The following is a 60948-nucleotide window of genomic DNA, read 5'->3' as shown; positions in this document are numbered from 1 at the left end:
TGTAGCGTAGAGTCTGATTGGTCCGACCAGCACTGGATCGTTCTTAGGGTGGGTGCTTCCTGTTTCAGGAAGACAGTTTCTGCCTGTTTTTTCTTATACTCCCATACAGTTCCTTGAGTACCCGGTCTGTTTCGGCTTGTGGTGGGATGTACACAGCTGTGATAATGACCGCTGTGAATTCCCTCGGTAGCCAGAATGGTTGACACAGAAGCATGAGAAATTCCAGATCAGGAGAGCAGAAAGACTTGATAGAATGTACGTTCCTCTGATCACACCAGGATTTGTTGATCATAAAAAATACACCACCATCTCTGCTTTTACCTGAGAGGTCTTTCGCTCTGTCCGCTTGGTGCACGGAGAACCCCGCGGGTTCGATGGCTGAGTCTGGAATCTCTGCAGGCATCCAAGTTTCTGTTAGGCAGATAATGTAGCAGTCACTTGTCTCTCGTTGGAAAGAGATCCGCGCTCTCAGCTCGCAGAGCTTGTTGTCCAGAGACTGAACATTTGCCAGTAGAATAGTGGGTAGCGGGGGTCGATTTGCACAACGTCTTACTCTGATGAGAACGGCGGCTCTATTTCCCCTTTTCCATCTGCGTTTCTGCGGCCGGGCTGCCCAGACAAAGGGCTCCGCTGCCGTGTTTGTAAACAGCGGGTCTGCATTGAGGAATTTGAAGTCCGGTTTACGATGTGTAATTGCAGAACCAATGTCCAAAATTGTTTGTCTGTCATAGACAATAAGGCAGGCAACATCCAAGACAAAAAACATAAGAATTGTAAACAAAACAAACAAAAAAATACAATGTTGTGTCGGAGCTTGCAACACAGCAGCCATACTCGGCGCCATCTTGAGAGCTTGATAAACGGGCATTTAAAGGGTAAAAATCCTGAAAATAAATGAGTATTTGGTAGTTATGATCAGGACTGATGCTGGTTAAAAAAAATTAACTCATTGAAAGTGGAAAATAATATTAATAAATAATATTATTATGGCAGTTTGTTGACGCAGACTTTTTTGTCATCTAAGGACCTCTGAGTACCTTTTTTGATTGACTCACAAGGGTTAAACAACCATGTCGGAAGACGTATCCCATGGTCGTGGAAAAGATTTTACTGTGTTTCAGAAGGGGCAAATTATTGTCCTGCATTAAGCAAAGAAAACAACTAAGGAGATTGCTGAAATCACTGGAATTGGGTTAAAAACTGTCCAACTAATTTTTAAAATCTGGAAGGATAGTGGTGAACCGTCAGCTTCGGGGAAGAAATGTGGTCGGAATAAAATCTTGAATGATCGTGATCGGAGATCACTAAAAGGCTTGAAGTCACATCGTAAAAAATCGACAGTAGAATTCACGGCTATGTTTAATAGTGAAAGTAAGAGCATTTCCACATGCCACGAGAATATACGGGATTGGGACTAAACAGCTGTGTGGCCACAAGAAATCCACTTATTAGTGAGGCTAATTATAAGCATTTAAAATCTACAGTCTCTCTCTTCCGGCTAAAAAGACTCAAGAACATCCATGACGTCACATAGATGTTCAGAAACCTTGTCCAATCAAATGCTTTTCTAGAACTAAAACGCACCCTCCCTCACACATCTTTTCAGTGCGCCTGGCTGTGTACTCACTGACGCTGATCATGCCTGCATAGGGCGCTTGGAAGGGGAAAAAAAATCAATGCTGTAGTGTTGTTCCAAACATATTTTCCAACAAGAATCGCTTTAAAAATTGAGTTCTGACTGACCGGTATCACCTTTCAGCCATCTGAAGCTCTCACAGTGGAGGGCAATTGTCTTCGAAGGGAATAGGGCATAGGGATGAGGTTTTATGAGTTTATTTATATATTTTTGTGCAGCCGGAGGTTTCTTAAAATGTACTGTACCAGTAAGTGTTCTTTATTATTTATGCTTAGTGTATTGTGATTCAAAACATGGATATATAATCTTTTACTCGCCAGTTTGTCATTCATTATTCAGAAATAATTTTTTGCATAAAGAAAATTAAGTGTATTTTTAACCATCAATTGTTTTGTTTTTTGCATTGTAGCATTACTTTCATGACAATTAAGCACATTTCCCCCAATCCTCATTACTGTAATGTGAATAAAGACATTTGTCTTACTGTGAGACTATTACTGTGAACTATTACATTTTATTATTTAAACTAAGAAGTGTATCATGGTAGTATTTTTTGTACTGTCTTTAATGTATATTTTTTAAAATAATAATAACAATAAAAATCATTGTGCTCAGACAGGAAGATTTCTATTATTGTACTGTTCTTATAAGAATCTAACTAACTCTTTATTAAATAATTCGGGTGCATAATGGTAATGAAAGTTATGAGAATTGAATGTGCGTAATTGTCATGAAAATTTCACAATGCAAATATATATATAATATATACATATTTAGTAAAATATGAACCAGGCATAGTTTCGTGGGTTACCCCCAAATAAAGTAAATTAAAATAAAATAATATGGAAGTCACTTGGAGGTCAATGTGATAATTCTATGAATTCTCTGCACACTTCAAGCCATTGTTTTTCCCCCTCATAATTTTGTGATCTCTTGTGACATCTAGTGGTATGTTTAAGAAATTCATTATCCTATGTGACCTTCTGTATAAAGAGTTCAGAAACCAACCACAAGAATATTTTTGCTACCTGCAGATGTAATTTGCAGTAGTTGTAATGACCAACACACATATACACACACAGACCACAAAGGGAAGTGAATGGCTTGACATGTAGGATAAAAATAGCCCCACTGTATTTAGGATAGGGTGGGATTTTTGCTTTCTTGACCATGTGGTTCTGTCAATCATGACTCAAAACAAGATGGCAGACAAGGGGAACTGGGCTTTGGCAATCACAGGCAAGTTCAGTCTCTTTCTTTTTGACTTTTTAAACATTCTCTTGTGATTACAAATTGTACCTTGAAAAAAATAACCTAAAAATAGGTTTCATTGTGGCTTTGCTGTGACACATTACAATATACTAAAAGTAAAAGTGAAAAACAGACACTATTAATAGATGTCTGTTATATTTTATATTTTGTAAAGTTAATTTTAAGGAGAAATTGCCTGCCATGATGATTCTACAATAAATTGCATATACCTGCTCTGAAGAACCTAACATTAAACAAGATAAATAGACAGTGCAATTAATGTGATCCTAAATTTAAAAGGCACAACTCTCTAGTGTTTCGTACCACTAAAATCTCTGCATGTTTACACACTGTGATTAATTTTCAAAAGAACCAGAACTGTAATATGTCTGTGTGCATAACCAAATAAATGTAACTCATAAAGAGTGAGTGTAAGTTGTTTCTGTAAATATCTATCACATTCTTTCCTCAGCTTGTGTAGCCAGTTTGCTGGTGGTCCAGGCAGACATTATAACAGAAGCTCCAGTGGGCCAGCTGTTTGTCTATGAGCTACACAGAGAAGTTTTCCAGAGTGAATTTGAGCCTTTCCATAAAATCTTTGGTATGTTAGGGGTTAGAACTATATTCCAAATACATACTGAAATTTGCAATATTTTTAGACCCCACTCAAAAGTATCTCAACATTAAACTGTATATCTACAGTATTAAAACACACTTGTTCAGCATTTTCTTGCTCTGCTATGCAGGTCATGTTTATAATGATCCCATGGTGTTTAAATGCAACAAGGAGCGATTTCCAGATCTGCCCCGGTGGCTCCGCTTTACCCAGAGAGACCCCTATGACAACGGCTTCCTGTATGGAATGCCACTGCTGCAGGACAAGGGCAGAAACATTATAGAGGTGCAACACCCATGATCCACATTTAAAAACAACGTACAATCCGTAGAAGTGCTTCGGTTGTTGACTGTAATATTACTGCTGAAAAAAAACCTTTTTGTTTAAACCAGCCTAAGGTGGTTTGCTTGTCTGTTTTGATAGTTTTAGAGGGGTTTGGGGCACCTTTCAGCTAGGAGACCAGCTGAAACCAGTTAAGACCAGCAAACCACCAAATGCTGGTTGAAGCTGTTTTATTTACTATATCTAATCATTGTCTAGTTAAATAGTCCAATCAAAGTATCTTCTAAATTCTTTGTCAGATTTTTGTGGTCAACAAACGCAGCTATGACACGTTTAAAGAGAGGCTGGTGATAAATGTGGGTCCTGCAGGTATGAAAGTTAAATCACTCAGATATCTGTTTCTGAAGGCAATAATTCACTGGGTTTTATCAAATTTCCAAATATGGTTTCTTTTTCTCCCAGTAAAGCAAATGCCATACCAGGCTGAGTTCTTCATAGAGTTGAGAGAAATTGAGAAAGTGCTGCCCCCTGGTGTTCAGGAGGAGATCAAACTGGATATTCAGAATCTGTGGGGAACAGACAGGCTCGATTTTGTCAACATTACCTCTGCTCTGGACAGGGGTGGTCGTGTTCCCCTTCCTCTACCAGGATATTTTGAGGGGTGAGACTACAAAGCTACAGTACAGTTCTCTTTCTATCTTTCTTTCTTGTGTATTTTGACTTTATTCTTTCTCTACATTGTGTATTGAAATGTTGACCACACAGTTTGATCATATACTTCGGCATATGTGTGTCCCTGTGTGTTTGTGTCAGTGTGTATGTTAAACTGGGTTCAGACCAGCCCTTTTCCAAATGTATGCAAAGACTTCAGACGGTGGAGCATCAGAGAGAGTGTGCAGCTGGAGGGAAGATCAAAGGAGACTGCCACACATGCACAAACCCAGCCAACTGCATCACCTGGTGCAAATCTGTTTTGGTGAGACCCAACAGCTCCAAATGCCTCCTAAAATTGCCACCAAAATTGGTTTTGGCCTGTGCACAGAGATAAATGACCACTCAGCTGTGAGCTCGAGTAGACTTCACTTCAGCAATGGTTAAATGGGTGAATAGCCAGTATCATGCTTTCATCAACTGGTGCAAAAATTTACTGGACCCACTTTATATAAGGTGTCTTTAACTACTATGTACTTAAGAATTTGATACAATGTACTTATGTACATAAGTGTTGTTGCATTGTACTTACATTTAAAGTACCTGCATTTAAATATATTTGTAGTTACACTGTTAACTTAATAAGTAGACCATAGACCACAAACATCTCAAGCTGGCTTTAATGAAACAGTCAGAAGTTATTTAAATATGTTACAAATAAAATTCATGGCAGAAGATTCACACATATGAAATTTGGTAAGTAAAATCATTTTATTTCAGACGGAAGGGATAATAAAGTGGCTGAATACTTCTAGCTCTTGGAGCCTTCAGAACAAGTCCCATTCAAAGCCTTTATACAGAAGCTGGTGAACCTTCCCTCCAGAATAGGCGTCTGAAACTGGCCTTACAATATGCAGTCAAACTCAAAGCAAATCTAAGTAATCTGGCCTTTACACCAGTATTCCAACCAGAATGTCCTTATCTATATGAAGCTAGACCTAAAATGATCAAACCTTTTGGAATATGGATTAAACCATACTTGAAGAATTTGAACATCAAAGTGAACAACATAAGACAGTATCATTTTTGGCCTGCTCCCCCCTGGACCTTGAAAAAACCAACTATTATTATGGGTAGAAATGGGTAGGAGTAAAGACCTGAGCACCAAGGGCCAAATTGTTATGGTCAGACGACTGGGTCAGAGCATTACTGAAACGGCAAGGCTTGTGGGGTGCTCCCGGTCAGCAGTGGTGAGTACTTCCGACAGTGGTCCATGGAGGGACAAACCACAAACCTGCGACAAGGCGTTGGGCGCCCAAGGCTGATCGATGCATGAGGGTAACGAAGGCTATCCCATCTGTTCCGAACCGACAGAAGGTCTACTGTGGCACAAGTCACAGAAAATTTAAATGATGGTTACGGGAGGAATATGTCACAACACACAGCACATCGCACCATGCTGTGTATGGGGTTGCGTAGCTGCAGACCGGTCAGAGTGCCCATGAAGTGGAAGAAGGTCACCTGGTCCGATGAGTCCTGTTTTCTTTTACATCACGTGGATGGCCGTGTACGTGTGCAGTGTTTACCTGGGGAAGTGATGGCACTAGGATGCACTGTGGGAAAATGAATAGCCTTTGGAGGGAGTGTGATGATCTGGGCAATGTTCTGCTGGGTCCGGCCATTCATGTGCACATCAATTTGACACGTGCCACCTACCTAAACATCGTTGCAGACCAGGTACACCCCTTCATGGCAATAGTATTCCCTGATGGCAGTGGCCTCTTTCAGCAGGATAATGCGCCCTGCCACACTACATACATTGTTCAGGAATGGTTTGAGGAACATAATGAAGAGTTCAAGCTGTTGCCCTGGCATCCAAATTCCCTAGATCTCAATCCAATTGAGCATCTGTGGGATGTGCTGGCCCAACAAGTCCGATCCACAGCGGATCCACCTCGCAACTTACAGGACTTGAAGGATCTGCTGCTAATGTCTTGGTGCCAGATACCACAGGACACCATCAGGGGTCTTGTAAAGTCCATGCCTCAGTAGGTCAGCGCTGTTTTGGCGGCATGTGGAGGACCAACAGCATATTAGGCAGGTGGTCATAATGTTTTGGCTCATTTGTGTATATAATATACTCCATAACAAAGCAGTGTGCTCCTCTCAGAATAGACGCGATGACACATCAGTGTCCCAGATCTCTTCTTTACGCATTTCCCCCAGTGGAGCTGATTCATCCCACACTGGAAAGAGTCTGTCGGGGTGGGTTTATCAAAAATTCTCATAGCCCCTCATTGGCCATCGAAAAAATGGTATGCGGCCATCTTCAGCCTTCTAATAGGAGAGCCCTGGTGCCTCCTATTACGCGCAGATATCTTTGGAGAAATAATGGTTGTCTGTTCCAATTTAACTGATTACAAGTGCTATAAGATGGTTTTAGTAAGGAAGCAACAAAATCTCTGTTCTGTTCTCAATTTTTAAAGAAAAGAACCCATTTGAACCTATTTTTAACCAGTTCACAAAGTCTGATCCTATAGCAGACACAATAAATAGAGGCAATCTCCCATTGATTTTACCCTTCCTGTATCAGCGCTAAAGGAAAGGGTGGTTGCGCTAAATTGATACTATTAACATGATGACCCATCCTTTTCTCTCTCTTTCTGGTTCTTTCTTCCTGTAGTTTGATCTGTCCAAGCCTGTTCCACCTGCCCCGGTTCCAACTGTGGGTTCAGAGATCCTTGAGTGGGGTGGAGAATTCAACCCTCCAGAGTCTCCACCTGAGAGAGATTTCTTCCCAGACTACATTGTCACAGTCATCATTCCCTTTGCTCTCGCTCTGATCTTGTGTCTCCTCCTGGCCTACATTATGTGCTGCCGGAGAGAAGGAGTGTACGTCCCATTTATATATTTAGATATTTTTGTCGAGAGACATATTTGAACAAATATTGTTTGAATGTCCATAACATTTCCTTTGCTCTATTCTCTTTATTATTTGCAGTCTGAAACGAAATGTCAAGACCGCTGAGTATGTACCCTATTCTTATTATCTATAATCACCTATTATGTTCACTATTTTATAGTTAGCTAACAATTTGGATAATATTTTTTAATGTAAATCAATTTATTAACCCTAATTTTTTAACCCTTTATACTTGTCCATGTACTTTATCTTCCCTCCATACGTATTTCCCAGGCTCCAGCTGTACCATCACCACACCATCCAGGGTAACGCCAACGAGCTGCGGAGAATGGCTGGGCGTGACAGGCTCACTGTGGACCCCCCTCGCCAGTGCTTACAGCCCCTCCTCATGGCGGAACAGGCAATGGCAGAGTGCTGAATGACTGCCACATCACAGACATTATATACATCTTTTATAGCAAAGTTGAAGAGTATTCTGTGGAAGCGAGAGACTTTTTGTTTGTTTTTTGTTTTAGTTTATTAGTTTATTTTGCTGTGTGTCTTAAGGTTAAGGGCACCAGACTGGCAACAACATAAGGGAACATGGTCTTTTCTTGGAGTTTGGGTATTAAAGGCTATATATAAAAAGAATGCCTTATTCTGTGCATGTTGAATGAAAAAGTCCATCCTGATAAGCTTTCTGCATGTAACATACTGTATATTACTGTAGAGAGTTGCACTTGTCTGTCAAATATCCAAAGGACAGGAAACATGGGTTGTAAAAATGAGACATGACCTAAAACCTTAAAACATTGCAGCCTATTGAATGAACTGTATATCTATCCCACAGCCTCCTTTTTACTTGCATAAAATAAAAGATGCGATCTACCCTGAATAAGATGAATTGCTTTTGTATGGCTGCTCAAGCCCAGATATGATATATCTGGTCAACAGGTGTGAAAAAGCAGATTTTTGGATTGGCTCTACTCCTATTTAACATACAGATGTTGCGTAGGACAAAACAGTTGCAGAATGTAATATAAAAGCCTCACTTGATTTTGTATAGAAATGTCATTTATTGTTTGGGTGTACTTATTTTTTTGCTCATTAAAAAACGTTTTTCTCTCAATTAAATGAATAGTAATTTTGAAACGTATATAAAATCATGACATGAAGATTCCAGTCATATCAATTACCATATAAAAGCTGTTTTGCTGTACTTGGAAAGGGTCCTCTCAATCTACAATATCCTGCAATATACAACTATAAATCTTTAAATAATATGTAGACCTTCATATACAAGTTATTTTTTTATTTTTTAGAATTGTTAATTGTTTAAAATTATTTATAATTTATTTAAAATACTAAATACTTGTTTTTTTATTCATACTAAAACTTTGTATTAAAAAATATATACCGTATGCTTATACAGTTTGTGCAATAAACATTTGTAAATGAAAAGTTAAGATGATAACTCCCACACAGTCAGCATGGGACTTAGTATGTTTGTTTTAGGGATTAGTGCGTTAACCACTAGGCTATGCAGCATTTAAATGAGCGCAAAATTGGGTTTACCTCACTGAATAGTGTGTAGGTATTATCATGTACGATAGTTCAAATTCAAGATTAACTTTCTGTAGAAAAAATAGATATCTTTAAATATCACAGATTATCAATGTTTCCCTCAAATGTCTCTTTCCCATGAAAAAAAAAGAAAAAATCAGTGGGAACATAACTCAAGGTGATAGACAACTTAAAATGTCTTGCTTATATGGACCTAAGATATTTTTAAACGGACTTGATATCAGTTACAGCCTGCATTTTAGATACTATTAGCCAACCATTGGCATTTGACACACTGATTCAGAGGTTAATTGTGGGATCACCCCCCCCCCCCCCCCCAGCATCTAACCGCGAAATATTTTGAATGAAGATATAGAAGAAATTAAGATATTTTTAAACTGACTTGAGATCAGTTACAGCCTGCATCTGAGATACTATTAGCCTGCCACTGGCATTTGACACACTGATTCAGGGGTTAACTGTGGGATCAACCCCCCCAGCATCCAACCGCGAAACATTTCAAATAAAGATATAGAAGAAATTAAGATATTTTTAAATGGACTTGAGATCAGTTACAGCCTGCATTTGAGATACTATTAGCCTACCATTGGCATATGACACTGATTCAGGGGTTAACTGTGGGATCATCAATGCCCCCCAGCATCCAACCGTGAAACATTGCGAATGAAGATTTTAAAGAAATTAAGATATTTTTAAACTGACTTGAGATCAGTTACAGCCTGCATCTGAGATACTATTAGCCTACCGTGGCATTGGACACACTAATTCAGGGGTTAACTGTGGGATCATCAATGCCCCCTAGCATCCAACTGCGAAACATTTCAAAACAGCATATCATGTAACAAAGTCTTGTTTGCTGAAATCACGTGACTTTGCCAGTTTGATATGCGCTCCGAAGCCCTGATTTAAAACAAATGATTCGAAAGTGTTTCAAAGCTTCGAAAAGCTCCCATTACTACAGCACAGTACATTAGGGTATGATTACAAACCTTCCCCAGCCCAAATTTCTCAGCACAGTTAAAAGTCCCTTTCAAGGAAAGTCAAACCACTTGGGAACACAAATTATTTTCTATTAATAAAAGCAGGATAAAAACAAAACAAAACAAAACAAAAAAAATGAATGGGGAACAACCAAAATCTTTAAAACTGATTACGATCAAATAACATATTTCCAATTGGCAGTAAAATCTGACAACAAGAGTATCATAAATTGTGTTTCTTTATCTCAATTCATGCAAAAAATACTGTTTTTCAGACGATATACCAATGCATTGCCAGTTTTTATCATAATTTTATGAAGAATACAAAGTTCCCTCCCCATTACTAACATGCATTCCAAAACATGTTTACACCAAAATCACAAACACCTGGAAATAAAGTAGAAATTAACGTAGTTGGTAAAGGCATAGTGGTTTGTTTAATTTGTTTAAAGAAAGGCATTGAGGCCATTGCAAGAAGATAACATTTCCAGCATCCAGTTGACCACATAAACATGCTTTATTTCAACATCCAAAATAATTAAAAACATCTCGAAATACTATACATGTACAAAATAAGTACAGATCCTTTGTTGGAACCATTGGAGGGTCTATTTCTTCTGTGGTTTTCTTTTTGCCGCCTAATTTCCTTTTTCACTAAAAAAAAAAATTAAACAAACAAAAAATAAAAATAAAATAAAATAGACAAATAGGTGTGCACTGGATTTGGAAAGTAGAAATAAAATCTGGAAATGAGGTGAGGAGCGGCATGTACAGACACAAATAAGACTTCTGTAGAAACTTCAGAATTGTAGGGGTGGGTGTGTATGTGTGTGTATGTGTGTGTATGTGGGGGGGGGGGACTTAGAAATGAGACGAACTGGCAATCAGTCCATCCACTTAACCCATATCAGATTAAGTGCAAATATACAGTAACCATTCTATCAAGCTATTTTCTCTCCTTTTTAGCTGACACTTTGATAAAAGCAATTGCATCACATTGACACCAAGACATTCTGTTGACATTTAGCACCAAAAAGGCCCTGCAAGTGTAAGTGACAGTAAAAATTTATTTTTGTTTTAAATACATACCACAGACAGGACCTAAAGAGGACGTAGCACCTTTTCATACCTATTGTTTTTACTTCGTGATCCTCGCTAGAATGAAAAACAACTGCCCTCATATCCCCCAAAACTTTGAAGTTGCATGCACTTTTTTGTCCTGAGGTAGCCTTTAAATGAAGATGAAGGTGTACCGCGTACCATTTTACCTAACTTATGTGATGTTTTGTCTCACTTTTGGTTAGAAGGAACAAGACACTTGGCTGTCGTTTGTCATATTTATTCAACACCAGAGAATGGTACATTAGCATTTGCTTGTTTTTCATTGTCCTTTTGCAGTGGTAAAAAAAAACGGCAAAAAAGTCACAAGAGCTGACTTGTTTTTCATTGGACTCCAGGGGGTGGGGCATTTTACAAGTATATATTATTTTCTTGTTGTCAGTTGACGCAAAGGATTCTCACTAAGTGTCCATGCTGTCGATGCGGGGCTAATGTAGTGGTCCTCGATTTTCTTTTAAACACTGTTTTAAAAAGGTTTCTCAAGATGGAAATCACAAAAAGCACCGTCCTCAGAGATTCAGGTTTAAGTGCATGGACCGATTGAAGCCGAATAAGAGTTTGTTTATGAACAGGAAAAGATTTGAAGATGACTGCTAAGAAAAAACAGCTAAGTCATGTCCAGATTTTTTTATTTTTACAAGAAGCAGACTGGGCCAACTTCTACACCGAATTCCTGATTGGGAGCACCAATGTCCATAGGAGCGATATCAATGATTGGCAGACGAGATGTTTTCGTTGTCTTATAGTCAATGACTGTCTTGCCCCATGTGCCAGTGTGTGACTGTGGGATAAAAAAATAAAGAAAAAATCTGTGATTTAGGCATAGTTTATTAGTTCATTTACAGTAGGGTTCAAAATTCTGAATCTACGATTTAAAATCCCATTTAAACCTTTGAATAAAAAGGTTGTAGGATTTTGAAAAATGTGAAGCAAAGAAATTACGACATAAAACAAAGTTTCTGCAATTTTCTAGTTCACTAATCAAATGTAAGCAAGTACACTGTACAAAAATTGTCCTTTGTACACCAGTTTAGATCTATACTTCCACTGAAGCACACAAGATGCACTTTGGAACATTCTGAGATCATGCTGGGATCACAAGTTTTGCACAAACTTGTGGTGTCCATCCCAGCTCGAGTGCATGCTAGATTTTTCAAATCAGCTCTATTCAAATTGTTATGCTCATATTATAATTTGTAAAAAAAAAAATTATTAGAAAGATTGCACGATAGAAAAATGAACAATAGATGCATTTTCACTTGTGGTCTCAGACTTTTGGACCCCACTGTATTTGTTAAGGCTATAATGAAATGAGCACTAAAAAATTAAGAGAAAGTAGCAAAGATGAAGCGTTTCTGCAAATAATCATGTACTGTAATATCATACTGGATGGATGGAATGAAAGAGAAAAGGCAAATAGGTAGACTAAGAATAGAAGGAAAGCTCACCGTGCAGCCGTCCTCGCTGACTCTGTATGTGAAACGGCTGTTGCCCTCTGCTCTGATCTCGATGTCGTTGGAGCCCTGCAGGAGCAGAGCCTTCTTCAGGTTGCCTGTGGCCTCGTCCATGTAGGCGACGCTGTTCTTGCAGTGGTAGGTGATGTTCTGAGATGCCTCGTTGGACATCAGGCGCATGAAGGTCAGTTGGATGTTGACATCTTCTGGATCTGAGCCCTCACTGCCATACTGGAACTACAGAGCACATGAGACAGAGCAAAAGAGGAATAAAATATAAAGAAGAATTCCATCTCAAGCACTCAATTGACAGAAGATTACTTCCTGTGCTTGTCAGGTAAGATCATAATGATGTGGCTAAGCATTTAGAATGGCTACACTCAAAACAGATGTCTTGCACAAATGTCTTTTACCTACACTAGCAGTCAAAAGTTTGCACACACCTACTTTTTCTTTATTTTTAACACTTTTCCACATCTTAGAATAATAGTAAAGTCATCTAAACTCTGAAATAACACAAACTGAATATGGGATTCGAATGGTGACCAAAAATGTAAATTTTTAGTTTTGTAAGGAAATTCATACACAGGCAAAATTTACAGTATATTTGTCACCAAAGCACTTTCAAGCATTTAAACAGAATCCTTCCTGGGTCTTGTGGGTCATTTTGACCCGTTTTTAAAAATGGGTGTAAATGGGCCTGAAAGTTCTGCAAGACCAAAGAAGGGTTAAGGTCCCCTTGAAAACGAAGAACGAACAGGTCCCTAACAAAAAATCTAAACTAGCTGCAAACTTGCTGCATATTTGCAGCAAATTTGCCACTCGTTATTTTCACATGCAAATTAGCTTTTGATTCACCGCAAATGTTTGACAGAAGTTTGCAGCTCTTTGCCGGTAATGGTGAACCTCCATCAAACCTTTGGCAACCATTGACAAATTGCCGTAAATTTGCAGCAAAGCTCATTTGCATGTGAAAATTATCAGTGGCGAATTTGCTGCAAGTTTGAACTCTCGATTTTCGTAAGGGGTGTGATGTCATTTAGAACAATATCTAGCCTAAAAGAAGGTGTTTTTGCATTCGTTTTGGTGGTTTGTAACAGCTCATCTGGGCGAACTTTTAGGAAAAATTCATACTGGCTGCTAAACACCTTCTTACTGCCATTGGTCCATGTTATCGTTAGGTGTTACCTAGAGCTCCACTTACTTTGAGGCCTACAGCAAATTTTGTTTACGTTGTTTAGTCAGTCAAAATCAGTCAACATGAACACACCGGCACAAATTACAATATTACAATAACAGAGTGTAACTGTTCATATTGTGGCCGCGTATAGCTTGTTAGTGCATTAGCATCATGAATTCAGAATGCAAACGAGTCAAACTAAACATTTTCTACTGTATACTGTATATATTACTTTAAATAATCATAGAGTGGTTAAAACATCTTCTTTTACTGACCTCATGTGAATTCTACTCATAGAATGAGGCACAAAGTCATTGATAACACATATTTATGTCACATTAGTTAAGGTTTTACTGAGTGTTCTCATATTTAAATGCTCCCCTAAACGCTTCCCACAGTTGTGTGACAGGTGTCTGAATGTTCGCAGGCAGTATACCATTGCTCGACTGTTTAGAAAAATGTTTTACCCCTGAAAAAGAACGAAAAAGAAATTCTCGGAAGTATATCGGAGCCTTTAAAACAAAATAAATTTGGGAAACATAAATTCAGTCAAGACTGTCCAAACTTTTCACTGGTATATTCATGCACATAAAAATTACTTTACACATATTTACAGCTGACAATGGTTAATCTCTAAAAATGTAATAAAATAAATAAATAGCCTATCCTCATCCTGTCAGTACACATTATAAACTATATGGTCTTGACATACCTGGAAGCCATTAGGCATGGACTCTCCAAACCAAACATGTTTCTTCACACTGTTCTTGCTAGTGTACCAGTTCTTCATGGGTATGGTGGCCTGAGATGGGTGGACACAGGTCTCACCAGTCTCCATGTTGCAGTAGACCTTGATGGCATCCAGAGGAGAGCCCTGGTTGGGGTCCACCCAGTAAAAACCTTGCAGGAAAAGGTAAAGTGAATTTCTGACCTTTTAAATGCAAGGCTCACCATGATAAATACAATGGCCCCAAAAAGTATTTGGCCATTTCTTTGAACTTTTTCACCATTTTAAGGGACCATTTTTACAGTTCACTTAATTAGACCTGAAGTGAGACAAATATTTCAATGTTGTCTGTCAATTAATATGAGGTCATATTAACTGCACATATAATTATTATACATGAATTGGAAAATTTTTGTTTAAAAATAATTTTAGATGGAGTATAGCATGTCACACAGCAGGACACAAATTGCAATACTTGAAATGTTGTGTCAACTACCTTATACACAAGTAATGATATTGTTTTATTTCTGTTGCTAAAAATATTTTCATTACATCACTTTAATGGAATGTGGGTTCCTTTGGACATTGGCGCTGACTTCTAATCTGGTTCTCAAACCACAGAACAAGTTGACAAGATGTTTCTTATTTAAAGTAGGCGCAGGTTTCCATTTGTTGCTTAGACATACCGTTCTTCCAGTCAGAGTGACACATCCTGAGGTCACGGCACATGCGAGCGGGATTGGCCTGGGTTCCTTCAGGACTGCGGATGTTCTCAATCTTCTGGCTCAGGGATTTCAGGGAAGTGTCCACGTCAGCATCACGGTCGCGGACGCCAGCATCATCAGCCCTGTAGCCTCCACGCATAGGATCTGCAGCCTTCTCGGGCTGGGGCATGGGCATGAAGGGCTCACCGATACCAGCAGGTCCAGGAGGGCCGGGAGGTCCAGGAAGACCAGGAGCACCCTGAGAAAGAGCGATAAGGAGTTATCAAAATGGTGGACAATAGTGTACATACAACAGGGATTCAAATTCAGATTGTAAGAATTTATTCCCTTTCAGTTCATGAGTTGGAATTTGAATTGACTTGGCTATGCCTCACAAGATGTAGATGTTTCATTTACATAAAAAAATGCATTTAATTTAATTAATTTAATGATAATTGAAAAACGGTTTATTTTTGTTGTAATGTGTATAAAACATCATAAAATGAAATACTATGTTTGAGAAATATTCCTCAAACACCTGATGTACAATTTTTTGTACTCTATAAAATCATGTGTAAAATATATTGTAAGCTGGCAAATAATCAGTAACATTATGAATGTTATTCTTACTTGATACTTTATCAAGTTTAGTAAAGATTCTTTAGCAAAAGACGTGCATTACGACAGTGAGGTGGCCATTTTGCAATTGATTTTACAAGGCTTTTTACTTCCTGCAGAGTAAGGATGATCCACCAGTAGGCAGTAGACATGTAATGTATTGTATACAATCATCATGTTAATGATGTAGAGGCTTTAGAAAATGTTTCAAATATGATACGGCAGATCTTATAGGGTGAAAATTCTGTGTTGATTTTGAAGTTAATATAAAACATACTGCAGCTCCCATTTCTCCAGAGCGACCACGAGGTCCAGGGGGTCCAATGGGTCCAGGAATACCATTCATACCATCCTTACCAGCTGCACCATTAGAGCCAGGAGGTCCCTAAAAGAAGAAAATAATTTGGTTTCACCAAAAACAAAAGAAGAACAATGTGAAAGTGAAATTGGAGATTGATATTAACAAAGGACTTAAATATTGATATATTTCTCACCCACACCTATCATATAACTTCTGAAGACATGGATTAATCCACTGGAGTCTTATGGATTGCTTTTACGCTGCCTTTATGTGCTTTTTGGACCTTCAAAATTTTGGTCACCATTCACTTGCATTGTATGAGACAAGAGCTGAGATATTTTTCTAAAAAAATCTTTGTGTTCAGCAGAAGATAGTCATACACATCTACGATGGCACAAGGGTGGATAAATAATGAGAATGAATTTTAATTTTTGAGTGAACTATCCCTTTAAAGATCTATTTCTACCTGACCTAACCCTTAACATTAGTTTTGTTGGTGTAAACTAATGTAGTCAGGTTGATTTAGTCATGTTAAATCATATTTTTGACTTGAATCAAACAAGTTAATTTAGATGTTACCACATGAAGCACATTATTAGGTTATTTTTTTCAGTGTTTTTCAGTTAATAACATGCTGATTTCATAACAAAGATGGGTTAGATGTGATGTTACTTACACGAGGGCCAGCGGGGCCAGAAGGTCCAGCAGGTCCTTGGTCACCAGGAGATCCCTAAAGATGTTTAGAAAGCATTTAAAATTTAGATTTGTGTAGATACAGTATTATGTGTAGATAGATTTGTGTGTAGTTGTTTAAATCTTACAGGAGGTCCAGGAACTCCAGCCATTCCAGAGAATCCCCGGTGTCCCTTGATGCCTCTCTCTCCAGTCTCACCGGCTTCACCCTTGTCTCCACGAGGACCAGCAGGACCCTACATACAAAGAAACGTGGGTGATCAGCCTGGTGAATAACTACCAGCTGAAAACAGATGAGAACTGATTATTTTGAAACCCATACCTGAGGACCACGGACACCAGCGGGGCCAGAAGGACCAGCCGCACCAGCAGAACCCTGGAAGGAAGTGACAGAGGAAGAAGACAACACTGAAAACATCTATTGGGCCAAATCCTATAGAATCACGACATGAGATACCAAGCCTTGCTGAAAGGATATAAGGATCCCAAACTAGCTGAAATGACCAGAATAGCTGGTCACCAAACCATGGTCAGGTATAAATGGGGGCAGGGGTGGGGGTCATTGCCCCCTAGATATTACTTGGGCCCCCCAGAAACTTTTGACACCCCCTCTCAGTCCAATGAAGAGACAACCACTTGCCCACCCTTAAGGTCATAATGCCCCCCAAAAGATCATATTCACTGTGGACCTGCATGGAAATTCATGTTGGACGAAGTTGGTCTTTTCAGCAGGGAACACCAAGTAATTTCATGATTATATTTCACTGTCTCTTATTCATCTTACTAATAAATAGTTATGACACTGGTCTCAGATGTTATAATGAGACCTATTTACATGGATGAATTATGTTTTTGTTTATTAAGACAAACTGCACAGCTGGTGATGTGATCTTAACAAGGCAGCCACCATAACGTATTACACCACATTTCTTTAGGTGTAAAACTTTTAAGCGAATAAAAATACTTAGTGTACCTTCAAAAGAATTATACAAATTTTTTTTAGAAGCAATTCCAAAATTGAAAAACTTACAGCCTCTCCACGATCACCATTCTTGCCAGATGGACCCATGGGGCCAGGGGCACCAGGAGCTCCGGGAGCACCAGGAGGACCAGCATTACCATTCTCACCACGATCTCCCTATGGCAAACAAAGGACAGAAGACAGAAGGTTTAGTAAGAATGTTTTTTTATACTGGAGGCTCTTATATATACTGTATATACACCATAAATTATTATAATATTTATTACATGTTATATAAAATATATCGTTGCTTGGGACAACAGTCTATTAAACTATACAAAAATATATGACTACATAATGCTGCAACTGACCAATCAAGTATTCCAGAGAGTCATTTAATAAATTGTGAAATATAACATTTTCAATAATGTTGCCATCATAAAGAAAAATTTAATTAAATGCCAAAGGCAGGAGGCTTAGCTAACAATACGGTTTTGAATGAACTCACCTTGGGTCCAGGTGGACCATCACGACCAGGTGCACCATCGTGTCCAGTGTTACCCTGCAGAGAGAGATGAAGGTCACAGTGACATTTTGAATGAGAATTCATCATAATGATAGTATGTAACCACTATATTGTTTGACCTGACATATCTGGTTAAACAATATTAAGCCTTAATATCAATGGTTCACGACAATAAATATTTCTCACCTCACGCCCAGCTTCACCAGGAGCTCCACTCAGTCCAGGGGGGCCCATAGGTCCAGGAGGTCCACGCTCACCAACAGGGCCAGAGGGTCCCTGCTTTCCTGGCTCTCCCTTAAGTAGATTAATGGGTATTATTAAGACTGGCAACCAAAATATTGAGTTTATTTTAGGGATAGGAATAGTTCACCCAAAAATTTACTTTCTTTGACCCCTATGATTCATTCTGGGAGATGTTTCGCAGAATTTTAGCTTCAGTCACCATTCGTTTTCATTGCATAATTTTTTTGTATACAGTGAAAGTGAATGGTGACTGAGGATATCAGTTCCAAACAGTCTGCCTAAACATCTGCTTTTGTGTTCCATGGAAGAAAGAAATCCATGTGGGTTTGAAAAAACATGAGGGTGAGAAGGTTTTCATTTTTAAAGTCAACATGAAATGCTGTTGGCATCCCATTTTACTTCCGGAAAAAAAGGTAGGGTAGAACTTGACTTTATCCAATGGGAATTGATTCGTTTTTGAAAAGTGGGTGTTCCATGAATGGAGCCAAGTGGTTGGAGAGGAGTGGTTGAAAAGTAAGTGGGCATGGTGATGTAAACAGAAAAGGCAAGTCGAAGACAAATATTTTGTTTTATTTTGAATAAACTGCACACTATAATAAAAGGAATGTGTATTAAGAAAGTAAATTGGGTCCATTTTCAAAATTTCATGTTGACTTTAACATGTTAATGTTATGAAAAAAGCTAATATAAATAAAAGCTTTCATTGAAGCACTTACAGAAGGTCCAGGGAGTCCAGGGAAACCTCTCTCTCCTCTCTGTCCAGAAAGACCAACCATACCACGGGATCCAATAACTCCAGGGGGACCAGGAGAACCAGCAGGACCCTAAAGACCAGACAACAGAGTGAACTGAAATTTACCTTCAACTCAACAGACAATTCCAGACAATTTAATCTTCCACAGTTTCAAAGCAGCACATATGTGCTGGAACTTCAAAGGCCCGTATAAAAACCAAGGGCCTCATTTATAAAGACGTGCATATAATGTCCTAAATATGAGCATACAATAATTTCTCAAATTGTTCACAAAACATTTGCACACACACAAAAATTTATGCTTTATGAATTATGAACTTACAGCAGGGCCATCAGGACCAACGCTACCCTTCTCTCCAGCTGGTCCTGGGGGTCCAGCAGCACCAGCCTCTCCAGGGCGACCAGCAGGTCCCTTATCACCACGGGCACCTCTTTGTCCTTCTTTACCAGCAGGACCAGTTGGGCCAGGTGGTCCAGAAGCACCCTGAGATGGTTGAGGGAGTAAGAGAAGATATGCAATGAAGCTACATGTTTTGAGGCCAAACTCTTGAACAGGCAAAAAGATTACCACAAAGAGAAGCTGTATTTAAAGTCAATATTTGTTTGGCATTCGTTCAGCAATTGTTTTGAAGAATACTTACAGAAGGACCTGGAGGTCCAACTCTGCCAGCAGCACCAGGGAAACCAGTGGCACCCTATACAAAAACAAAGACAGTGTGAAACTTGGCCTTCAAACTTACAAATGATATCTCATATGAGAGCATCCATGGGAACTAGGCGTTTTAAACTGTCATACTTGTCAATAGAGGCTGATAAGATTTATAATGTGCCCTCCCCACACATATACATGTTTCAATAATTCCTACGCCCCTGTAAGTATAAAAAATATCATTAATTTTTTGCAAAAAAACTTCATAGAAATGATTCTTACAGGAGGTCCAGCACCACCACGAGCACCCTTAGGTCCAGTAGCACCAGCAGGTCCCTGTTAAAGAGAGACAGATAGTGGTTAAAGAACACTAATCTACTTAATTATAGCAGAATACATAAGGACAAATGGAGCTAGGAGCTGAGAGTATCTCCATTCATGCTGCCGACAACATTCAATAACAACCATGTTTCCTAATTTCCAAAAGTCACTTTTCACACTAGGCTAAATCCTAGGTTAACATCATTTTTAACCATGGGTCAAGGCCACTTTAAACCTTTTTAACCACTTTAAACCTGAACTGCAGTGCCAAAGGTATACCATGTGAAACTATGTGGTATTCGAATGTAAAAGCCAGTTTTTTAGCGACAGACAACCAATCAGAAAATGAACAGCAATATGCAAATAAGAACGCAATCTAAGATTAACGCATGTAAAGGCAGAAATCTCGAAATGTGTATAGCCAGGATTAATTATAAACCTGGGGTAAAGTAATTAATTAATAAAACTATATCACCCAGGATTGCGTAAATCCAGGGTTTAGAATTGACTGGAGTTAAACTTTTTAAATATGGAAAGTCCATATATTTATCTAAAGTCACTGAGGGCTTATGAATGCAGCACCTGTGGGCCAGCACCTCCGACGGGTCCAGCAGGTCCTGGAGCTCCAGCATCACCCTTGGGTCCGGTGTCACCAGTCTCTCCCTTAGAGCCAGGCTGACCATTGGCACCCTGCATTGAGAATAGATCAATTGAGCTCTGGTAGTTTATACACCTTATAGTGAGAATTAAGTGACAAAGAATGGTTTGTATAGTTGAGGTGATGAGACATGAGATTGTTCTACTCACAGGAGGTCCAGCGAATCCAGCAGGTCCAGGGGCACCAACCTCTCCACGTTCACCCTGAGAAGATAATAAACCTCAAATGTATAATCTGTCTTAATATTTCAATAGTTTATAAATGTGAAATTGTTCATTGTTAGTTCATGTTGCTTCATAGTGCATTACAGTTAATGTATACAACTTTTAATCTAAAAAATGTATTTGTATATGTTGAAATGAACATTATTTAAGATTAATAATGCTGTAAAATATTTTTCATTGTTAGTTTATGTTCAACTAATCTAGTTACTAATGTAACAAATTTAGTCTTATTGTTAGGTGTATAATGCATAAAATGTATAAGTGATTCTGATTCTGGTGCTATTCCTATTTAATCATAAATGTTGGAATATGATTTTGCAACTGTTCTGTAAGAATGTAGGATTTCTTAGAAGATTTCTGGTCCCACTTTATATTAGGTGTCTTTACTATATACTAACATTAAAATACATACAGTACAATGTATTTATTTTTTAACTATATGTTGTTCTGCAAAATTCTAACAAGATTCAAATTTGATGCTGCTGAGGATGAGATACCGGTAGGTTAAGGAGTAGGGTTAAGGTTAAAGGTTAGGGTAAGGGTTGGGATAGGGTTAGGTTTAAGGTTAGGGGTGCGGTTTAGGATAAGAGTTTGCAAGTTTAGGTTTAGGGCAGGGGTGCAAAAATGGGGTATGCAACATATGCCACGCGTATGTGCGCCACATGTGGTGGGGGGGCTCCTCTTACTAACCATAACTAATGTTGCTGTGCTTTGATACCTCGCCTGTTGGTGACACGCTGTGAAACACGACGTGAGAAACCATTGGATGTGGTGTGAGTAAATTACCTCAAGAATTATTAAAAAACACCTGGATCAATTATTGACTAAATTAAAAAAATTGGGCAGAGAAATGTATGATGGAGAGGCTTGCTTCAGAATCAATCATGTTGAAAAAATAAGCATCTTCTTTATTTTCTTTCTTTTTCAGTTTGGATGGAAAATAATGAAGCAGATCAAATTAAATCAATAATTAGTTTTTATAACTAAATGGTTTCTTTGCTATATACATGACTGTTCATATAAAAATTATACATTATATCCTCATTATAAAAGTATTTTAAATAATTAGCATCACATAAAGTTGTAACTTTTTTTATTGTGTTCTGAACTGTACAATTTGTTACATTTTGAAGCAGTTTTTAAAAGTGTTGAGTTATTAATAGTTCTGTTCTAGGAATCACATTTTTTGTCACCTTCACATGACTATTTAATATAAGTTAAAAGGGCTCCAAAGGCCATGTAATTTGCCTATGGGTTTTTGGCTTTTTTTCTGTGTTGTAGTGTGTCTGTGTGTGTGTGTGTGTGAGTGTGTGTATTTGGTGGGGTGGGGGCGCCAACATTGATGTTGCATACCCCCAACAAATGTAGAGTTGTGCCTCTGGTTAGGGCTTATAGTTTAGGGACAGGATAGGGGTAGGGTTAGGTTTAGGGTTAGGGGTTATGGTTTAGGGTAAAGGTTGGGGTTGGGGTATGGCTAGGTTTAGGGTTAGGGGTAAGGTTAACAGTGTAACTACAGATGTTATTAAATGCAGGTACTTAAAATGTAAGTACAATGGAACAACATGTATGTACATAAAAAGTACATTGTAGTAAAAGACAACTCATATAAAGTGGGTCCAGATTTCTCATGCTAGATCATAGATAGCGAATGAACTTGCTCTTTGATGGCAAAAATGAAATGGTGAATTGTTTTACATGCTGTTACAGTGATGGCAAGCACCATTACAACACTGATTTTCTCAGTGATGAATTTTGTGCTATGAATTGCTGAACGATGAATATTGGTTGTATTCAGTTGCTTTGTGCTACATTGGTACTACCAGATTTGCTAATTTGTTAGAATTTATTGTTTGTGATATATCAAAAAGAGATCAAAGATTTTATTTAAAGGGTCTGAATCGGTTCTCTGCTGGTTTGGGTTGTGTTTTGGAAAGCATGCTGAGTACTTACAGGGGAACCACGAGAACCAGTCAGTCCTGGAGGGCCAGCACCACCAGGCTCTCCCTAAAACACAAATCATGATTTATTATAATTACTGTAGTGACCAGGGTTAGGGTTATGGTTAGGGTTAAACAAAAATTACTTCTGTAAGTGCTAAATGTTTATTTCTAAGTATGACAATAGGACAATGATGTGGGTCTCAAAATATTATCTTGAATCATGTTTTTAAGATGAGAATCTATATTTTTTGTTTGATATGTTAATTAAGTAAATGCTTCTTAAGTGTCTTTACCTTCTCACCAGGAGCACCACTGGGTCCAGCAGGTCCAGTAGGGCCGGTCATACCACGCAGGCCATCCTTGCCAGGAGCTCCATCAGGGCCCTTGGGTCCAGCGTCTCCCTAAAGATGAACATAGGAACATAATTGTGAAGTCACTATGCTTGCCAAGAATTAAAACATTGAAAGACATGAAACTAGCTGTGAATGTAGGAAATTGGTTGCCTGGGACAACAGTCAATTATACAATTTAACAGTAAAACTCTTTAAATGTGAGATCTGATGGCTTGTTATAAAGAAGAAAAATAACTCACTCTGTCTCCTCTTGCTCCAGGCATGCCACCAGCACCCCGCTCTCCGGGCATTCCCTGCAATCCAGAAGGACCAACACCACCAGGAGCTCCAGCAGCACCAGGCTCTCCCTATACACATAAACATGTACAGTATATTTACAGATCTTTATCAAACATAACTATTTGTTGTAATTATGCTAATGAACTAGGAGTCTTACCTTAGCACCATCATTACCAGGAGAACCAGGGGCTCCACGAGGACCAGTAGGACCGGCAGGTCCAGGTCCACCACGTTCACCAGGGAAACCTCTGTCACCCTGTGCAAGACATTCAGGATTTTAGGATTCTCATTTTGTAGTCTCTCATCTCAACTGCCAAACAAAAACTGTTTACCATAGCAGTGAGGTAAGCAAAAAGGGGAAAAGCCACTATATTATTTCTTATCCTAATCTTCCAATGGTTCAAGACAAAATACACTTGGTAAGATTAAAACAAGTACAAGATTTCCACATTTCAAAATAACAGATATACTCAAAAATATGATTTTTGCAGGTTGTTCAGTTTACTTAATTAAAATGAACTAAAGCAACACAATTCTAGAACAGTCACAACTTGATTTCATTGCATTCTATCCAATTACATTTGTAAATTTGAAGTTTACTCAATCAATTTGAGTTGGGACTACATGAATACTTTTTGTAGCATTGATGAAAGTAGGAAGGTAATTTCCATTTGCAAGCATGCTTTGAATGGGACTGGATGGGGTGAACAAATGTTTAAATTAAGTGTTATTTTATGCATTTTTGAGCTAGTTGAGAATAGGAAGAGATTTGTTAAAGTTTAATACTCAGTTATATTTGTATATAAAGAGAGTGTCAGTTAGGTTGGAGTTTTGGGGGTTACCATTGTGGTAAAGATTGGCACTTGTGCTTAAGTTGAGGACAGACGTTCACTCTAAAGTGATGTTTGATTCGAGTGTTGCTTAGCGCTATAAGCATTTGCTATCAAATTGACATAGCAACAGTTTCACTGTCATTACACTTGCTCACCTGGCATATACTAATGCTTAATAAAATATATGAAGTTGGACCAACATAAGAACATTTATTAAATTAAACATTAGTAAATTTAGTTTTACAAACCTAATAAAGTTGAGTTAAAACTTCTATAGTACATTGATTTGACCTAATCCAACATAATTATGTTATTGAATGAATTTTTTGTTTATATGAAATTAAATTGCTTCTGAAAACGTTTTAAAATTCAATTAAGCAAGGGTAATGACTTGATGATTTTTTTGAGTGTATTTAAATTGGTTGGAAAAACAAATTTTTAGTAGTTTTGACTGTTTTGGAAAAATGTAAGGCAGATTCGTACTATTTATCAGTATATGTGTTTCATGGGAATTGAACTCATTTGGTGATGCTATTGCCATGCTCCACCTACATTTTAAATTGAGTTAAATTCAAAGGAAAAAAGAGTTTTGACTTGTGTACTAACGCACAGAGAACATTTCTTTACTGCTATGAAATTAAATGTATTTTAGCTTAGAAACCTGAACCCATTTACAGTATAAAAATATCTTGCTCCTGATCTTGATGCTCACCTAACCATACATTTCTCACATGTCTAAAATAAAAATCATATTTAAGTTGGATAATCACTCCAAAAAGTTTTTACCTAAATAAGATATTCAAGATACATTCTCCGAAAACAAGTCTTAGTTATACTTTATGGAAATTTTGCTCCTCAAGTGCTTATATATTTTTCTAAACAAAAATAAAAACAATATGCAGATACTGATTAAGATATAATTTTTTTTGCAGTGCAATCACAATAGTATTATTGCTGATAATAAGGTGGATATCAATAAAAACAATTGATCTTGGGTGAGTTTTAAAGATTGTTTTGAGATGTTGCAATATTTCTGTGGGCCTTGTTTGTAAAGCAGGAGATACTCACTCTTGGGCCAGAAGGACCAGAAGGACCAACCTCGCCAGGAGCACCCTGTTGAACAGTGAATATCATAAATAACATTGAACAACAAGATGAAGAGCAACAATACACTGATGTGATTTTTAAGAAGTATGGGTCATTTAGTGAGGGTAAAGTAAAGGTAGTTTGATACAATAAAGTCTTATATGTGTCTCTCTATTTGTTAGGGAGTAACATACTTTATGTCATACTGTAAACACATTTTGATTACTGTAACTTAGATTTACATTTACAGTATGCATTTGGCAGACACTGTTAACCAAGTATCATATTTGACAAAAAACATCAAATATGGAATGGGCAGACATGCCTGACACACCTTACATTGATATTCATAGATTATTTAACTGAATGCACATACCTGATCACCAGGTTTGCCACTCTCACCAGTGGCACCCTGTGCACCTGGAAGACCCTGGAAGTAGAGGAATGTGAAAAAATTAATAAAAGTGAATACAATTTAGAAAAAAGGGCATTTAAGTATGTGTGTAGGTGAAAACCCGTACCTGGAATCCAGGGGAACCAGCGGATCCCTGTTCTCCCTTCTCTCCAGTGGGTCCCTGTGAGACAACAGACCAGAAATGATCAGAGAAACAATTCACATTGTGATTGGCAGAAACAGATTTTTTATTATAGCAACTTAAAGAGACTCAAAGACACATACAGCAGGTCCTGGGGCACCAGGAGCACCAATATCACCATCTTTGCCAGGAGCACCCTATATGAATAGACAGAAAAGTTGCAGTGCTTAATATAATAATGCATCTGCTGAGACATTATACAAGCAATGGTCTGGAGGTTACCTCCTTTCTATGGATTGATCAAGGTAACAGCTCAGAGTAAAAAAAAAAAAAAAAAAAAAAAAAATTTGCTTTTGGTCCTATAATTCAAGACATAAACTCAGAAACAGCTTCAAAACTGTGTTATTCAGTACGTACCAAGGCACCAGGGGGACCAGCAACACCTCTATCACCGGGCTTACCAGCCTCACCCTGAGAGGAAACAGAAAATAAAACAAATATATCAATGCATTTAAAAGGAATCTGTTAATTGTTTTAACAGAATTTAAAAAATCTGACAACATTTTCCAATCCAAATGGTTGAACTATTACTAAATCAATAGTAAATATGCACTCTTGACAGAGAAACTTACATCAGTTCCCTTGGGACCAGGGAATCCCATCACACCAGGTGGCCCACGAGATCCAGCAGGTCCTGCGGGTCCAGGGCGGCCATCTTGTCCAGGTGCGCCCTACAGGTTAAAGAGAAGAAGCCATATAGACCCATTGATCATCTGTACTTTGTAAAACACAAATGTATGTAATGTAATCAAACCACAGTAATAAGAGAATATACTACTAGTGTTGTGGTTTGTAGTAGAGTCATGCTGTCTGTATGACCATTTCTAAACTTTAGTGTGTTACGTTCATGTATATGATTGTGCATTATAGATTTAGTATCTCATATGAGTCTTATGTTCCATATACATTCAAACAAGGCAGTGAATTATAAAAAAAAAATTATATTCATTCAGCTTACAGCAGGTCCAGCTTTGCCATCAGGGCCAGGGCTTCCAGGGGCACCAGTCACACCCTAGAAGAAAGGCGCCAAAGATTAGGTGAGGCAAAAACACTGACTAATAATTAATATACAAACCATAGATTGGGACCTATATCTCACCCTTGATCCAGGCAAACCTGGCTCTCCTGGGCGGCCAGCCTCTCCAGTAGCTCCTTGAGCTCCCATTGGTCCATTGGCTCCACGCTCACCATTGGAACCCTGAAATGTGTTAAGTGAAATGACAATTATAATGGTTGTATTTACTTTCACAGCTACTGAAATTCCTACAGGACCCTGGGCAGCTCCTTCTCAAAGAAGTGTATTACTGGAAGAGGTGTTACTGTGAGAGCGAACTAACACTGATGTCCTAACATTTAAATGCATAAACGCTTCTAAAACACCCAGATCAGTCAGTAGTCCAATAGGTGACATCAATATAGATGTGCATTTTGATTTATTGTTATAATTTTATCAACACTGTATCCCTTAATTTAAGAAAACCCTTTGTAACAATACACTTACAATTAGAACTAAGGGTTTTCTTAATGTAAGGTTTATTTTTTCCACCCTAAAAAATGACTTTTGGTGATATAGCCTATGCAGTCAGATTGATTCAGTCAATTAAAATAATATTTTTGACTTACAGTTCAGTCATGACAACTCTCTGAAAGATTTAGCATGTTAATGTGGGTATGACATATTGATAGGTTATTGATCTTTGCGGACTAGATCTGCTACACTGCTGCTGCTGCAGAGCTAGTACAGAGACTTGCTACTGCTAGAAAATATAGACATACTGAGTTAAGCATGTGGTTAGAAAAACACAAGACATGCTGCATCAAGCATGTATGACATGCTACTGCACAATAAGACATAAATAGAATCCCCATGTAGCAGATCTAGTCTTGTGGAGCTGGGGAGGTGGAGGGTTTCAGAGAAAAACTCTTGCAGTGCACTGCAGTGAAACCGGCTTACTTCCAAACTTATTTCTTATTTTTTGATTCAGCTACCTGATTACACGTCAAAGGATCTATCAGCTTACGCCATGTGAGCCGATCAGCTTGACATATCACATGTGAGCGAGCTGATTGACTAACAGACAACAAGTTCAAAGAACCTATCAGCTTGCGCCATTCAGAGTTTCATACCTGAACTTAGTCATTGAAGTTGCATGTTACCACCAGAAGTCAATTTTTTTGGTTACCTGAAAAAACATTTTTACAGTGCACAACTAGGGTGAACTTAAAATATATTGCACGTGTATAGCCTTAGTCTGATTTGTGTTCACAGCACTTAATAAAAAATAGTGACTTACCAAGGGACCAGGTGCTCCATCAGAACCAGGAAGACCGCGATTGCCAGGTGCCCCCTTTTGAAAGATAAAGAGAAAATGTGAAAACTAAACACAAAACTAAACATAAAACAAAAAGTTGCTCAAATCATTGCTCAGGATATACAATGAAAAAGTTGTGTAAACTTCAGAGAGATATTTCATACAAAAATAACAATTCTGTCATCATTTACACACCCATGTGTTGTTCCAAACCTGTATGACTTTCTTTCTTCCGTAAAACACAAAAGGAGACGTTACAGTAGGCAGAATGTTTGGGACTGACAGCTTCAGTCACCATTCACTTTTATTGCATCAATTTTCCATACAATGAAAGTGAATGGTGACTGAGGTTGTCTTTCTGCCTAACATCTCCTTTTGTGTTCCAAGGAAAGAGAGAAAGTCATGCAGGTTTGGAACAACACTAGGGTGAGTAAATGATGACATCATTTTAATTTTGGGTGAAATATATTTTTCATAAAAAGAAAGAGAACAGATTACTTTTTCATGTTCAAGTTTACTCTAATTCGATCAAGTTTTAACCTACACGAGCTCCAGGAGGTCCAACAGGTCCAGCACCACCAGGCTCACCACGAGCTCCTCTCTTTCCCTCCTCACCAGCAGGTCCAGCAAGACCTTGAGGTCCAGCTGGGCCCTACGAAAGAGAATAGCAAGTGTTAAATATAACAGCAGAGATGCCTTGAATATATAATGAAATTATATTTGTTTCAAAGCAAATATATTTGAAATATACTTACAGGCTCTCCCTTAGGACCAGCTTCTCCCCTAGGGCCTTGGAGACCAGGATCACCCTGGAATAGGAGCATAAGATACACTACCGGTCAAAAGTTTTGAAACACTTACTCATTCTATATTATAATTTTTTTCACATTTTAGAATAATAGTAAAGTCATCAAAACTTTGGAATAACATAAATGGAACTATGGGAATTATGTTGTGACTAAACAAAATCCAAAATAAATCAAAACTGTGTTATATTTTAACATCTTCAAAGTAGTCACCCTTTGCCTAGAATTTGCAGACATGTACTCCTGACATTTTCTCAACCAACTTCTTGAGGTATCACCCTGGGATGCTTTTTAAACAGTATTGAAGGAGTTCCTATCTATGTTGGGCACTTATTGGCTGCTTTTCTTTATTATTTGGTTCAAGACATCAATTTCAAAAACTTTTTTATTTTAAATTAAATTTAGTTTTATAATGAAATAAATGAATATGGTGGCACAATTATATTTTTGTGTACAAAACTCATTTCAAACATTTAAGCATACGCCTTCAGATCAAAAGATTTTTAAGATCATGTGAAACATTTCAGTCAAGTGTTTCAAAACGTTTGACCAGTAGTGCATAAAGCTATCTAAGCTCACCACATTTTTTCTCATTCTTCAGACACTTCCTTATTCAATGTGAAATACTTTCTCCTATCCCAGTTTAATATGCAGAGTCAACTATAAGTAAGCCATCCGCAGGTTGATAAAACTGTGGCTCTGTGGCGCTTGCAAAACATTACTTTGTTTGTTTATGTCAATCAGTCCAATACAAGAGCTATCTGAAGTGCTAAATGGTGCAAAAATGACACATGCTAAAAGTACAGAAATACAGAATACAATGGGAAGTATACATACGTTGTTACCCTTCGGGCCAGGAGCACCACCAGGGCCAGGGGGTCCAGCTGGTCCACGGGAACCAGGGAAACCAGGAGCACCAGCAATACCGGCAGCACCCTGCAAAACGTCAATGTGTTTTTGTCCACAGTAATTAAAACTGTCCCATTTTGACATACAGGGGGCAAAACCATAAAAAGAGATACACGAAAATAAGAAGGACAATACAGTAATTAATAGCTGTATTAAAAAAATCATACTTACAGGAGAACCTTTGCCACCAGGGGCACCATCAGATCCAGGAGCACCCTATGGAGTGACACAAGTGCTCACATCACTAAATCGCCAAAATTGAGTTATTACCAAAATCAGATTCAGAGAAAACAGAGTGAGGCTATTTTATAATCAACATTTGGCTAGACGATAAAAAAACTTAAAAGACATTTACCTCAGTTTCAGTGTGGGCATAGTTACTGATTTTTTACTTTGTAGGGCAGTAAACTATAATATAATATAATGCAATATAATATAATATAATATAATAAAGTATAATATAATATAATATAATACAGTGTAATATAATATAATATAATATAATACAGTGTAATATAATATAATATAATACAGTGTAATATAATATAATATAATACAGTGTAATATAATATAATATAATATAATACAGTGTAATATAATATAATATAAGTATAATAAAAGTGTAATATAATATAATATAATAAAAGTGTAATATAATATAATATAATACAGTGTAATATAATAAAATATAATACAGTGTAATATAATATAATATAATATAATACAGTGTAATATAATATAATATAATACAGTGTAATATAATATAATATAATATAATATAATACAGTGTAATATAATACAGTGTAATATAATATAATATAATATAAAGTAATGTAATGCACTGTAATGTAACATAACGTAACATGATGTAATAGAATAGAATAGAATAAAATAGAATAATATAGTCTCTCTTGTAAGGAGAGGCTAAACTGATATTTGTCTTCTTTTATTTTCCAATTTTTGCAATTAATTCAGCTCTAACAGCTTATTGTAAAATCTCCATTCAGATTTTGCTTTGTTGATATTTTCAGTCTTAGTAACTATTTAACTATCATTTTACCAAATATATAACACTTTTATTTTGCTACCATGCAATCTAAGATATTTCCTTCAGGAAAAGCAAAACTAGTTCATCTGAACTCTTTCTACCAAATAAACGGGTATGTGATTTCAAACGGTGTTTTATTGTGTTATTGATTTTTACAATGTGTAAATACTTACAGCAGGGCCAGCGGCACCAGCAGGTCCAGGGTTTCCAGGCTCACCACGGGCTCCTTGAGGTCCCTCTGAACCGCGGCCGCCAGCAGGGCCGGTCTCTCCCTACAGAAGATAAACAGACAGTGAGTGACTTTGTGTGCCTATTTATTTACAGTAAGTATATATTCATCTGTGTTTATGTATGGGTAGGCCTGCATGGTGGTAAATTTGTCCGCTCAAGGACAGGGTCATAAAACAATCAATTAATTGTTGTCTGCACAGTTTGAGGAAGTAGTTATAATATGTTCAATAGTTTTACAGTTTGAGTTTGCTTTACTTTTATGAATATTGCAACTGTTGACGGGTGTCCCAATACATTGCTATTAACACATTTGTTCTCTGTGGTCAGGGCTTGTTTGTGTGGGGTCACAGTAAGTGTTTGGGGACAGATCTACCTTAGCACCAGCACCACCAGGGAATCCAGGAGGACCAGCAGGGCCAGTGGGTCCCTAATATTGCAGGAAAATATTAAGAGTGGTTATTTGGTTATATACTGTGTACACAAAAATAACTAACGAGTCTCAAATTTATCTGATTATAATCAAACCAATTAGCTGCCAAGCACCAAATAAACTGCTTAAATGCACTTACTTACTGTAACGTTAAATTGTATTTAGGCTAACTAAAGATTATTCAAGATATTTGGCTATAGATACTTGCATTATCAATGTATTTTTTAATTATCAATAAAGTACTGCGGTATTACCAGAGTATTGATCTTAAGAGACTTACAGGAGGTCCAGCAGCGCCAGTGTTGCCATCATTACCACGAGCGCCCTGCAGGGAACAACAATAAAAAGACAATCAACCATCTTTATGAACTGGTGATGACACTGACTGATGACCATCAACTCTGCCAGAAAATCTGGCCTGTGCACAAACCAACCATTTTGGGTCAAAAACTATATCAGATGGCATTTTGTCTTCATGCCTATATACCTCTGTGCTCTCTGTGATCACTTTAAGGGTTGAAGTTTTTTAGTATTTAGTTTTTTTGCAGTGTATTCTGATTTTAACATACAGTGGCACCATATAGTACTGTATTTGGACACTTAAAAGGGTTGTTCACCCAAAAATGAATATTTTCATAATTTATTCACCCTCATGCCATCCCAGATATGTGTGACTTTCTTCCTTCTGCTGAACACCAATTATGATTTTTAGAAGAATATTTCAGCTCTGTAGGTCCATACAATGCAAGTGAATGGATACTAAAACTTTGAAGCTCCAAAAAGTATATAAAGGCAGCATGAAAATAATCTAAAAGACTCCAGTGGTTAAATCTATATATTCAGAAACTATATGATAGGTGTGGGTGAGAAACAGATCAATTTTTAAGTCCTCTTTTACGATCAATCCCCACTTTCACTTTCACATTCTCCTTTTGTTTTTGGCAATTCACATTTTTCATGCATATCGCCACCTACTATAAACCACCGATTTATTTGTAATAAAGGACTTAAATATTGATCTGTTTCTAACCCACACCTATCATATCACTTCTGAAGACATGGATTTAACCACTGGAGTCACAAGGATTACTTTTATGCTGCCTTTATGTGCTTTTTAGAGCTTCAAAATGCTGGTACCCATTCACTTGCATTGTGAGGACCTACAGAGCTGAAATGTTCTTCTAAAAATCATAGTTTCTGTTCAGCAGAAATCTGAGATGGCATGAGGGTGAAAAAATGATGAGAGAATTTTTGGGGGAACTATCCCTTTAGAGACATATAGTGTATTTACATGCAAAGTTATATGCTTATAATTATCAAAAAATCAGCCAATTCTAAAAAAAAAAAAACAACACCGCAAGAAAAAACATTTATATGACATTTGATATTATATATATGCGTTTTTCTTGCGTTGTTGTTTTTTTATTTTTTTTTATTGTCTTTTAGATTTTTATATATATACTGTATATTTTGGTTTTGAAAATGTGTTTACCTTTAACCAGGGCAATGTGCATAAATCTGTGTGTGCTGATTGTTTTATGTTTGAATGGATTATGACCTTTTCCCAATAACAGAACACAGTTAAGGTGTTTACATGACCACATGTTTTCAGGTCATTAAGCATAACCGTAGTAAGATTATCAGTGATACATGGACATAGCACTTACAGAAGGGCCAGGGGAACCAGGGCGGCCTCTCTCACCAGGCAGACCACGAGGGCCCTGAAGGAAATATGGAGAGGAAAAGTAAGAACAATGACAACAAGATTTCCAAGATCTTTACATAGAGAGCAGAATCTCTCACTCACCATGGCTCCAGGAGTACCACTCTCACCCGGGGAACCAGCCTCTCCCTGTTAGCAGAGAAGAGACACAATAAACATTAAATATGTACACCACATTTGAGAATAAAGGCATCTCTGCAGGTACTCAATGGCTGAATAACATACACATTTAAGGAAAACCTTACCTTAGGTCCAGCAATGCCAGCATCTCCCTTAGCTCCATCTAGACCAGGGAAACCCTGTAAAAGGTGACCAGAGACAATACTCAAAGGATAACTTAAATAATAATAATAGTAATAACTTTATTTCATAGCACCTTTCAAGCAGTATAGAACAAAGTGCTTTAAAGGACATAAAATCAAGAACATACACAAAAATAATGAAATGGTGAATCAAAAATCTAATAAATAAAACTGAAACAAAATTGTGGGGTTATGTGCTTTCATACTCACTCTGTGTCCCTTGATGCCGGGGAGTCCAGGGGTTCCAGGGAACCCACGAGCACCCTATAAAATAAATGAGAGAATGTTATCATGATGAATGGCATTTTCTAATTGCTGTGCAGCATATCTTTCCACCCATTTGAATTATTTGAAATCTAAGAAATGATGAGAGTTTCTAACATCTATTACAATGAGCAAGGACCATTTCCATTTATCCTCTCTTTTGAGACTTTAAAAGTTGTCGAACATTCGTCAGTGTCGGTGTGTGAGGAGGGCTACAATGTGCGAGCAAAACTCACCTGAGGGCCAGCAGGTCCACGTTCACCGGGGCGACCTGATTTGCCAGCTTCACCCTGAGAAAGAGCAGGAAAGAGGTAAGGTAAGAGAATGAGGGCGTGAGGTACAAACATTTTACAGGAATGCATGCTGAAGCAGGTACTTTTTGAATATGTGCCATACTGATGGATGCATTAACTGAGCATCTGTTTCAGACGTATGAAAGCAAATGTTCAGCTGTGACTGAAGTCCGCAGGGTTGTGCGCCTTTCACAATTAAATTCAGATGCTTTTTTAATTCCAGTTCAGCTGCTAAATTTGAACTGAGGTAGCAAACAGGATGGAGAATTGTAATTTCAATTTCAATTTAAAGGAATATTGGGGGTTCAATACATGTTAAGCTTAATCGACAGCATTTGTGGCATAATATAGATATTCACAAAATTAATTTTTACTTATCCCTCCTTTTTTTTTTTTTAAAAAAAAGCAAAAATCTGGGTTACAGTGAGGCACTTACAATGGAAGTCAATGGGGCCAATCCGTAAACGCTACATTACTCACTCTTTCAAAAATATAGCCACAAGACAAACAATATGCGTTTTAAATTATTTTCGTGTGATAAAGTCACTTACTAACCTTTTCAGTGTAAAATTCTACCAATTTTACAACTTCGTTGCCATGACGATATAGTAAAAAAAAAAAAACTAAAACCCTAAAATTACTGTACAAATGACAATATAACAACTTTACAGCTCAAATAATAAACAAGTTTTAACAAAAGAATGAATGAAAGTGCTTTTATAAAATTATAAGCTTCACATTTCTGCCTATAAAAAATTGGCCCCATTGACTTCCATTGTAAGTGTCTCACTGTAACTTCCATTTTTACTTTTTTAAAGAAAAAGAGGGACGAGTCAAAATAAATGTTGGTGGTAATCAACATTATGCCACAAATGCTGTCGACTGAGCTTAACTTGTATTGAACCCAAATATTCCTTTAAGGTAGTATTAGAATTAAAACGTAACGAAATTCAAATAAATTCACATAACTGTTGGAAGTGAAGTTTTTAATAATACGCTTTTATTTGTATGAATTACCGGTAACACTTTAAAATTAGGTTCAATTTGTTAACATTAGTTAACAACATTAGTTAACATGAACTAACAATGAACAATATTTAGACAGCATTTATTTATCTTAGTTCATGTTAATTTCAACATCTACATTTTTAAAACCGAAAGTTGTATATGTTAACATTAGTTAATGCACCATGAACTAACAATGAACAATTGGATTTTTATTAACTAACATGAACTAAGAAAAATAAATGCTGTAAAAAATATATTGCTCATTGTTAGTTCATGATACCTAAAGCATTAACTCATGTTAACGAATGGAACCTTATTGTCTCTTCTCTCAAACTTTAGTTTAGTCGATTTTCAATTGTATGACAAACTGAATTGAGTAATCTTTAAATAATCTACATTATTATAAATTAGGCATAAATGTGAAGTATTTAAGTTTAATTACACAGTTCCGTCATGCTTAATTCATAATACATATCTACAGTACATTTTGTTAGAGATTACTCAATTCAGTTTGATGGAAATTTGTCATAACATCGAAATGCATAAATCTTAAAAGTCTGTTTTGTTACTGTGTTGAATTAATTTGAATTGCAATTCAGTAAATTCCTCTTCCTGTCATTCCAATTCAAATTCCAGTTCAACAACCTGTGGGGCGTGGCTAATTAAATAAAATTACTGAATTTAAAAAGGAGCCGTTTTTAAATTCCACATTTTGCCCAACCCTGGAAGTCATCCACGTTGAATATGATTCATATGAAATTCAGATTCATCTGCACAAAACTCACGTCTTCTCCGTTCTTTCCAGGAGGACCAGCAGTGCCGCGAGGACCCATTGGACCCTGTTAGCAACAACAGCAGAAAAATACTGCTGGGTTGGTTGTAAATATGCATATTTTGCAAAATATAAAACAAGTATGTAAACTGCTCTATGATGTAGCATGTTTCTGAATATTTTAAGAAAATGTTTGAATGTTTTCAGTAAAAAAAAAAAAAAACTTGATATAGTAAAACTGACCCTGAAACTGTGTTAATAGGCAGATGGTACTTACAGGAGAACCAGGCTCACCAGGTTCGCCAGGGGGGCCAGTGAATCCCTGAGGGCCCTGAGAACAGAGAATAATACAGGAGAGTCATATATCAGACAGGAGTTGCAGGATTATATATCACATGTGCGTGAGTTTTGCCATTGGGTTTTACTGACAGCAATCAAGATTTTAAAGTTAAAAATGGGTCAGTACACTCTTGCAAGAGTATCTTAATGACTTGTTTTAAGAAGCCAACAGCATTTTTCCTATTAAAATATGAATGAAATAGACTTACAGGTGAACCTGAGGGTCCTGGGGGGCCACGGGGACCCATGGGGCCCTACAAGAGAGACAAACAAAAAGTTCAAATGAGAAAGTAAAAAGAGAAACAGAAATAATACAGAAATACTACAGTGAAAAATACTGTAAAACAGTGTAGAAATATAATGATTTAAAGTACAGTATAGTATTTACAGTATATAGTACAGTATTTACCATTTACATTATGCCAAATCATATATGTTTTTGTCGATTTGAAACCACGGTCAAGGGGCTCATACACAGCAAACAGTAATATAATATATTACACCTTATATTCTATATACCTATAGCATACTATATACATCTTCTTTACAAAGTAATAAACAGTCCACATCACATTACATTGTGTGTATACAAAACATCACTGATCACCATATAAGGGGTCACTGAAAACAGTACGAATGACCTTTTTGTTCATTTGGGGTGTGAGATGTGGGTCATGCAGGAGAAGAGAGGAAACAGAAAGAAGAGTTGTATCTTACTGGTGATCCGGGGACAGCCATGCCGCTGGATTTCTCACTGCCATAAGCCATCTGGGAGAGGAAAGACTGCAGGGGAGAACAAGAAAGAAACAGGTTAAGCTGAGGTTAAGATTTGTTTCGATATTCAGTTTGTTGTGGATGCTCCTGTGAATATCGTTCCTCTCAATTGACAGTACAAACACTGGCACAAATGAATCATTCAGCCACACTGCAGTGTCTCTCAGCTGAAATTACTGAAGGATCGTCTCTATTATTATGCAAACGTTTAGCTTACCACATTTTCTATGTCAAACCTTATAACAAGGTTGATTCAATATTTTGCTTTTACACAGCGCCTGTCTGTGTTAGAGTCCTGCAAAGTAATGGAGGAATACTGGGAGCTGTTCATCTAGCTGGTACTGAACTACAGTGGAGAGGTTACCGTGTGTTATAATGCATTACTTCATGTAGCTTAACTTCCTATCTAAATTCAATCTGATCTATGTTTCATTTGCTTTTAAAACTTTTGTTAAAAAAAAAGCAATGTTATTTCTTATTGTATTTCAAATTGTTACAAAAAGTTATCCTTTATTAATTTATTTGTAAGTAAACAGAAATAAGCTATTGGATTTAGCGATTTTGGAATTACATCACATGGCAGTCACTGCAAGATTTATGTTTTGAATCTGGGCTAACATAAGAAAAGTACTCAGAAAAGTAATACTGAGTTTCTGACGCCACAATTACAGATTCAAAGTTTTACAAAACCAAATTGAAATTTCTTACTCCGCCACCAAGGCCAGGAATTCCAGGAGGACCAGGAGGTCCAGGGAGTCCATTCTCTCCGGGAATGCCATCATTACCAGGAGACCCTGGAGGACCCTGGCAAACAAACAGGAAAGATCCATGAAAAATAAAATATGAATAATGATATCTCTACATAATAGCACAACAGCAACATTGAAACTGAGATTTTTTTTTTTTTTTTTTTATTGTTGTCCAGCCAAATGTGGAATATAAAAGTCTCACTCCGTTTTCTCTGAATCTGAGCATAGTTGAGTCAAGCCCGTCTGTCCCGGGACAGATCATAGTTTAAGAGACTTGAATTCGATCATAACAGTTTTGATCAAATGTGTGGTTACTCTGTTTTGGAGTTCTAATATATGGAAGGGTATACATGAATAACAATTTATTAATTTATCCAGACATGATTAATCAGGATTTGTTTCTTAAACAAAAATGTGTTGGTATGTAATGCGGGACGTACGGTCAGAAAGAAAAAGCGTAATAGTGAAACAGTATCATAATGTCATATATTATACAATATAATGTAACAATACATTATATTGTATAATGTTACATATAAGGTATCCGAGGTCAAAGCTCAGTAGGACAAGTAGAGGTCAGTAGGTTAGCTAAACAAATTTTTTGATGACTTCTATCTCATACAGACATTGTACTCTTCAAAATCAAAGTCTTTGCCTTTTTCCCCTGTTTTTTTTTTTTTATCTAATCCAGCTGGACTGGTACATTATTAATTATTTGGTCATATTATACTACTATAATAATTTGGTATGTCTTACATGTGTGTGTGATTTTAAAAAGATTACAAAAAGATGAAACAAGAATTCTACTCACCGGGTCACCTTTTGGTCCAGGCAAGCCAGGAACCTAAAAATGAAAACTTGGTCAAAATTATCACTCGTCATATTGGTGAAGCATTTGTCGTACATGTAAATAGCACAATAAGGTCTTTATATGTTTTTGTGCATGTTGTGCATTCACATATACATCGTGTGACAAGGTTTAGTTATGAAAGTAAAAATAAAAAATAAATATGTTTGGAAAGATTAATTATATGTAATGTTAGCTAATAAATGAGGTGCATTATTTTATTATTTTATCTGATTAAATCCCCACTGACCTCAGGTTCAGGAGCTGGAGGCACAGGGCCTGGGAACTCTTCTCCATCTATAATAAATATATATATATATATATATATATGTATATATACACACACACATATTAGAGCTGTGCCACTAATACTCATGTAAATACATTATAAGCTCACACTTAGCTCAGAGGACTGTTCCACATCCTCACAAATGTATGGTGACATTAAATAATAACATAAATTAATACATGTATAAATATGATATGATTATTCACAGATCATTAATTGATTTGAATTCAAATATTTACAAAGATTATGAATTCATTTTGAATGCACAGGAACTATTAATCTGCTATGCACCACAAATGGTTTTTAATGAATAATTAATGACAAAAGTGTTAACAAAAGTGCAATTATCCAAAAGGCAATAAAAACTACAAGTAAAAACACCCTTAATCCCCTAGTCCCGTGTAAAACCATCAACGGTCAGAGATAATCCAGTGATGTATTTTTGAACACATGCGCCCTCCACAGGTCTCTGGCGGTAATGTCCCACATCATGTAGTTAAGCGTTTGTACACTAGAGGCCGACAGAGCTACTGTGAGCGCATGATGTGCCTATGACTGGGGCAAAGGTGGTAGGTGTACCGTCGGGGCAGATGGGGCAGCATTCTCCGTCGGGAATCTCTGGATTGGCACAGTCGGTTGTATCCTCACAGATCACCTCGTCGCACATAATGGTTCCACTGTCGCAGACACAGATTTGGCATGGCTCAGGTTTCCATACATCCTTGTCGTTGTAAGACTGACCGTCTAACGAACAGCTACCGTATGAGACTGCGAGGAAAACAAATACGAATTAGTCCAGGACAGATTTAATCACATTTCCATGACACCATATATAGGTCTATGACTAAAACACTCAAATGTTTCAAATGATGGTGTTCAAGGCCGGAAAACGCATATACTTTCAGGGGCATTTGATATCTTGAGAGCAAACATGGCATTTGAAGATTTAGCACAGTCAAGGCAATAAAAGTTTCAGTCCTGCACAGTGCATGTACACAGTTGTCCTTTAGTAATGTGTTGTTTATGGTCAGTCTTCCAAAACAATCAGTGATGATAATCTAAACTCATTACAATCGAGTATACAGCGCTCATTTAGGATAACATTTGGCTGAGGGGGAAACAATATTTACGAAAAGCAGAAGGTAAAATGGTATAATGGGAAGAGGTGGAGAATGGGGTTGGAGGATAGGTCTTCATATCCCCCCACCCCCCAAATTTTCAGACTCTTGCAGTATTTAAATTCGCCGCTTGGTGGCGACAAAGTCTTGTGAGAAATACCGTCACGCCCCGATCATTTGCAATTAATTGATGCCTGCACTACAGAAATTAAAACCAGAAGTTTTCCCAACAGAATGAAACTGCCTTGCTTTGCTTTCCATGGCAGGTATTTGAAATAGTAATTCTATTCTTATAGTCCAGCAGTTATGTAGGCAAAAACTGTCTAAAGCAGTATCTATTACATGATTGATGCCCCTAGTCTATTATGAGACACTGTAATCCAGAGATAAGCAGTATTATCCTGTAAACAAAAATATAAAAGCAAATCGTAGACGATACATGACTTTAAAGGCGCTATCTCTTTCTTTCTCCCTCATCCATGTCACGTTGAGTGCATCCAGACGCGCTGCAGCTTCGCTCGAGGACATCACATAACGCGCGCGCTCCGAACATGTATCTGCACGCGCGCAGCAACAGGCGCATGAGGAAAGAACATACAGTATGTTCGCGTGCAGTAAGATAGAAAAAAAGCTGTTTTCCTCCTCAGGACATTCCCAAAAATGATTTTAGATTGTAGGTCACTTGGTATCAGTACCAAAAAAAAAAAAAAAAGCTGAAAAAATCACTTTGCCCCTCTTGCATTTTCCAATTTCCTCAGTCAAGCATCTTTTCAAAAGCAGCAGTAAAAATCATATACTCACTGTCATCCTCTCCTTGTCCTCTCACCAAAAGGACAGCTGCAGAGAGCAGCAGCCCTAACCGGATATCCACAAAGCTGAACATGTCTAAATATTAGACATGTAGACTCTTTGAGGCAAGGGGAATCCTGTTTGTGTCCTCAATCATACACGTAGGGTCCGGTCTGTGAAACTCCAATCCAGACCCTAGCAGAAACTCCCTACTGCCTTAACAAATGTTTGACCCTGGCTTTTATATGCCAAAGTTTTGGGGAGGTGCTGAGAGTGCAAGATAACTTCTACATGTTCGAGTTAAAGCGAGTCCTACCTTCAGCCAACAATAAGGGCCGCCTTAAAACATGTCAAACTGTTCTGAGTCTTCATTACAACGTGGACATTTTGAAACATGCAGCAGTGCTGTAGATGTTCTGGATATCATGATGGAGCACGTTTTGATAGGATGCTTTGCACATATTTTGCGTAAAGATGGAAAGATCAGGGGTGTTTTTTATAGCTGACTTTGCAAAGAAATGAATGAAAACCTCAAAATGTTCATCTCGGGATGGCTGTATTCAGGATTTGCATGTCTCATTTTGGCTTGGACACATTTTTGTGCAAACCTTTATAAGGACATTTTTCATAAGCATTTATTTTCTTTGCCAAACTATGACTAGTTCATTATTTTGTATAGTGAATTGTTGAATTGTAACAAGTTTCACTGCTGTATTTTAATGAGGAAATGTTCTCAAAGTAATGTATGGTGTTGTGGAGGACTAAACATGTAATGAAGTGTTAGGATGTAGGGTTGACTCTTAACATGGCCCTATAGGCCCTACTGGACCTGTTTGCATTTAGGTTTACAGTAGGTGTCAATTACTCAAATTCTTTGCATTTGTTCGGTTTTAGTAAAGTACTTGCTGGTGATGTTTACAAATTTGGCTGTGATGACAGCACCTGCAACCAACTTGGCAAAATGATGACTAAAGACAAAGATAAAAATGAGGATTTTTATTATGATTTTTTCATTATCTTCATCCCTTCTCACAGTGGCATCACTTGTACCCACAAACACAGCAGCTGGTGACAACATAGACAGAAAGATTGGAAAGTAAATGTCATATAAATTCTTTATAGCTATATAATGTTCAGAAGAAAACATTTGCGCAAATATCCACTGCATGCCTGAACATAAGAGCAAAGCTGTGAGCCATTAGTCTTTCCATATGCTACATGTTAAGAAAAGAGACAGACAGATAGAGAAAGAGAGAGAAAAATTTGGCATGATTTCAAACCATGATTATTGCTCTGTGGACACGTTGCAACTTCAAGAGCCATGGCCCTGTCTGACCTGCCCTTTCTCATATCTTTACATATTAACATTGTTGCCCTTTATGATCACTGTAACTTGTTTAAGATTTCTCTTGTTTAAAAGAGTAGAGAAACGATCAGAGATGATGGTGGTGGCCATATAATGGCTCAATATACTTGTACTCGATAAATAACAATAACAAAGCATAACATTGTAGACAAAGATGAAGACTAAAGTGGACTAGGATCTGTTTGGTACTGAATTGACAGAAATCAGTCACTTTAATGAAATACCCTTTACTGTATTCTGGGGACAATGGCTACCATACACAATACCAAAACAATAACTTTATTATCAATATTTTGGGGGTAGGGAGTTGTTTTCCTCTCTGCATTCTCACAATGGGTTGTTGATTTATGGCATTAAATGGTATGTGATGCAAACGTCTGACAATTGTCTTCAAAGTATGCCTCAAGTCGTTACACTTGCTCACACGTTGGCAAAATACCTCTATCATCGTTTATTGTGTGGCTGGATATACCAGAATAGATGGAGCCTGTCCCAGGAAAACCATATGTGGATGCTGGTTTTATACACTCAGGCAGAAATGTGAAACCTTTGTTAGATGCCTTATTAAAGCTGAGATTCAAACAGCATTCAGTCACAAAACTCTTTTTACAATCTCACTACCAGTCCAATGCATAAATGTACACTGATATGTGTCTATTATATGAAAATAAGGAAACAATAAAAAATGTTTCATTTTGCGGCTTCCAAAGTCATCTTATGTTTCCATATTGTGGCAGCCAGTGTCTTTTCCATGTCTACACTCACTGAGCTTTTATTAGAATCACCTGTATACCTACCTATTCATGCGATTATCTAATCAGCCAATTTTGTGGCAGCAGTGCAATGCCTAAAATCATGCAGATATGGGTCATGATCTTCAGTTAATGTTCACATCAACCATCAGAATGGGGAAAAAATGTGATCTCAGTGATTTTTCCGTGGCATGATTGTTGGTGCCAGATGGGCTGGTTTAAGTATTTCTGTAACTGCTGATCTCCTGGGATTTTCACACTCAACAGTCTCTAACGTTTACTCAGAATGGTGCCAAAAACAAAAAACATCCAGTGAGTGGCAGTTCTGCGGACGGAAATGCCTTGTTGATGAGAGAGTTCAATAGAGAATGGCCAGACTGGTTTGAGCTGACAGAAAGGCTACAGTAACTCAGATAACCGCTCTGTACAATTGTAGTGAGCAGAATAGCATCTCAGAATGCACAACATGTCGAACCTTGACGCAGATGGGCTACAACAGCAGAAGACCACAACGGGCACTTTATTAGAACCTTAGTGCTCCCAATAAAGTGCTCAGTGAGGATATTTATCAATATTTATAATGTTAAACACTTTTGATTCTAATAAATAAAATGAACAATCTATGTTAGAACATGAGCTGCTTTATCAACATTTTAGGACATCATCTGCACATTCTTGTTTCAAATTGTTGGAAGCTACTTTGTAAAATTGTAGTGCTTTTTAGCATATCAATTTGTTATCTTAGCTAGAACATACTGATGTCAGAATCAATAGTGTTTGCTAGATTTTCCTATGTACTGTGATTGTTACAGTCAAAGTTAGTTGCTGTAGAAGTTACTACCAATGAAGAGCATCTCGAATCAGACACTTATGCTGTTCTATTTCGAAGGTAGAACATAGTGATGCATTGAACAAGTTGGTTAGAAATTACAGTAGTAGTAATGCTGTTCATTGAAAATTCTCTTATTAACACATATTCAGATTTTCTTAATGTGTGTTTGGTTTATATTTTTAAACCAACATTTGGTCCAAAACTAGCAAACCCCAGTCTAATTTAGGTTAAATTTGCAACTAAATTACCAATTCTGCCATATTTTCTGGCAAATAAAAAAAATGTTATACTTTTTTAAATTGAATAATTTTTAGGTTTTTTTTATTTTTAAGTTCATTTAATGTCATATATTTAGTTTTGTCCTATCATAAGACATAAGATCATTGAAGTAAAAAAAAAAAAACCCACCTTGTTTTATACCCTATTTTTGGAAAATTTCATCTTTCAATCCTGAGTCATTTTTTTGTTTCCCTAATCCAAGCCCACCTGCAGGTAAATTCTTCCCAAAACACCATACAGTAATTTTCAAAGTATGATCACTTTTTTGCATTTAATGGTGGAAACCTATTTTATTATCAAAAGATGGGAAAGACAGTCTAGATTGGGGCAGGGCGAGGTTTAAATAGAAGTGGTCATTTTCAGTGTTTTTGTTTTACAGGAGTTGCAATAATGTGTGCCTCTGTGGTCAGTGTCTGGAAGAGCTTAGACTGGCGGTTAGGCTGAATTATACAGGGCCAAAGCTCAGCGTGGATGGCCTTCTCTGGACCAGGTGTCAAATAATTTTAGGGACACTACCAATTTATTCTACCAATTTTATTTAATAGCTGTAACAAAGAGCTTGGAAATGTAAGAGAACTATATATAGTTTTTATATAAAATTTGTAAATAATATAATAAATAATATCTTCCTTAAGGTTTGTACATGTTGTGCATTCTGAGTTGCTATTCTGCTCACTACAATTGTACAGAGTGGTTATCTGAGTTACCATAGCCTTTCTGTCAGCTTGAACCAGTCTGGGCATTTCCGTCCGCAGAACTGCCACTCACTGGATGCTTTTTGTTTTTGGGAATGCCATATATATACAGTATAGATACCTTTTACATCACGTGGACAGCCGTGCACGTGTGCACCGTTTACCTGGGGAAGTGATGGCACCAGGATGCACTGTGGGAAGATGACAAGCCGGTGGAGGGAGTGTGATGCTCTAGGCAATGTTCTGCTGGGTCCGGCCATTCATGTGGATGTCAATTTGACAAGTGCCACCTACTTAACTTAGTTGCAGACCAGGTACACCCCTTCGTGGTAATGGTATTCCCTGATGGCAGTGGCCTCTTTCAGCAGGTTAATGCGCCCTGTCACACTGCACACATTGTTCGGGAATAGTTTGAGGAACATGATGAATAGTTCAAGGTGTTGCCCTTGCCTCCAAATTCCCCAGATCTCAATCCGATAGAGCATCTGTGGGATCTGCTGGATCAACAAGTCCGATCCACAGCGGCTCCATCTTGCAATTTAGAAGACTTGAAGGATCTACTACTAATGTCTTGGTGCCAGATACCACAGGAGACCTTCAGGGGTCTTGTAGAGTCCATGTCTCAGCGGGTCAGAGCTGTTTTGCCGGCACGTGGAGGACCAACAGCATATTAAGCAGGTGGTCATAATTTTTTGGCTCATCAGTGTATATATAAATATTAGGGCTGTGAATCAATACAATTTTTTTAACTTAATTTGTTAGTCATCATTTATTTTCATTATTTAAATATGTACATGTTAAAAAAGTACAGTTTTTGCAGATATTTAATTAGACAAGTTTTTACAGGCATAAACCTTTGATACAAGTATATGTATACATGTGATAAAATTAGTGGACATGCTGTAAATAAAAGATGGGCAAAATTGTCTGGTGTTTTCCAGTGGACTTTTTTAATAATCGGATCAGGTAGATTCAATTCATATCAAGCTTTATTGGCTAGAGAAACTTAAGTGTACATTGCCCATGCATTATTAGATACTATACATACAGATTTAAAACAAATTGAATGCTGAAGTTTAATTTGCTGAATTTTAAAATCTCAAAACTGTTGTTTTCTCTGGCTGCTGTTCAGTCTCTATCGCACACACATTGGGTCTTTTTCGTGCAGTTTCGCTTTGACAGTGGTTCAGATGATGGTTTCAGGCAATGCGAAGAGATACGGCAGCTTGCCTGTGTCTCTCGCACACCTGGCTCACCACTTGCGGGTGAAGTCTCCGTTTTCCGTACAGTATATCCGTGTGGTGGTGGGGGCGTGGTCGAGCGCCGGCTTGTGATGGAGAGTGAGATCAGGAGATGAGAACAGTAAGGATCATCACCTGTTAATGATTGTCTCTAACAGCTATTTATCACTGCAGTGAGAGCTGGAGACTGATTTAAGAGCGAGCCAGACGCCAGTGGAGGGAGAGAGACACAAAACTGATTGTGTGTGTTTTGAAGCTGAAAAGCGAGTTTTATTTGTTGTAAAATAAAATACCTTTTGAGTTGGATTTCGCGGTCTCATGCTTCCTCCTTAAACCTTCACTTCAACTTACAATCCGCTCCCGTGTTTATTATGACCGGGATATGCTTTGCACGCAATGAATAAGCATGCACTGCTCCACACAATCAGTTTCTGTGCTAGGATGTGCAGTCCATTCGAGCGTGTACCTCCTAGAAATTTATATATGCCAATTTTAGCCACAGGAAGTGGGGAAAAACAGTAGTTTCAGAAAAAAAAAGAAAAGAAAAAAAATCGATACTGCATTAAAGGTGCTGTAAGCTATTTTTTTTTTATGGAAAGGTATAAAATGTTCCTACTATCTGAAAGATATTAATGAAATAAGTGACCTGAGATATCTCACATGTCTCTGTGACAGCTCTAGACTCTGTAAACAGCAAACATTCTGTCTGTCAATCGTTTTGCACGTTTTCATATTATTGTTGTTGCAGAGAATTATTGAGGAATAATGCATTTTTATGCCATGTTATCCATAACAGTTGTCAGTTTAGGGCACTATTTTACTACTGTTGTTTTTCACATCCATTTCTGCTCTCAATAAAGCTTGTTTTTGTATCTTTGGAGTTCGGGGTTTTGGAAAGAGGAGGCGTGGCTAATCCAACAGCTCAGTCTCGTGGAAGTAGATCAGCTGAAATCGCTTACTTTGCATTGCATACATTTTTTTAATTGCATTAAACAGTCAACTATTAATAGCAGATCGGGTTAAATTTTCCAGCCCTAATATATATTAACAATATTTTTTATATACATTTTTCCCTGGTCATATTTTTGACAATCTCCATAAAGTCTTGTGCATATTGTTGAAACTTACACTAAATATATCAGGTCCCAATTGGATAAGTGCTGGTTAGTCTCATGTAGCCAGAACTATGTCTAAAACGGCAAACCTTGTGAACATGGCTCTGTTTCCAGGAGTACTGATAAAAAGTCCTCTATGCTTTTACTTGTGGAAGTTCCATCAAACCAGTCAATACGATTTGTGCTGATTGGGGAAAAACACACCATTGCAAGTACTATGGTGATAACTTGATGAAATTCTTTTATACTACAAAGCTGCATTATTCTCATGAAAATATCATATGAAACACCTTTCCTTGCAGAGTACAATGGGGATTGTTTAGCTTACCCAACTAAAATCTGTAATCACAGCCGCTAGCATTATATACATATTGTTCATTGTCTGCATTATAGCAGATATTAAAACATTTAACCCTCTGTTAATTAATAAACAATTAACAACAATTCTGCATGTTAATTTCAGAAAAATTACACTTAACAGCTATTAACATTTTTTGAGCAATCATTTACAGTTCATTATCACCTGCGTGACTTGTCAGTTCTCAGAATTCCTGTAGCGGTCAATTTACCGCCATTTCTAAATTCTTTTCAGTGTTGGGGTTAAAAAAAAGGATCCATGATTGGCATGAGACAATTCACTCCCTATCAAACATTGGGGAGGGACACAATTTACACCAATGGATGAGACACTCATGAAGCACGTCTGTAAGCTCTAGGTACTGAGTGTTTATTTAGAGAAATATGAATGGAATAGCTACAGTAAAACACTGAGCTCGGAAATGTAAGAGATCTGATTATTACATTAAATCTTAAAAAAAGAATATTAACAAACCCTATTCAGATGGATCTTTCAATGGACAAGAGTTTTAAAAGTTGTCTTTCCAAAAGGCTTTTGGGGGAGAGGGGGTTTACATGTACCTATAAGTGGGTTTCTTTATGAGTAAAGGTATATAATTCCCCATCATGAGCTGGAAGACCATATGTTTCTCTGCAGTGCTGTAATGGGCCATTTATGAGGTGTCTAAATAGGAGGAAAACAGCACAAGAAGAGTCATAACACCTCTAACTGTGAGCATGGAACTCACTCAGTTGAAGGTAGAAATTAGGACAGACTGGTTAAGTCTGTAAGCCTGAGATTCAGCTAAATTTATGAGTGCTCTCATTCTCCAAGGTGGTACAGTATAGCAAGGTATATAGCTATACAGCTGATCAGTATCTTTGTGTATTTTCACAATGTCTGTCACTTTAAGAGTTTGTTTAATAGTGTTAAACACCAGTACACTGGTATTTGTTGATAATGTGACAGACATATTGTGACATCATATTGCTATTAAAAGTATTAATGTGTGTCACAAAAACAAATTTGGATGGAAACACATCACAATGGATTAACATATTTTAAATGGAACATGTTACATTTTTTATTAGAGTAATAAAAATAAATACCTCTCCCTTAGGGTAATACCATGTCCCATTTTTCTGAACATTACATAGATTGTGGTAGGACGTGATATTTTATGTTGATCTATGACAGTAATATTTGGATAGTGCACAGTAAGGCAGTGGAGATTCCTTGGTTCTCTTTTACAAGCACAGCCATGGAACACATGAAACACATGTTCCTACTTGCTGCAGGAAATGCGATGAGAAAGACCGTCTATGCCAGAGCCTGATTTTTTTTCTTCATTCCGTCACTCCAATTCCTTCATCTTTCTCTTCCACTGCTGTTCCTAATGTACAATTTATCACAATTTCTCTGTTAGATCTGAAAGAAACAGAGTCCACATCACAGCTTGTAAGAATGCAAAGAATACTTCAGCTATTGCACAGCTGTTTCGAAAATGACTGCTGGATTTCGAATGCAGAGTTCTTATCCAAAAACTGTAATTAGCATACACTATAACATGCAAAAAATAGTTTTCTTAATCAGCATTTTTCTCTTGTTTTCCAGTTAAAATATCTAAACATTCTTAAAACAAGATACATTTACTTAAACAAACACTAAATGTTGACAGTGGTTAACTTCATGGTGCTGCTCAGTGCTTTACTGAATTAGAATAAAAACAACTATTTTGTTAGGTAAAGAATTTAGGTTAGATAATATAAGTTAGAATGTACGTTCATAATGTTACATCTCCAATAGACCAATATTTATTTATATTTTTATTGTTCATGGATGTCAACAAAGCCATGTGCCCTGATCCGCCCATTCTATTTTTTCTCCTAATACTCTCCTCCCCTCCACTCCCCAAGAAGTGATTTGTATCCTCAGGCCAATGTGAGTTAAGACAGGGTAAAGGTTATGCTGCCACAAAGCAGCCTGGAATCTTGGAGATCATATTACAACAAGTCTTCATTCAGATTGCTTTTTGATTGGATGTTTCAGCTTAAAAGGTTTCCTAACTTAGGAGTGCAAACCGTCTTGATTGTTTTGTGTTCCTACAACTGATTGAGTCCAAATGTTTGGATTATATGGTTTGAAACTCAATTAATAATCACCAATGAACAATATGAGTCAAACACTTGAACCCAGTGCTTAACACAGATTTACAGACATCTATGACCAACTTTGAATCTCCTTCACATCAGATAACCCCTAAGACATGAGGACTCAAAAAGAGAATTTTCATTTACAGAAACACCTGAAGGCAAACTCTACCTGGTGCAAATATTCACTTCAACAAGTATCTTCATGCTGCCATCTTGAGTTTATTGCACAGTTGCTTTAAAGTACTCTTTGCAATACATTTGAAGCTGCACATGAAGCAGAAAAAGATTAACTCGATTACAGAGTGGAAGATCTTCTTCCGATTACTTGGCAGTCTTGCACTGTGGAAAGCTTGAATCTTTGTTAGATGTAGTCATTTTATAATCATATGGCTTTCTCTCCCTCTGTCTTTAGACAGACTCTTAGTCCAATTCTATCCCTCAGCCCCTTCATTTGAATTTACAGGCCAGTATTTTACTGTCTCGGTGTAAGAGATGGAATTGTGGTGGGACAGTGTTACACTTATGGCTGTTGGACACTAGCATCTCTTGCTTTACTGTTAAATTCTAAATCTTATATTCTTAGAATCTTGCTATATTTTTGCAGAACTGGCTCAAGGTTGATGGTTAATGCAATGCAGTATGTAATTAGTTCTTAACAGTCCCAGATTAACATTGACCTCATTTTGAAGTTCATTGTGCTCTCCACTCAAACCACGTCAACAGTTGAGGAAATGTGAAAAGAAAGGCGTGAGGAGGAGAAGGGTAAACAGACTTCAATGTTCATGTCACATGGCCCAACACTAACCCCACCCAATCGTGGACCACCCCAGTTACGGTGGTGAAAAGACGTTTTGAGAGTAGAGCTCGCCTTGTTCAAGCTTTCAAAAATGCACCATTTATTGTCATGCTAAAATATAAACCTTTATAATTTGTTCACATTTTTCAATAAAATTAAGGTTTTTAGTACATACTAGATTCCTAGTTGTGAACTATATTCACATTTCCTGAAGGAAATACTTGTGCTTGCAAGGCAGCTAAAGAATAGTGTAAGTTTAGGTTTAAATCTTTGGATCTACGCAACATGTTCACACAGAAAATCAACATGCTTCTTCCGAATGGTCATGTACCCTGAAATCAACCCCATTCTGCTGAATTACTTACAAGCGCCATCACCTATCTGGTGTTTTTGCATCCATTCAAATGTCTTTACCCAACCTAGTCTCACAGAATGAATGTTACAATAACTACATTTTTGCACTCTGAGTTTTATTTGCTGCATTCTACGTTTTGCTGCAGTTTCCTGGTAAAAATGAACTCTAGAGGTGCTCCAAGAACTGTGCGTATACAATGGCTGATTATGACTTTATGAACACTTATTTTTTGCACTATTACTCACACACTGCTATTGTATGTTGTGATATCGAAACTGAAACTCTAACTGAAAACTCTAATGCATCATTTAAATAGCGACACATTTTAATGCTTGTATTACAGACCCATCTACATTTACTCACTGTGACGAGGAGGGCGTGGCCGGGCAGTGATGGTGCACGGCTGGCGCTGAATCAGCTGATCAGCAGGAGAGCAAGATAAAGGGGAGCTGGAGATGCCAGTTCGAGACGAGAGAGAGAGAGAGAGAGAGAGAGAGAGACAGAGAGAGAGAGAGAGAGAGAGAGAGAGAGATGCACGCGGCATGTTTGTGTTTGTTTTATGTTGTTTTAAGTTTGAGTTTTGATATTAAACTTACATTTACTGTTCAGCCGGTTCCCGTCTTCTCCTTGCCCATCCTTATACTGTTACACTCACTTATTCCAATGTGGTTAGCTTGTGCACTAGCTCATCTGACAGAGTGTTAGACTTGGAAGACAGAGGCTCAAACCCAGCCAAGCACGCCAGCTGACACGTGAGACGAAAGTGTTATAGAAGTGACACGAAATGATGTGGTTGCTTCAGAAAATTTGCTTTTCGTGTTGCATTTGCTTTTAAAACACTATGAGTTTTACTTTGTACTCATTAAAACCTCCACTTAGCATTCAGCTTTAAAACCTTGTTTTAAAGGTGAATTACGACACTAATTCACTCGCTTTTGGTGCTGATTATGACACCATTTCACTCACTTTTGGCTCCCCCCACTGGACATTTCTCTGGGAAACTGCAGCAAAACGTGTAGTGAAGCACGTAATTTCATTTTGCAAAAATTTTGCCAAGGTCACGTAAATTTCAAGAGAACAGGCTATCTTTACCTTTTGCCTGTGGCGCTACTGATAGCATGTTGCTTGTGCAACCTTTGAGACATGGGTTCTGGTCCCATGGAAACCAGAATGTAATTGCATTCTCATAAAAAATGCTGTGCGTTATTCAGAGATTGCAGTTTCGCTCTAAGATTACATTTTTCCTCCACTGACAGTTAGGTTTAGGGATGTGGTTTGGGTTAGTGTGTAGGGTTAATTACATATGCATTCCTGTTGACTGTATTACATCATTTACAACTAAAAATACTTGGATTTTGCGCCACTCCGTGGACATTTCTCAATGGAAACCGGTCAACAAAACTTCCAGCTTCAGTCACTGGGGGCAGTGGTTCGGAATTTGGTAAGCACAGACCGATTTCAGCAGCAGAACTTTCAAAACAGTCTGTTCTATGAAACAACAGAATTGTTGCAGTGTAAAGGTGACTTTATGTTTAAAGATTCAAATGCATGTAAAAATACCAATCCCAATTCAATAAGCAAACAGACATACGAAAGAATCGAAATTCAGTAGGCACATCTTGAGATGATGTCATCCTTTTTGGTTATATTTGAAACAATTCTATTAAAGTCAGAGGGAAATTTTCAAAGTCTAATCTTAAATTTCTTAGTATAAAATGTAAAAATTTTTTAAAAAAAATTAGCAATTTACAAAGCAAGTTTGAATGTAGTCTACACAATAAGCGGCTAAGGATCAATTATTTGAAGGAAGTGTATTCCTTTGAGTTAGGTGTTTATAGCAAACCCTAACTAGAATGTTTGATGAATTTTAAAGCAAACTGATCACACTGTGAATTCGGTGACATGAGGTCGAAAGCTCTGCTGCTGAAATTGGTCTGCTCTTACCTAAATGTGAACCACTGCCCCCAGTGGCCAAAGCTGGAAGTGTTGTTGAGCGTATGTGCATGTGTGAGCCACAGAATAAGTAAGCACATTTGAATTAATGCAAAGATTTCATATGGGAGATGACACTTGTCGGTAATTTGGGAGAATTGGGTTGATTTCAGGGTTCATGAACATTCGGAAGCAGCGTGTCGATTTCCTGTGTGATCATGTTGATCAAAACATAACTGCCTTGCAAGTACTCTCTCTTCATAGTCCATTTTATTTTCATTGAACTAAGAATGTCTGTCTTCGCAGACACACTCCCTTACAGTCTCCTCCTCTTAGTTCAGTCCTCTGCTTTACCCCTTGTCAGGGAGAGACAAAACGAGAAAGAAACTGAATGGAAAATATGACTGAATTCTTCCCAGACTTAAGATAATGTGCACACGCCGAATGGAACTCATGACACACACAACCTAGTGAAGGAAAAAGGACAGACAGTGAGGGGCTATGAATTTTGGGTTACTCTTTATAAACACTTAAAAATGTCTGAAGCTGTCATTTTAAAAAGGACTCAAATTTGCTAAATTGCTAAGAAAGTGGGATATTCATTGAATAAATATTAAGTGTTAAGGGGGCAGATAATCTTTATAATTTAATCATATAGTTTGTCATATTATTATTAGTTGTTTGTGTAATGAAAGTGTCAGTTATATACTCCTGACAGATGTGGTTTCAAACTTTCTTTAGCACTGCGGAGTTGAAGATTAATCTACAGTCTCTTCCAGACGTAAGTTCCAGTCGCATTGGCAGACATTTTCAACATCGGAAACCTTTGCCCAGAGAAACATCTGAACAAGAACTTTCCCACTTCATCTCTAGTACATTGTTCCACACTCTCTGGCTTTGTTTTCTGGCCTGTTTGTGTTCACGGTTGTCAATCTTGTTTGGTTTGTAAACATTTAGGAGAAGTATTTTCTCTTGTCTACAACAGTGATTTTAAGAAAATCCAAAGTGAATGATGATGATGAAGTGTTGTTTATCTCTCTGAGTACACACAATGTAGGTGCATATCTAAGTTTTTAAACTCCAAGAGATGTCAAAGGAAAAGCTAATCAGAAGATGTAGTCTGATTTAAAAATGGGCACATTTATGCCACAGGGGTTGATTTTTCAGATTGATCACACTGACATGAGGTTGAAAGTTCTGCTGCAGAAATCGGTCATTGCTTAACAAAATTCAGATAACAGTTTCTGGGTGAAATGTCCACAGAGGGCCGGCAAAAGCAAGTTGTATTTTTAGTTGTAAATGTAATACAGTCAACAGGAATGCATTGTTTTAGGGATGTCCCTGTACCGATACTGGTATCAGTATCGGGTCTGATACCATGCTCATGTACTTGTACTCGTACTCATATAAATGCTCCGATACCAAAAGCTGATACCATCTGACATACAAATGACACTGTCTAAACATTCAGCGCACAAATTAAAATAATGTTATGTCCTAGTGAGATTACTTAGCTGCAAAAACTGCGATTTAATTGTATAAATATATAGTTTCATTGTGCTGCGCGCTTCAAATGTGAGCGCTTGTGATTGTGTGGAGACAGTGTTGGGCTGACGCTGACTGCACATACATTTTTAATCTCCTCCTTGACTCACACACGGAAAACAACATCATGAACATCGCACGCTCTGTTTGTAGCAGATGACAGCGAACAGAGAGAAAATTCACTTTGTAGTGCGAGGCACATACAGACTATTTATTTATTTAATTAAATAGCAGCCTTTTGCGGTTTAATGATCACTTTGAGTCACATAGCTTTTACGGATTGACCATCATTACAACACAGAAACACTTCAAAATAAAAGCTCCGTCAAAATAAAAGCTCCGTCAAAATAAAAGCTACATTTAAATGAAAAAAGTATGAGAGAAATATATCATTACTGTAGTGTTATGAAATATTCACTGTAATACTAGTACTACTACTGCTTAATAGTAATACTTATAATAATAATAATAATAATAATAAATCAATAGTTTTGTATTATATTCAAACAATATCTCACATCTGTGATGCTCTGTTATGCAGCACTTTATTTGAAAAAAATAACTCCAATGTTGAATTTTGGATTGTGCTGAGAGGTTCTGTATAAAAACACTTCATTTGATAAAACAAATACAATATTATGTTGAAAAATAATTTTTATATTTTCATTTGAATCAAGTTTTAATGAATTTATTTCATTAAGCACCATTTTGATGCTAAAATTGAATTTTTTTTGAAAAAACAAAAAAACAAAAAAACAGGCACCGGACTTGGTATTGGCAAGTACCAAAAAGGAAGTATTGTTCTAAAAATAAATGGTATTGGGACATCCTTTCTTTTTTTTTACTCTAACCCTTAATCCATCCCTTAAACCTAACTGTCAGTGGAGTAAAAATGTAACATTAGAGCTCAACAATATTTATGTGAACATGATTACTTCTTGGTTTCCAGGTGATTTTTCTTTTTGTTATACACTCAAAAAAAAAAAAAAAAATAAAAATATATATATATATATATATATATATATATATATATATATATATATATATATATATATATACAGTATATATATATATTCTCCCCAATTTGTTATGCCCAATTCCCAGTGTGCTCGGGGTCCTCATGGTGCCTTAATGACAGAGGACGAATCCCAGTTGCCTCTGCGTCTGAGACAGTCAATCCGTGCATCTTACCACGTGGCTTGTTGAGCGTGTTACCGTGGAGACCTAGTGCGTGTGGAGGCTTCACGCTATTCTCCGTGGCATCCATGCACAACTCACCACGCACCCCACCGAGAGCGAGAACCACATTATAGCAACCACAAGGAGGTTAACCCAACGTGACTCTACCCACCCTAGCAACTGGGCCAATTGGTTGCTTAGGAAGCCTGACTGGAATAACTCAGCACGCCCTGGATTTGAACTCACGACTCCAGGTGTGATAGTCAGTGTCTTTACTTGTTGAGCAACCCAGGCCCCCATATTAGCCTATTTTTAAGATTTATACATTTCAATTTCATAACAAAATTCCATCAAATTGAACTGTGTAATGTTGAACCAAATTAAAAAAACTATTATATAAATATGAATTTTTTTTATTATATTTTATTGAAGATTACTCAATTCACTTTGATGGAATTTTGTTATGAAATTGAAATTCTTAAATATAAAAAATTTGTTTTGAGTGAATGAAGGCCACATTAAAACTGTCACATTACAGTGGCCTTCACTTATTTTTATTAGGCATCATTTCCTATCAAGGCTGTAATTTTTGCCAAATTCTGCAAAAAGTGTGAAAATATGTGTAGGATAAATAAAATACCACTTAAAGTCATTTCCACATTTGCTGGTTCAGAAGAATTCTCCTGTGATGCATGTGCTGTATGTTTGACGTTACACATAAAATAAATCAGTGAGAGTGTGAAAAGAGGGTTTTAAAGGAGTTTATTTTCTAAAAGTCCACAGCGCCAAAATTGTCCATAGTTGAAAAGCACTCATTTATTTCCTTTGTCTCTCTCTCTCTCTGTATGTCTCTCTTCTCTCTGTCTCTTTCTTTTTGGAAACAGGACTTCAATTCAAAACATTTGCTGTGATTTAGAGGTATGAGATAAATAGTTATTTCATACACTTTGAGGAGGCTGTTGATTTTTCCCTTCAGATCCCCTCCCTTCTGAACATGGGGACATACCATTAGAGCAGAATTGTACGTAAGCATGCGCTGGTCCACAACAAAACCTTTGATGTAATAATAACTGTCTTATAACAACTGTTTTCAGGGTTCTCAAACCTTTTGAGCAATGAATTTCCATGACTGGAAAATGATTTTTTTTAAGAATCTGCTAAATAAAGAAAATGTAAATGTAGAGATTGCACTCATAAATAGCATTTCATAGCCAATAGTATATTTTACAGCAGAGATCTACTTGATTTTATTAATATTCCATCACTTTTCTAGGCCTGGGATGACTAAAACTACATCAGATTTTTATATATTACCTGATAGATTTTCCATGAATGAAATGCAATAAAATAATAAAATGAAATAATGAAATGAAATGTATATACTATATACACAATATATAAAAAACAAGGTAAAACATTATACAGACCTATCAGTTAACTATGCACCCTTACAAAATGATTTCCATTGTTTGTTAAATGTAAATGTGTTACTGAAGTGTGTTGGAGACAAGCTGAGCTGCACCAGATGTAATTATGGTTTCTCCATGTAAGAATGATTGTATTTAGGTTAAAGTATTGCCATTTTATTCCCTTAATTTGTTTGATTTATTCACCTTGATGGAAAATGTCCTTATTCGAGTGACCATTTAGAATTTTTCCCATTTTCTGTTCAAATTTATCTCTGAATTTTCATATGTCAAAACAAATCTGTCATCATAACATTTATTAATCTGTCTATGGGCAGGAGAGCAGAATCCCTTTAATTTATTTATGTATTTGATTTATTTTTTGGGGTATTTATAAGTTAAAGGGATATTTCACTCAAAAATGAAAATTCTCTCATCATTTACTCACTCATTACTCATCATTGAACACAAACAAAGGTTTTTAGAAGAATATTTCAGCTCTGTAGGTCCTTAAAATGCAAGTGAATGGATACCAAAATTTTGAAGCTCCCAAATGCACATAAAGGCAGCATAAAATAAATGTATATCTTCAGAAGTGATATGATAAGTATGGGTGAGGAACAGATCAATTTTTAAGTACGTTTGTACCATAAATTGTGGGGGTGAAAGTGAAAGTAGAGATTTATTGTAAAAAAGGACTTAAATATTGATCTGTTTCTCACCCAAACCTATCATATCCCTTCTTAAGATATGGATTTAACTTATGGATTACTTTTATGCTGTCTTTATGTCCTTTTGGAGCTTCAATATTTTGTTACCCTTTCACTTGCGTTGGAAGGACCAACAGCTGAGATATTCTTCTAAAAATCTTAATTTGTAATCAGGAGAAGAAAGAAAGTCATACACATCTGGGATGGCATGAAAGTGAGTAAATGATGAGAGAATTTTCATTTTTGCATTAACTATCCCTTAAAGAGGAGTCAAGAGAGAGCTGAATGAGTCTGAAGCATTCTCACAAGAGATGTGTGAGAAAAGCGGAAAAAATTAGCTCAGTGCTGGGTCTGGAAACCTCATCATACCACTGATGCCACCACACAAGCACTCATAAATACTGCTGCAGTCCGAAGCACATGGAGTTAGGGTGAGAAATGTAAGAGGAAAAAAAAAGAGTCAGGAAGAGAAAGATAGGACAAATCTGAAGGTATGAAAGAGGACAGAGCAAATTAAAGAAACAGAGCAGATAGAGGGAATGGTGGGAGAATTTGTTCGTTTGTATGTGCATGGAATAGAGAGAGCATGAGGGTGTTGCTTGGCACAGAGATGTATGGGACTGTCTCTCAAAGCATCTGGAAAATAAGTCATGAACAGGAAAGGAGGCAGAATGTGTAGAGACTGACTCATAGTAAAACTAGAACCAGACTGCAGCCCATCACCCACAACACATAGAGACAAATCTGATTACACTCTACAATAAGAACCATTTATGTCTCTAAAAAGTGAAATGTACCATGTAGTAGAGTTCATGTGTATTCATGTGTGAGTTCTCATGATTTTCTTTTTTATGAAACTTAAGCTTTAAAGTGAATCACTATCCAATGCTATTGTATGGAAATCAGCGAACACGACATTTTTTTAAATATATAATATTGCTGTCAGTCGATTAAAATGTTTAAGGACGATTAAATTCAGATTTTGAAAATGCTGCATATCTATTCTTTTCCTGTCAAAATGCATTTATTTCCATCTTAGAGGAGAAAACAAAAAAATATGTAACAATATATTGCTTTATTAACATTTAGCAAACAAAGCCTTTCACAGTATAAAGATAGAAATGCACTAAAATAGCACCAATTCAAGTAACATTAAATGTTTCCCAAAGTCTAAGTGGGAGTTTGACTAATCGAAAGATTCCCCATAGGTTGCATTTTCATTGCAATGGGCATTAAATATCTTAAACTTTCATCCTCCACAATATTAATCTGCCAGTAGACTGTGGCTATCCACTTTCCTACAGCAATTATGAAGCTACGTTCATGATTCGCATCAGGGTGTCAACGTCAGCGTCAAGCGTTACTTTGAACTCCACATGAAAAGCGCTTGCAGACAAAAATGTCTCATTCTGCATTTTGGTGATAGTTAAGATTTAATGTGCTTCTGTGGTAATTAAAATGCACCTTACTTAGGCTGAAAGATACTTGATTTCTAACACAAGTCCCATCTAGGCTTGTTTTGTACATCAAACAACATCAATAGCTCTTTTCTCCATCATTTGATCAATGACACGGCTGTTGTGTGTGTGTTGTGAAGTGTGTGTCAGTGTAATGACTCCGGGCAGACACATTGCAAAGGTTCCACCCTCCCAACAAGTGTTTATGCTGGTTTGTGTTGTATCAACAGTAAATGCAATAATAGCTATTAAGAAAAATGCTAATGTCCCAACATAAATTTCATGATGGTTGATAAATAATCCATCAAATCTGTAATAGTTGATCCTTGTAACACTGCCACTGTGTTTTTAAGAATGATATCTAATTCTAAGTATTCATGTTTTCTAATAGATAGTGGTGCGTTTGAGATCTCTCAGATGCTGTAGAAGATTTTAGCATCCTTCTGTTAACCCGGCTCTGCACACTACCTCATACTCTGTTCTTACAGCAAGATATTCCTTTACCTACATCACCAAAAACAGGTGGTTTGAGATGCTCCCAACAACTGCGCTGTCTGAGACAGGTGTCTCAGAAACTGAAGACTCTAAGGCCATGGTTTGATTTGGCAGTTATTTTTGTGTAACTCGCTAAGTAATACCTTACAAGCCCAGCCAAGTTCTGTTGCTGTTGCTGTGTCCTAAACGGTGAGCCAACACCTCTCCATTCCTCAAATATACAACTTGCCAGAGTGCACAGCTAAAAGTAATCTATGCTTCCTCTCCTCTATCCCTGCTCCCAGTCGCTGTCTCCGTGCTCATGACAGATCTTTTCTGTTTGCTGAAGCACAGCAGGTAGATCCATTGGTTCCCACAGCAGCTTTCTATGTCAGCCACTTACATTTCAGAGGTTAACACCTCCACAAAGAACCAGCCAATCAAAACAGATGCACAGCAATTACATCCCGCCTTCTGAGACTTTCACAGCCTGAGCTACTATGTGATTCTGGCAATGTGAAAACAGAACGCCATCACTTAATCCATAATGGTTGATCCAGTGAGCTGTTAAAGAGTAATTCCCCTGTCAGCCTCCCAAAGTAAGAGGAAATTATATTACAGTGATAAAGCAGTATCTTTAATAATATTTCAAATTCATTTTGCAGGATCTTGATGATTCACCACAGGAAAAAATGTAATTACATAGTACATTACATTAATTTATGTTTTTTTGTTTTTTTCTGTCTAGAGAAGTAAAAAAAAATTTTAAAAAAAATAAAAATCATAAAAATCATTGTATTATGCTTTTCACAACATATTTCAAAGAAAGCTTTACAGAAAATAATATGTTCCAAACCCTAGTGAACTTCATGGCATTCAACTACTAAGGCAACATCATAACTGAAATGGAAACTAATTAGTGACCAATTTGTAACACCCTACATATGCTGCAACTCCCTCAATAGCAAATAGTGCTCCTCATGCAAAGTGCTTTCAAAAGAGTTTGGCATTAGCATGTTGCTAAGCTAACAACATGATACTTTAATAAAAATGAAAATACATAGCAAACTCAAACATTGGGTAAACAGTCAACTTTTAATTACAATGAACTATTTTTTTATTGATATATTTCAGATTTTAATTAATTAAAAGTGTATTTATGATCGACATGGTTCGTCAGCCATTTTGGATTAACTTTTT

At 37.1% G+C, this 60948-nt stretch overlaps 2 protein-coding genes across 4 annotated transcripts; one reads left to right on the top strand and one right to left on the bottom strand.

The window, feature by feature from the left end:
* The first annotated feature begins 2769 nt into the window (after positions 1 to 2769).
* sgca (sarcoglycan, alpha) lies at positions 2770 to 8461 on the top strand. Its single transcript, XM_051666577.1, has 9 exons — positions 2770 to 2875; positions 3360 to 3488; positions 3634 to 3788; positions 4085 to 4154; positions 4248 to 4446; positions 4599 to 4761; positions 7120 to 7328; positions 7438 to 7464; positions 7633 to 8461. Exons 1-9 carry the CDS (start codon positions 2824 to 2826, stop codon positions 7775 to 7777), a joined length of 1149 nt encoding a protein of 382 aa, XP_051522537.1. The 5' UTR covers positions 2770 to 2823; the 3' UTR covers positions 7778 to 8461.
* A 1859-nt stretch (positions 8462 to 10320) lies between these two features.
* Positions 10321 to 41344, bottom strand: col1a1b (collagen, type I, alpha 1b). Of its 3 annotated transcripts, XM_051666535.1 has the most exons (51): positions 41137 to 41343; positions 39797 to 39985; positions 39179 to 39225; positions 38893 to 38925; positions 38041 to 38136; positions 37276 to 37341; positions 36768 to 36812; positions 36497 to 36550; positions 36233 to 36286; positions 34383 to 34436; positions 34093 to 34146; positions 33826 to 33879; positions 33665 to 33709; positions 33525 to 33578; positions 32138 to 32182; positions 31801 to 31854; positions 31370 to 31468; positions 30320 to 30364; positions 30077 to 30175; positions 29189 to 29242; positions 28978 to 29085; positions 28416 to 28469; positions 27221 to 27319; positions 27080 to 27133; positions 26694 to 26792; positions 26479 to 26532; positions 26205 to 26258; positions 26047 to 26100; positions 25902 to 25955; positions 25508 to 25552; positions 23764 to 23862; positions 23567 to 23674; positions 23268 to 23375; positions 22985 to 23038; positions 20960 to 21013; positions 20735 to 20842; positions 20114 to 20167; positions 19824 to 19877; positions 19505 to 19666; positions 19145 to 19252; positions 18372 to 18479; positions 18168 to 18221; positions 17729 to 17836; positions 17021 to 17074; positions 16827 to 16934; positions 16682 to 16735; positions 15982 to 16089; positions 15069 to 15345; positions 14368 to 14555; positions 12470 to 12712; positions 10321 to 11802 (listed from the first exon to the last, which is right to left on the bottom strand). In XM_051666535.1, exons 1-51 carry the CDS (start codon positions 41216 to 41218, stop codon positions 11656 to 11658), a joined length of 4356 nt encoding a protein of 1451 aa, XP_051522495.1. In that variant the 5' UTR covers positions 41219 to 41343; the 3' UTR covers positions 10321 to 11655. The 3 variants fall into 3 exon arrangements, with proteins under 3 accessions (XP_051522495.1, XP_051522496.1, XP_051522497.1); XM_051666536.1 differs by lacking the exons at positions 20114 to 20167; positions 20735 to 20842 and having other exon boundaries at positions 41137 to 41344; XM_051666537.1 differs by lacking the exons at positions 25902 to 25955; positions 26047 to 26100; positions 26205 to 26258 and having other exon boundaries at positions 41137 to 41344.
* Between the last annotated feature and the right edge of the window lie 19604 nt (positions 41345 to 60948).

This window comes from Myxocyprinus asiaticus, chromosome 32 (genome assembly GCF_019703515.2).
Source record: "Myxocyprinus asiaticus isolate MX2 ecotype Aquarium Trade chromosome 32, UBuf_Myxa_2, whole genome shotgun sequence".
NCBI lineage: Eukaryota > Metazoa > Chordata > Actinopteri > Cypriniformes > Catostomidae > Myxocyprinus > Myxocyprinus asiaticus.
The sequence above is the reverse complement of the archived record's forward strand: the minus strand, read 5'-3'. Positions and strand labels throughout refer to the sequence as shown.

What these genes read in the sequence shown, in the direction of transcription:
- sgca (XM_051666577.1), top strand. Translation starts at nt 2,824, where the DNA reads ATGACTCAAAACAAGATGGCAGACAAGGGGAACTGGGCTTTGGCAATC. An exon ending in CTACCAGGATATTTTGAGGG is followed by an intron (nt 4,447 to 4,598) that starts GTGAGACTACAA and finishes TGTTTGTGTCAG; the next exon opens with TGTGTATGTTAAACTGGGTT. An exon ending in CCTGGTGCAAATCTGTTTTG is followed by an intron (nt 4,762 to 7,119) that starts GTGAGACCCAAC and finishes TTCTTCCTGTAG; the next exon opens with TTTGATCTGTCCAAGCCTGT.
- col1a1b (XM_051666535.1), bottom strand. Translation starts at nt 41,218, where the DNA reads ATGTTCAGCTTTGTGGATATCCGGTTAGGGCTGCTGCTCTCTGCAGCT. An exon ending in AGGACAAGGAGAGGATGACA is followed by an intron (nt 39,986 to 41,136) that starts GTGAGTATATGA and finishes TTTTCCTCGCAG; the next exon opens with TCTCATACGGTAGCTGTTCG. An exon ending in CTGGTTCCCCTGGATTCCAG is followed by an intron (nt 25,956 to 26,046) that starts GTACGGGTTTTC and finishes CTCTACTTCCAG; the next exon opens with GGTCTTCCAGGTGCACAGGG.